The sequence below is a fragment of the Polypterus senegalus genome, chromosome 2 (assembly GCF_016835505.1).
Source record: "Polypterus senegalus isolate Bchr_013 chromosome 2, ASM1683550v1, whole genome shotgun sequence".
Taxonomy (NCBI): domain Eukaryota; kingdom Metazoa; phylum Chordata; class Cladistia; order Polypteriformes; family Polypteridae; genus Polypterus; species Polypterus senegalus.
In genome coordinates, this window is record NC_053155.1 from 9,564,010 (window position 1) to 9,631,931 (window position 67,922).

The 67,922-nt window shown below is 40.3% G+C and overlaps 1 long non-coding RNA gene across 1 annotated transcript; it reads right to left on the reverse strand.

Moving 5' to 3' along the window:
* Window positions 1-16,562: 16,562 nt before the first annotated feature.
* Window positions 16,563-60,122, reverse strand: LOC120522405. Its single transcript, XR_005632363.1, has 6 exons — window positions 60,032-60,122; window positions 32,916-33,112; window positions 27,150-27,286; window positions 26,849-26,943; window positions 17,507-17,571; window positions 16,563-17,105 (listed from the first exon to the last, which is right to left on the reverse strand). It is a non-coding gene; the product is annotated as an uncharacterized LOC120522405 (long non-coding RNA).
* Window positions 60,123-67,922: the final 7,800 nt, after the last annotated feature.

Consider the following 67,922-nt stretch of genomic DNA (forward strand, 5'->3'; position numbering starts at 1 on the left):
GCCAAGTGGCAGTTGTTGTCCACATTCATTGTGAGCTTTCTCTTATAAAGGTACCTACAAATAGTAAAGCTCAGTTTTACCAATATGGGTAATCAAATAAGACAATGAGGCCGACTCTGCCCCGTAGTCCATGTGGTGACACAGATCTTTACGGCATCTTTAAAGTTGTTTCCTCAGACCCAGCATCCCCGCTGAGAAGTGACTTAGACGGCCTCGTTCAGTGTGCTGTGCCTTTCCAGAACTGAAATGTAAAATATACGCAACATTGTATTGTTAATGAACGACATAAACATCATCCAAAAAATCAAAATGTGAACCTCCTTTATCATGTCCTTCATGCTCAGCATTCTCCCTCTTTGTTTCAGCTCCATCATTTCCACAAAAAAATAGCGTTAGGCTTTCAGCTAAGTGACTGTGAGAGTTTACCTGATTATATGAAATATTAATTATGGCTTGCATGATTATCATGGGTGAAGCATGAAAGTAAAAATGCAAATGCATTTAAAAAAAAAACAAACACATTTTTATTTTTACAAGAAATTTGTCCTTGCTACACTGCTGTACTGTTTAATGGTTAATTTTAATGTAAAATAGCCTCTTTTCAGAAAGGTTACCTGTTACATTTCTAGGGAATCCAATTCTTTGTGCAGGTTGCTTCCTTGCTGCCTGCTACGCTGGCATGTGCAGAGCTCAACTTTCTGTTCAAGTGGTTCTCTTCTGTGTTCCACCTTGATAAACAACTTTTACCAACCTCAAATCTCTCAGTTAAATACACTGCGATTGAATGTTTTGTCTTCTATATGTTGCACCCTTATTTCTAACAAAGTCTCTTATGTTTTGCACAGTTCCAGTATTCAAAATCGTCTCTTCATGCAAGCGACACTATTGACTTTCCACCATTGTTTTTCTTTTAAAATATACTGTATATGGCCTTTAAAGAGTTTCATGACTGCAGATACTTCACTCTTTGACCATGGCCTTCACAAACCTCTCTTCAGGCAAAGTTTCTTCACAGGCACAATTTTATGTTCTTCTACATGAAAAAATGTCATGTAGAACAACAGTTGTCAAGTAGGATGAGAATTTTGGAATCTTTAGCTATAAGCATAACGCAGGATCTCCTGTCTTTATCTTCTCTTACCAAGTGTGGCTGCTTTCTTTTTCCTAAGGAGACAAGTATTGACAATTATTACTATATTTAAAGTGCATGGATTAAGTATATATACTGTATATATATATATATATATATATATATATATAATCAATAAATAATTTATAAATTAAATCAATTAGTAGTATTAAGTATATATATAAAGCATTAAAGGGCCAAGGTCCGACTTACTTGTCTGAACTTATCATGACTTACAAACCTGAGCGCACATTAAGATCTCAAGATGCTGGTCTGCTTAGGATTCCAAGGATTAATAAAATAACAGTGGGAGGTTGAGATTTTAGTTACAGGGCCCCTAAACTGTGGAGTGGTCTGCCTGCTACTATAAGAGATGCCCCTTCAGTCTCAGCTTTTAAATCCCTGCTGAAGACTCACTACTTCAGTTTAGCACACCCTGACTAGAGCTGCTGATTAACTGTACAGACTGCATCTCTGTTGTTAGTCATTAGCACTAAAACATAAGTAACATGATAGTTATAATTGAATACTAACCCTCACCTATGCTGTTTCTTTTCTTGGTACCCAAATGTGGCAATTGGTGCCACGGCCCACCTGCCAAGTTGTTTGCCTGCCTATGGTAAAGTCATCCCTGATGAAGGATCGCAGGAATCATGGGAAAGAGGGGTCCTTTCATCGGATTGGCTGGCCCAGCACTGTTTTAGCCGTGGAATGGCCAAATGAGGGAGGCAGCTTGATGGATGAGGTCTCCAGGGCTCTAAAAATATCCAAATCTTATTATGTCATATCATCTACTGTTAAATTCTGCCCCGTACTTCTAAAATTTAGATTTTTATGCTGTATTAAGTATTTGCTCTGTTCTGTGTATTGTATTGTATCGACCCCCTACTTTTGACACCTACTGCACGCCCAACCTACCTGGACAGGGGTCTCTCTTTGAACTGCCTTTCCCGAGGTTTCTTCCATTTTTCCCTACAATGTTTTTATTGGGAGTTTTTCCTTGTCTTCTCAGAGAGTCAAGGCTGGGGGGCTGTCAAGAGGCAGGGCCTGTTAAAGCCCATTGCGGCACTTCCTGTGTGATTTTGGGCTATACAAAAATAAACTGTATTGTATTGCATTGTAATTGTAAGTACCATTTATTTTCCAAACACTAAATTAAAGCAAATGTGGTTTAAAAATATAAAAACTAAAGCTATAGGAAGTTTTCAATTACTTGTCCCTAAACAAAAGTCTAATCATATACACTGGAGGTTGTCTTTTCTGTTACCATTCTTAAAAATATCTTTGTAAAATAAATAAGTAAGTAGATAAATAAATCAATAAATAAAATGAATGGATACAAGTATTGGCCAGTTGTTCTTATTTTTAAATTTTGCACTAGATTTTACTCTCTTAAACTCCACCCTTACATGTAGTCAAAGCAAAGTATTTTGTTCTCTCACTACAGTACACATCGAAGACGGTGTGCTTAAATATGTGACTGTTACAATGTTATTTTTCCTTATAGTTTCATATTTGTAAAGTATGTAAGCACTCAAAGCCTGTCCAAATAAGTGCTATAGAATAATATACTGTAAGCTTTCTTTAAATTAAAACTGTAGTCAAATGGAAAAAATAAAGTCAATACACGGGCATTTCTAAAGGAAATTCAAAAAATAAACAAATACTGTGTGCACCACAAGTTAAAGTCTTCAATTTACACATCCTATAACAACATTCCCATTACCACTATCATTAGAAACACATCCAGCCATCTTCTCAACGTCATCATGCTCCTCTTCATCATCATTTTGGTGCTATTCATCACCATTCAGGTCTATTTCTTCTGTTGCAATCAAATAGCACATTTCAGACACTGTATATATTGTCAAACACCTGCGCATGGGAGGCAGCTAAAGTGTCTAAATGAGAGTAATTCCACACCAGACCAGGGGGTGGCGGAGTGCACTGACCTTTTTTCTCACTTTCTTGTTCACCGGAAATTCCACCTGGCCCTGATGACGTTCCTTCTGGTTCTGGACCCTTAGATGACGTCACTTCCAGTGAAGTACCCATGACCGAAGATACTTCTAGTTCAGTCCCTTTTGATGATGTCACATCCGGGTCTGAGCCTTCCGCTTCCTCCCTCAATGACTTCACTTCCTTTTCTGGCCTTTAAGTCACCATATTTGACTAACCTGAACAGTTCTGTTTTTGGTCTCCGCTCTGACAACATCAGTGCTAGGAATTTACCCATTTGCAGCCAGGGAATATCACATGGGTGGCTGCCTCAAACCCTTTCATGACTCTGGTGTCTGTTTATTGCGACAATATATAAGCACTCATTCCTATCAAAAGTGATCTTTTCTGAGAACAAAGCAAAAAAGTGAAGTCCAAAGAATGGAACTCCACATATTACAAATGTTTTACTTTTCTCAGACAACATTCACAGACTTAATTTTCAATATACTGTATACACTTGTGTTAGATCTGTTAAAGTAATTTAATTCTTTTCGTCTGGCCCATTGGATTGTATCTTTAGTATTAGTTGAATTTCTCAAAAAAAGTTATTCTTGTGTGTGTGTTATATACAGAGCAATGACAAAGCACTGCTACAATACACGGTATAATTCAAAATTATAATGGTATTGAAATATTCAGCAGTGCCACTGCCATACACATTACCTTCTCTTCAATTTCAGTCTCTTCTGGAGAGTCACCCTGCAGATTTGATACTCAGCCCCTTTCTATGCAGTTTTGCTGTTCTTGTAAGCCGAATTGTTGCTTCTGGAATACGATAAAAATCTCTGTGCACTCTGATATTGTGGCCCAAGAAATCTGCTAACTGATCCAATTTGTTATTTTTGAGATTCAGGGCTTGAGCTAATGTGGCAATGTGCTTGCACAATTTTGTTAATCAGAGGTTACCTGGAAACCTGACACCATGATAAAAACAAAGACAAAATACTCAACATCCTTCCTGTTACAAAAACAGAACAAAAACTAAATAAAATTGTGCCTATAATGACAGAAACAAAGACAAATGCTTTTAAAGTCATTACTGACAAAAATAAAACCAAAATGTTACAAACAGACATTAAGTGATGTGAAGTTCTTTGCTTATCTCTATTACACTTGACACGGTCCGCCAACAAATAACAAGCATGAATGCAGTGGGGCAAGTTTAAAAATTTGCATGCATGCTTGTAATTGGATTGTAACACAATTATCAATCATCATGTCATCCGGAATCCTGCTTCACTCCACTCCGCTATATCTTGACAGCATGATCTATGGGTGAAAAAAGTGGTCAGACATATGGAGCAACTTTAATTACAACACTGACAAAATAAAGCCCAGTGCAAGCATTGTGGAATGAAACTCACAGGAAAGAAAACCACAAACCTGAAGAGGCATCTAGAGGCGCACATTCCTGAGATTCATGCCAAGGTATGTAACTTACCTAAGTGGTGAGATGCCCAATGCTAATGCAGTTGCCTCTGGCTCTCGTTCACCCTGCTAATACTAATGCATCAAGTGGCGTCACAAGAACCTATACTTCAATTGTAATGTTGGCACAGTACTCTTGCATGATCACAAATATATAAATAACTTCAGATGGCACAATGATATGTGAGAAAAATGTGAGTAACAACTAAATATGAAAAAGGCATACAGTAGTGATGATACAGCACCGCGTCAACAAATGTTAAAAAAAAAAAACCAGCAGAAGTCATATCTGGTAATATTGCATATTGAACAACTGCAATGTGTGGTTGGGGAAAATGTGCTTATTAATGAAAGAAAAAAAAGTCAACACACAGACACACACAGGATTGTGTTATTGCCAGTTTTATCTCTTAGTTACTTAAGAAACTAATTTGTGCAGCTTAGAGAGAGCAGTCAGACGTTGTTGTATCTACCGCCTACCATAAGCTGCTTTCTTTTTTCTTCGGTTATATTCTTGAATAAAAGTGCACTTGTTCTGTTATACTTGTACTTTTTGTTAAAGTGTTTATTTAATATTTGGACTTCAGGATTCATACCAGTCATTCACAGTCTCGTTTGTGCACAAGATCTGACACGGTTTTACAGTGGTGTGAAAAACTATTTGCCCCCTTCCTGATTTCTTATTCTTTTGCATGTTTGTCACACAAAATGTTTCTGATCATCAAACACATTTAACCATTAGTCAAATATAACACAAGTAAACACAAAATGCAGTTTTTAAATGATGGTTTTTTTTATTTAGGGAGAAAAAAAAATCCAAACCTACATGGCCCTGTGTGAAAAAGTAATTGCCCCCTGAACCTAATAACTGGTTGGGCCACCCTTAGCAGCAATAACTGCAATCAAGCGTTTGCGATAACTTGCAATGAGTCTTTTACAGCGCTCTGGAGGAATTTTGGCCCACTCATCTTTGCAGAATTGTTGTAATTCAGCTTTATTTGAGGGTTTTCTAGCATGAAGCGCCTTTTTAAGGTCATGCCATAGCATCTCAATTGGATTCAGGTCAGGACTTTGACTAGGCCACTCCAAAGTCTTCATTTTGTTTTTCTTCAGCCATTCAGAGGTGGATTTGCTGGTGTGTTTTGGGTCATTGTCCTGTTGCAGCACCCAAGATCGCTTCAGCTTGAGTTGACGAACAGATGGCCGGACGTTCTCCTTCAGGATTTTTGGTAGACAGTAGAATTCATGGTTCCATCTATCACAGCAAGCCTTCCAGGTCCTGAAACAGCAAAACAACCCCAGACCATCACACTACCACCACCATATTTTACTGTTGGTATGATGTTCTTTTCTGAAATGCTGTGTTCCTTTTACACCAGATGTAACGGGATATTTGCCTTCCAAAAAGTTCAACTTTTGTCTCATCAGTCCACAAGGTATTTTCCCAAAAGTCTTGGCAATCATTGAGATGTTTCTTAGCAAAACTTAGACGAGCCCTAATGTTCTTTTTGCTTAACAGTGGTTTGCGTCTTGGAAATCTGCCATGCGGGCCGTTTTTGCCCATTCTCTTTCTTATGGTGGAGTCGTGAACACTGACCTTAATTGAGGCAAGTGAGGCCTGCAGTTCTTTAGACGTTGTCCTGGGGTCTTTTGTGACCTCTCGGATGAGTCGTCTCTGTGCTCTTGGGGTAATTTTGGTCGGCCGGCCACTCCTGGGAAGGTTCACCACTGTTCCATGTTTTTGCCATTTGTGGATAATGGCTCTCACTGTGGTTCGCTGGAGTCCCAAAGCTTTAGAAATGGCTTTATAACCTTTACAAGACTGATAGATCTCAATTACTTCTGTTCTCATTTGTTCCTGAATTTCTTTGGATCTTGGCATGATGTCTAGCTTTTGAGGTGCTTTTGGTCTACTTCTCTGTGTCAGGCAGCTCCTGTTTAAGGGATTTCTTGATTGAAACAGGTGTGGCAGTAATCAAGCCTGGGGGTGGCTACGGAAATTGAACTCAGGTGTGATACACCACAGTTAGGTTATTTTTTAACAAGGGGCAATTACTTTTCACACAGGGCCATGTAGGTTTGGATTTTTTTTTCTCCCTAAATAATAAAAACCATCATTTAAAAACTGCATTTTGTGTTTACTTGTGTTATATTTGACTAATGGTTAAATGTGTTTGATGATCAGAAACATTTTGTGTGACAAACATGCAAAAGAATAAGAAATCAGGAAGGGGGCAAATAGTTTTTCACACCACTGCATATACAATCATCAGATTCAAATGTTAACAGTTCCCACACATACCCAAGGACCGTCTTTATGACATGTTTATAAGGTGGTGGTGCAATGCTAAGAACTGCTGACTCCCAGTCAAGAGCTTCTGGGTTCGATGCTGGCAGCTTCTCAAGTTTAACGTTTTGAGTAGAGAGCTGCTATTATTGTTAATATTATACAATAAAAACATACATTTGATTTACGTGTGCAACAACTGCTGTAAATTTATAGTGCTTGTCAAAGTTAGCGTTCATGCTCGCCCCGATCTGACACTGCTGTTTTCAAATAAAGACACGCTATAACAGAGGTGAACTCAAATCAGAGAAAACAGAAGCCCTTCCTGCAAGAAACATCCACTCACATATAAGAACAACGCAGCTGCACCAGGCATAAACGCAAAAGTCCGGCGTCATCCTGCCAATCACCTGTCCTTCAAATAAACAGCATGGCTTACAGAGCTCGCCAACGCTACACCGTCCAGATCTAAACACTAGCGCGGTGTACGTAAGTCTAACTGCATTCTCGTACCATTGCTCGTGTACTAAAGTGTCAGCAGGTATTTTTCATGGCACTACACATGTAATTTGTGAGCATGCCCTTGACGATCAAACAGAGGACACTCTGCAGTATACTTGTGACTTTATGCTGTAGGAAGATAAGTAAATAAAGTAAAACTAGTAAAACTAAAAAGAAAAGGCCCTAACTTTGACAAGTACTATACATTTGCAGCGGCTGTTACAGATGCAAATCAAATGTATTCTTTTATTGTATAATATTATCAACAAGAATAGCTCACTACTCAAAAATTTTTATTTTGGAAGACGTTAAGACTCGAACCCACAACCTTCTGAATTGGAGTCAATAGCTCTAACCACTATACGACCCGAGAAGCCAGGACAACAAGCAACACTAACCTGATTTCTTTGTCTTCGGTTATAGTCTTCAAAAGTAGTGCATTTGTTCTGTTATACAAGTATCTTTTGTGAAAGTGTTTCTTTGATATTTGGAATTCAGGCATCACACATTATACACTTCATGTCTACATTTTGTCAATTATTACTAAAACATGAAAAACATTTCTGTTTTAATGATGTGTTTAAATAGATTGTTGTAGACACGGAACACACATGAAATGCATGTACTCCAAATAACGATATATTATTTACCCTCTACAACTCCTGGCAACTCTCATGCAGGTAAACAGACTTGAGCTGAGAAAATTTTCTGCCCTTTTCTGCGTTGGTGGGGGGATGGGATAGCAGGCTGCTTGCTGCTTCTGCTGATCGACACATTTACAAAACAAAAGATGCTGAATGGAGAGGTGCAAATTTAAGGTGGGCCGGGGTTATGAGTTTTTTGTAGGCTTCAGTGATTCTAGTGTTAAGCGCTGGAAACAGTAGACAATTCAACTGCCCATTCACTCCAAGAACTTACTTCTGAAAGAGAGTCCATGATGACTGCTATATTCCAGATGCTTCTCACATCTTGCCTGGCCATGTGACCATACAATACTGTATTTTTGTTTTTCTAGATAATGTTTAATATTTTCACTTTAGTGTTTCTCGTTTTATTTTTTCTTGTAAAACACTTTGAACGACAGAAATTATATGAAAATATACTGTAAAAAAAATGGTGTTTTGGGCTGAATGTTCCATTCTCATCTTGCTCTAATGTTCAAATTTCCTGGGCCTATGTCTAGGGGACATTTTCACATTTATCTAATTGGCCTTTATAAAATAAAGTTAAAATCACTTTCTGATGCCAAGTTTCCTTTGGCTCACAGTGGGTGATGAAGCATGTGCAAAGCACAGGGCTTGTTTAGAAATATCCAAAAGCTACAATGAAAGGTAAAATGGACCACCATCTATACTAATAAAAGGCAAAGCCCTCACTCACTCACTCACTCACTCACTGACTCATCACTAATTCTCCAACTTCCCGTGTAGGTAGAAGGCTGAAATTTGGCAGGTTTATTACTTACAGCTTACTTACAAAAGTTGGGCAGGTTTCATTTCGAAATACTACGCCTAATGGTCATAACTGGAAGGTATTTTTCACCATTAACTGTAATAGAGTTGAGCTGGAAAGACGTGGGGGGGCAGAGTTTCGTGTGACATCATCACGCCTCCCACGTAATCACGTGAACTGACTGTCAACGCAGTGCATAGAAAACCAGGAAGACCTCCAAAAAGCGCTTAAGAAAACATGCATTATATAATTGAGAAGGCAGCGAAACAATAAGAAGCGAGCGAGTGACATATACTACCATATTCATGAGTGTTGCCAGCTCGGAAAGAAAGCACGGTGTAAACCTAAACTTTAAATTAAGTTCATAGACAGGCTGCCGCTGGCGTTTCACATGCCCATAGATAATGCGGGATACAAGTTTAATGAGAGGACGCAGGATATAAACGAGAGTTTTGATCACTTTGTAACTAAGTTAAAATTGTAGGTGAAGGGGTGTGCTTATGCAAATTCCGAGAGACTGTGTTTGTGGGGATTGACAGTTAAGGCGGGTGGGGGAGTCACGTCATCATCTCCCCTCCCATTCATCTTATTTCGCTCTGAGCTGAGCTCCGCGGCTAACGCCGTCATCCGAAGCAACTTCGTCAGACTGCCACCAAATACTCACAGAAAAATCCACAAGTTAATACACACGCTGTCTCTAGAGTTTCTCCACACTGAATCCTCCAGGCACTACTTACAAAAGGTCACATTGACAATCGTGTTACGCTATTTTTAAAATCTTTCCTTTTCTTAGCACAAGCACAGCTGAGAAGCTTCGATGCATGTGCTCTATAACGCATTTAATCACACTTTGCATTACAAGCAAAGGGGAGCTTTTGTCAATGCATGATTTCCTGGTACACCGATTACATTGATCAGCGCATCCCGATTCATTTTACCCTTGCACCACCTTAGTTTGAGAAGAAGCATGAAAAAATATGAGGTTAACACAGAAAAACAGATCACCAATTCAAGCTTTATGAATAGTCGATTCGCCAACAATAATTGTTTTGGTAAAGTCATCCTCCTTCCATTTTATAATTTTTCAGCCACTAGCCATGATTAAATGAACGGTAAATAAAGTAAGAGCAAAGCGAGGGTGACTTATTTAGGCAGGCATATATATGACAGCAACACTCATGACAATGTCAATCATGTTACGTTATTATTAAAATGTTTCTTTTTCTTTTTCATTACTTCTTTAACACACTACTTCTCCGCTGCGAGGCGCGGGTATTTTGCTATATATATATATGAATGACCTCCAAAGAGCGCTGAGACTTTTGATATCATGAACGTGTCTGCAAAAACTGGGGTCTCCTGCCCAGCAAAGTCGAGCAGCCAGCGCTGCATAGCTAGCTGTGCCGCCTCTGAGACGCTGACTGCGCTTCTGCCTTAAGTCAAAGTGAGCACTTTTAATTTTTTTCATCCTCCCACTGCGCTATAGCCTAGACAAGTGCAAACACGGGACCCCTTTTCTACACCACGGCAAAATAATATTAAGGCGATTCACACTTTCTTTTGCACGTATACGATTATGAGGTCATCACCTCAGATTATTTAGACACGCACACGAGTGGAGGACTGACAGTGCCATCACAGCCGATTAATGGTGGGGACGTCTCACCAGTCTACACAAGACCCACCGCGACTGTCCCCAAAAGGCGATCATAACGTCAGCGAACACATCTCTCTATACTATATAAAAGAAAAAGGCAACTTTCCTTTCTTTACACCTTTTTTCCTTTTATCCCAAACCAAAGCCTTTCTCTCTTAACACTGCAGAGGACACAAAACTAATTGTCTTTAAATGCCGGTATGGCACATTACCAGAGGCACAAATTTGAGCGTTCACATAGAAAATGTAATTTCAATGTACCTGTACTTCTTAAAACGTTAATGTTTACTTATAGACTATAATTTATTATTTTTCCCTTGCACTCAGTGACCAAACCTATATACACACACACACACACACACACACATACATACATACATACATACATACATACACACATATATATAATTTGTGTGTGTTTATGTATGTATGTGTGTGTATATATGGTATATATGAGGTAGATAGGTATGTATGTATGTATGTATGTATGTATGTATGTATGTATATTGTCACAAGAACGAGACATTGACAGATAAAGAGTTGGGGCAGCCATCCGTATATTGTGGTATCCTGGCTGCAAAAGTCGTTTTCTTTTAACAAAATACAGAGCACTGAAGTGCACACAACCGAGTCCAAAACAAGACTGAAGAAACAAAGGAAAAGGGGCAGGTTTTAAAGGGGGAGACAGGAAGTGAGGTCGTATGGATCCGGCACGTGGTCTTCCACCATTGGCTCAGAGCGGAGGTGACATCAGAGGGACTGGAGCTGGTGTGGCCGACTTCCATTGGCTCAGTCCCGGAAGTGATGTCAGGTGATCCAGGTGAAATCCCCCGGGGATGGTCTACAGGCAAGGGAGAAAAAGAGTCAGTGCACTCTGCCACACCCCGCATGCCTCAACTGCCTTCACTCAAGCCCTTTAGCTGCCTCCCATGCGCGTGTGTGACAAGGCCCCCCCCTTAGCCCAGACCCGACGGGTCGGGCGACCCTAACCGAGAGGTCGTGAACCCGAGAAAGCGCATCAGCGTTGGCGTGGAGAGCGCCCCGACGATGAACGAGCGAAAACTTGTACGGCTGCAGGTCAAGAAACCACCGGGTGACCCGCGGATTCGACTCCTTGTGGAGGGCCATCCACTGTAGGGGTGCATGGTCCGTGACAAGGGTGAATTCCGGCCCAACAGGTAGTACCTCAGCTGAGTAATCGCCATTTAATCGCCAGAGCCTCCCTCTCCACCGCAGCATACCTGGTCTCCCGGTCCAACAGTTTCCGCTCAGGAACATGATGGGGTGCTCCACACCATCGACGCTTTGGCTCAGCACGCGCCCAGGCCTGTGTCCGGCGTCCGCCTGGAGGATGAAAGGCAAAGAAAAGTTAGGTGCCATCAAAACAGGTGTGGACGTAAGGGCCTGCTTTAAGTCACCAAATGCAGCCTGTTTTTCAGTCCATACCACAATGTTCGGGCCCTCTTCTTTGTTAAATCAGTCAAGGCGCCGCTCTCTCCAAAACCGGGTACAAACCGGCGGTAGTACCCGCTAACCGAAAGGCTTGGACTTGCCGCTTGGTTCATGGACGGGCCATTTCAGAATGGCATCAATTTTGGAGCACTGTGGCCTTACGGTACCCGACCCACCAGGTAGCCTAAATATTTGGCTCGCTTAATCCAAGAAGCATTTCTTGGGATTAATCCGAGCCCGCCTCACCAAGTGTCCGTAATACCGCTTGGACATGCTGTAGGTGTTCCTTCCATGTGCTGGAATAGATGACCACGCCATCCAGGTAGGCAGCACTGTATGAGTTATGAGGCCGAAGCACTTTGTCCACCAGACGCTGAAAGGTTGCTGGAGCCCCGTGTAACCCAAATGGAAGGACACGATACTGCCAGTGTCCGCTAGGGGTACTAAACGCGTTTTTCCTTCGGAGTCCGTTAAAGGAACCTGCCAGTACCCTTTCGTCATGTCAAGTGTGGTCAGATATTGAGCCTGTCCAAGCCTCTCGAGGAGGTCGCCCACGCGTGGCATTGGATAAGCATCAAATTGGGAGACTTGATTAAGCCGACGGAAGTCATTGCAGAACCTCCAACTTCCGTCAGGCTTACCGACGAGCACAATGGGGCTGGACCAGGGACTATAACTTTCCTCAATCACACCTAGCTCCAGCATGCGCTTGATCTCAAGCTCCACTTCAGCCTTTTTTGCCTCGGGAAGACGATACGGGCGTTCTCGGACAACAACCCCGGGCTCTGTCACGATGTTGTGCTCAATCAGAGAGGTCCTTCCGGGGTTCTCACTGACTACCTCCCGAACGGTCCGGATAACTGTTTCCAGCTCCTGCCGCTGTCTGGGACTTAAGTCCGTGCCGGGTTAAGGTCGTGTGTGAGCGAAGAGTGAGCGGGCTGGCCGGAGGAGGGATCGGGGTCCCTGTCCTTCCACGGTTTCAGCAGGTTCACATGATAAACCGCTCCTTTGGCCGACGATTGGGTTGACTCACCAAATAGTCGACCAGTCCCTTCCTCTCCTTAACTTCGTAGGGGCCCTGCCAGTGGGCAAGCAATTTAGAGTGGGAGGTAGGCACTAGGACCATGACCCGATCTCCCGGCGGAACTCCCAAGAGGCGTGCGCGGTTGTAGTACCGGCCTGTGCTGCTTGAGCCTCCTCCATGTGACTTTTAAGGACAGGCGAATTTTTCCAAATCTATCGCAGAACTGCCGATATATTCCAGTATGTTTGTGGAGGGAAGAGCCTCTTCTTCCCAGCCTTCTTTCAAAATATCTAATATGCCCCGAGGTTGTCGCCCGTATAGTAGTTCAAAAGGGGAGAACCCCGTGGAGGCTTGTGGGACTTCCGATAGGCAAAAGGACGAGGGGGAGGAGCTGATCCCAGTTCCTTCCATCCTCGCTGACCACCTTACGCAGCATTTGCTTGAGAGTTTGATTAAACCTCTCTACTAATCCGTCGGTTTGAGGATGATACACCGAGGTCTTTAAATGCTTTATTTTCAGTAATCTGGCAGTCTCCTTGAACGTTTCCGAGGTGAAGGGGGTCCCCCGGTCTGTCAAGACTTCTTTGGGGATCCCCACGAATACCCCTAGTAATTCCCGCGATGGCTTTAGAGGTAGCTGAGCGCAACGGAACAGCTTCGGGGTATCGTGTAGCGTAATCCACGAGGACTAAAATGTACTTGTGTCCTCGGGCTGAGGGCTCCAGGGGTCCCACCAGGTCGACCCGATTCTGTGGAAGGGAACGCCAATCAGTGGAATAGGAATGAGAGGAGCACGGTCCCTCCTAGGAATTTGTCGCAGTTGACACTCCGGGCAGGAAGCGCAAAAGCGCAAACCTCCTCATTAATTCCTGGCCAGTAGAAACGGAGCTTGATCCGCTCCAGAGTTTTTTCGGTGCCCAGGTGGCCACCTAGGAGGTGGGCGTGTGCTAGCTCACAGACATGCCGGAAGGTACGCGGCACTAGCAGCAGCCTCGTCTCCTGCCCGTCATGCATTGCTACACGGTAAAGGAGGTCATTATCTAGCACAAAGTAGGGGCCCTGTGGCATCGACTGATTAGTGCGCTGGCCATTGACAAGGACCACTGCATTTTTTACAAACTTCAGGGAGTCATCATTCCATTGCTCCCTTCTAAAAGAAGCCGGCGTTTCTTTAAATTGGAACCGCAACACGGAGAGAGGGTCAGCGCGACCTCAATGGGCGTGGTTTCCTCCCGCTCCGCCGCGTCGTTGGTGGATGACGTGTTAGCCCGCGACGGCCCGGGAGTTGCCACGCCAGTCAGGGCGACTGCTTCTCTCTCTGCCGGCTGATTACACGGCGTGGAGGCAGCTTGAGACGGGTTATCTCCGTCCATAACGAGGCCCAAATTAACCCCGGAGTGGTATGTGTCTCACCGCTTTTGATTTTAGACCAGTCCCGCCCTAGTATCACCGGGTGTGGAGGATCAGGTAGGACGGCTACGGTGAGCTTACGAACTGACCCTCCGTAACTGATGACACAACGGCGGACCTGTACCAGCGGATGTCTCCGTGGACACAGGTTATACCGGTCTTAAATTTAGCCACTGTTGCGGTTGCACAAAGCGGCGGGCAACAATTGAAATGTTGCTGCCGGAGTCGAACAAACCTGTGGTCTTGTGTCCGTTGACGATCACCACGCCAGTATGTGGGACCGCCAACGGATTAGCCAGAGCACACCAACCCTCCTCACCCTCCACCTGCATTCCTCCTTGCCTCCAAGCGGTTTGCGCCAGCGCCGCGGACGCAATACGGGCTCCGGATTGTACAGGGTGGGGCTAGGTCTTGGAACGTACCCCGGCTGAGTTTGACATGAGGACGGTTCTGCTCCCCAGAGTGTGAGGCCGCCCTCTGCGTCTCCATAAGCTCTATGAGCTCAGCCATGTTCTTGAACCTCGCCCCAAACCGGCTGGGTGAAGCCACGGGGAAGCGCTTCCAGGAGCAGATAGCAAGCTACCTGCTCTATTATTTGGTAGGGCGTGTTTTCAAATGGCCGTAGCCAATGCCCTACCATTGCCCATAAGGACCAGGCTTGTTTGTTGGTTGGCCGTTCAGGGTCCAACCTCCATGTTTTTATTTTATTCACCTGCCAGTCTGGGGCACCCCTAGGTGGTAAATGGGGCTTTGGTTTCGCAGGGAGGCAGGCACTCTCCCCCAAGAGAGCATACTGAGTCCCTTTGCCTCCCTCCAGGGCAGCCCAATTCTGTGAGCCCCACCCGCACACCCCTGGCCACTCCAGATGGGCTAGTTATGAGTGCGGGAGCGGAGCCCGCACCGGTCACGCCAACCACGGGCACCCTCCCGCCTGAATACTCGCCCCGCACTCCCACCTGGGTATATTGCAGGTCCTGTCCCCTTCTCCTCCGGGACTTCTCCATCCTGCCGACTACGCCACTGTCACAAGAACGAGACATTGACAGATAAAGAGTTGGGGCAGCCACCCGTATATTGTGGTATCCTGGCTGCAAAAGTCGTTTTCTTTTAACAAAATACAGAGCACTGAAGTGCACACAACCGAGTCCAAAACAAGACTGAAGAAACAAAGGAAAAGGGGCAGGTTTTAAAGGGGGAGACAGGAAGTGAGGTCGTATGGATCCGGCACGTGGTCTTCCACCATTGGCTCAGAGCGGAGGTGACATCAGAGGGACTGGAGCTGGTGTGGCCGACTTCCATTGGCTCAGTCCCGGAAGTGATGTCAGGTGATCCAGGGGAAATCCCCGGGGATGGTCTACAGGCAAGGGAGAAAAGAGTCAGTGCACTCTGCCACACCCCGCATGCCTCGAACTGCCTTCACTCAAGCCCTTTAGCTGCCTCCCATGCGCACGTGTGTGACAATATATATATATATATATATGTGTGTGTGTGTGTATATGTAGATGTATATAGATATGTAGATATGAAGATATGTATGTATGTATGTATGTATGTATGTATATATGTGTGTGTGTGTGTGTGTATATATATGACAGCAGCAATCCAAGCTGTGAGAAAACAGTAAAAAGGAGGTGTGTCAGACGTCGTGGTACATTTTCTGATGCAGCTAGACGAAAATAACATAAAAATACACAAAACAATTACTTTGACAATCATGTTACATTATTTTTAAAATGTTTCCTTTTCTTTTTCATAACTTCTTTAACACATGACATCGCTGAAGCTGGTATTTTGCTATATATATATATATATATATATCACAGCGACACTCATAACAGTGACAAAACAATTACATTGACAATCATGTTACATTAGTTTCAAAATGTTTCCTTTTCTTTCTCTTTCCTTCTTTAACACACTACTTCTCCACTGCCAAGCGCGGGTATATATATATATATATATAGATAGATAGAGATATATCTATATATAGATAGATATGAGAACAACATATATATATGTATATATATATATATAAATATATATATATATAAGATAGATAGATAGATAGATAGATAGATAGATAGATAGATAGATAGATAGATAGATAGATAGATAGATAGATAGATAGATATGAGAACAACACTCATATCAATGACAAAACAATTACATTAACAACCATGTTACATTATTTTTAAAATTTTTCCTTTTCTTTTTCGTACCTTCTTTAACACACTACTTCTCCGCTGCGAAGCGCGGGTATTCTGCTAGTCTTATATAAGTGGGGTGAGATGACATAATACCACCTAGTAAATAACCAGTAACAGGTATACAAATTAATAAACAATGTCATTTCAACAATAATAAAAATATATCTGCTAGAAAAACAAATCAAAAATGCTCAGAAATCAGAAAAGGAATATAGTGTGAAGAAATGCATCCTTCAGCACTCACATATCAATAAATGTGCTTCAAAGGAACATAAATAAGAATTTGAGATGAAGCATTGACGACATGTGAATCCTACCAACTACACCAATCCCCTTCTTTGATAGGTCAGCCTAGAAGTCATTCTTGAGATCAGTCTGTGCAATGTTATAGTTTCTGAGTAATGAACATAAGAAAATATATCAAATAAAACATATACTTGAAAGACAAAACTTAAACATGTGAACAAACAGCCAACCGGTTCAATGCATTTCAATTTATTTTATTTTAAGCAATGGCATTTTTTGTTTATTTTCTTTCCTGGATTGGTCCCTTTGGGCTGAAAAACAAAGAAGAAGCTGATCAAATCAGTAGAAAGAGACCCCAGGTCTAGAACATTTATATGTCACTTTGTAATATCTGTTGTGAATTTAGCCTTCATAGACACATCTCGCCATGAGAGCTGGGAAGGCTTTGAAATATTCATGGCTTTATTTAGGACGCTGATCCTGATTAGGTGAAGTCACCTTTAACTAAACTAAAGTTAAACACAACTTTGATGATGTTCTAAAGTGGCAGGAAGCAAACAAGTAAAACTAATGAAGAGTGAAACACCCTGTCCCCATCACACCAATGGATCTGTTAATATTTTTATGCCTCCTAGACAAGTGAATTATTCATTCATCCAGAATGTTTTTACTCATAATTTGTTTTTTGTATCTGTAGCCCACATTTTCTTACCAAATTATGTTAGTCTTGCAGGTCATCCACCAACTCTTCTTGGATCTTTTACTTTAAGCTTTCGACTGTAAATGCAGAAAACACATCATGAGTGCATTTCCATCAGTTTCTTTGCTTATTGTTTCTTGCTGGAGGATAATAAATCTAAACACACACACGCACACACACACAGCATTGGCAGCAATCAGCTTATATCTTGTTTCTTTGGCTTCAAAAGTCATCAGTCTCAACCTATTGGGGTTATGGTTTTAGTTTTCAGTACAGCACATAATAATAATTCTTTGCATTTATATAGCGCTTTTCTCACAGCACTCACAGGTTAAGGGCCTTGCTCAAGGGCCCAACAGAGCAGAGTCTTTTTTTGGCATTAACAGGATTCGAACCAGCAACCTTACAATTGCAAGTGCAGATCCCTAGCATCAGAGCCACCACTCCGCCAACATAGTGCAGGCCAAGACCTTATCTCAAAAAAAATAAAAACTTGAAACCAACACAGAGTGATGCCACCTAATGCTAAGTGCATATCAGTGTGTAACAATGTCATTTAAACAGGAGAATGCTGTGCTACCCCATTAAAGACAAGACAGAACTGTAGAATAGGAAAATGGATGGACCTGTGGCCTCATGCATAACACCGTGCATAGAATTCACACTAAAACATGGTAACACAGACAGAACTGAAAATGTTCGTACGCACAAAAAAAACAGATGTATAATTCTGTGCATATGCCAACTTCCACTTCTTCCGCTACATAAATCCTGGTCAACGTGAAAAGTAACGCACGCGCCTGCTGCCACTCCCCAACTCCTCCCAGAATTACACCACTTTGAATATGCAAATCAATTTAAACAGCCCTTAAGCTCAGCGTTCTGTGAAAAGGCAATGGCAAAAGTGCGGGGGGGAAACAGAAGAATTTCAGTGAATACCAAGTGGAGGCAAAGAAAAACGTGCTATTTGTTGGTTTGAACAGTGGTATAAACAACAAAAGGAAGTTGATCGAGTGACATAGCGTGTCCAAAATAAAAAAGAAGTTGTCACTGTCTGAGTGTCATATGAAAGCTAATTAGAGTACAGAGAAAAACAAAAAAATAGGGACACAGTGGGGAAAAAAGCTCAAAATGTCAACTTTAATCTTGAGATTTCTACTTTAATCACATAGTTTATTTTGTTATTAAAGAAAAACATCATAAACTTCATCTTAAAATAATTTAATTTACTAGTTTCTCAAATCCCATCGTAACTAAAGTAGCACGTTAAATGCTTTGTTTTATATTTGTTCTTCTATGTGTGTGAATCACCATATGCTTCTTAAACAGGCTTTCTCTTACGCCAACAGGACACAGAATCCATTACATTCGTGATATTACAGCTCTCTGATTAATTAAAATACTGAGATGTTTACTTGATATCATTTTCATGATGATAGGAGTTAAAGTAGGGGTACTCAAACGGCGGACTGTGGTCCACAATCTGGACCGCCAAGACGTTTTTGGTGGACCGCGACTGTCTTCTGCGTAAGTCAAAAGTCCGAATGCAAACGCAGAGCTCCGTTCACATAAGATCGACGCCCTTAAGTCGTCGTTGGTAGCAAGTTCATCGCTGATGATGAAAGCGACCACCACACAATCAAATGTTACAGAAGCTTCGCTACGCATTTTTTGGATTCATGGAAGACATAAGAAAGCATTTACTGATGCAGAGGTTATTAAAGAATGCATGATGTCTGCTTCTTCGGTTCTGTTTAGCGACAATAAGTGTGTTGAACTGATTCAGCAGATACCATTATCAGACAGTACTGCTAGTCGTCGTGCAGATGACCTTTCTGACAAGGTCAGTTAATATAAGATCTTAAACAGGCTGAATTGTTTGCTCTTGCGTGCGATGAATCTACTGATAAAACTGACATGTCTCAACTCTGTGTGTTCACAAGATTTCTTGATGGCCATAATTTTGTTGAAGAGTTTCTGACATTACTACCGTTAGCAAAACAGACCCGCGGTGAGGACGTGTTTTCAGCATTATCGCAGTTTATGCACGCAGCTGGATTGGATGTAACAAAAATGGTTTCCCTTACAACAGACGGGGCACCAGCAATGACTGGTAAAGATAGAGGACTTGTCACTCGTATGAAGGCACTTCAGCCCAACCTTGTTGCTTATCACTTCATCATTCATCAGTCGGCCCTCTGTTCAAAACTTTGAGACAAACTGGCGGAAGTGATGTCTACTCTTGTGAAATTAGTGAATTTTTTATGATGTAATTCGTCTCTGCAGCATCGTCTGTTTCGTTCTTTTCTTGAAGAGATGTCTGCAGAATTTGGAGATTTGCTGCTTCACAATGACGTCAGATGGTTAAGCAAGGGCCGTGTGTTGGAAAGGTTCTGGAATCTCCGTGAAGATGTAGCTGACATCCTGCAGTCCTTGAATACAAAGAAAGCTGCAGAATTTTTAACATTTATTCAAGACGGTGACAAGGTCGCACCGCTGGCATTTCTTGTTGATATTATGGGACATATAAATACACTGAATTTGTCACTTCAGGGTGCAGACAAAACCGTTGTCGAATTGCAAGAAAAATGTTATGCCTTTGAAACAAAACTGAGCATTTTCATCAATTACTTGGAAGGTGGCAAGATGCTGCATTTCCCAAACTTGAAGCGCTGCATGACAGCTGATCAACAGGCATGTTTTCAGTTGATTTCCACATTTCTACATCATTTGAAGGTCGAGTTTGATGAACGTTTTAAGGATTTCAGAAAACTGAAGCCTGTGTTTTTGTTTTTTGCTGATCCTTTCATTGTCCAGCCTGACGGTGAATGGACATCTGTGGCTGCCTCAATTTTTCCGAACTCAAACCCGTCACCATTGCAAATGGAAGCAGCTGATTTGCAAGCTTCTCATGTTTTGAAAGCAAAATTGAACGAAGTCGGCATAACAATTTTTTGGTCAAAGTTTGTTCCAGATTCTCAGTATCCTGCTGAAAAGAAACTGGCGATTTCCGTGCTCACTACGTTTGGTTCAACATATTCTTGTGAGTGTGTGTTCTGCACTATGAACACTATCAAGACGAAACATCGAAGTGTAATTACCGACCAGAACCTCAGGAATGTAATGAGAATTGCACTGACTGGTTACTCATCGAACTATGCTGCCATTATGAAATCGAAACAACAGTTACACACTTTATACTGAGTGACAATCATTTACGTACCAACTGTTGTAATTGGTGTGTTAATTGCAAGTAGTCATATGACTTTTTTGAATTGTTTTCCATGTTTTGTGCATGTCTTGGTCTTCTGTAAAAATTTAATCATTTGCGTTGAATCCATTACTAGCCTCCTACAGACCTACACCTACAGTCCTACAGACCTACACGGTAAACCTGGCTATAGCGGTCCCCGATGGTTGGTGGCGAACTGAATGAGGACCGGCATTCAAAAACTTTGAGTACCCCTGAGTTAAAGCATGTTATTAAACATGGGAACGCGGTGGCACAGTGATAGTGACAAGCTAGCACCCCGGCCAGAGATTGTTCATGCCTCATGCAAGATGCTGGCTGTTCCGTTCGTGACCTTCGATGAAATATTTTAATGCAGCAGTACTGTTTCTTTCAAAAGTACTAACCCCCAATTCCTGTCCTTCCTTTTCTTTTTCCAATTACCCATTCGCCACACAATCAGCTCAGTAATAGATGTTAAGCCATCTGTAAGCTGAGAACACCGATTCTTCAAAACTTTTGAGGAACATTGAAATATCTTCGTAGTACGTGATTAATTATTCTATCCATCTATCCTTCCAGTGTCACGCCAGCACCAGCAAGAATACAGCGCGAGGCAGGAACAATCCGTGAACGGAGTGCCAGCAAATTGCTAGTGCTGTGACACCGTGTCCTCACATGTATAATTATTAGCAATATAGATTATTTAAATGATGTTAACATTTATCTGTATAATATTATAAATATATTTTGCTGCATTTCACCTTAAAAATGATATTGTCATCATATGTAAATACGTGCTTTATAAAGTGGCTCAGGTTGTGCAATATTATAACTTTAGTGCAAGTTTACAGTGAGGTACTTATAAGTACAGACAGTTCTACAAGGAGCAGTTGATGGACTGATTGAGTGCGTTTAGAGTTCTTGGGATGAAACTGTTTCTGAACCGCGAGGTCCATACAGGAAAGGCTCTAAAGCGTTTGCTATAAGAGAGCAGTTCAATAGTTAGCATGGCTGAGGCAGTGTGTGCTTGATGCTGTATATTGATAATTCTCTTTCCAATCAGCTGCTGTAGAGCTGTGATTCACACTCAGATCCAGTGATTTAAATACATCGATTGGTGCAGTGAGAGTAATATGGAAAAAGATGATCCGCTGTGGCAACCTCTAACAGGAACAGCTGAAAGAAGAAGAAGAAGGTGCAGTGAGAGTAACAACGCTAAAGCAGCTATGGTATTTAGAATACTTTGCCCATTCCGTGAAACATTATATTGTTACAGGTTAATTGCAATCAGATGCCTTAAACTAATAAACAATATGGGGTTAATTTTAGTGTATTTATAAAGCTGCGTCAGGGATGTGGATCTAAAAAAGAAAGGGAAACCACACTGGGCCAAAGCACTGCTTTGATGGTGGATGCCACCAGTTAGCATAACCGAGCGCAGAACTTTTGTACACCACAGTTTGAGTTATCGTGAAAATGTATATGGGCTTTACACCAAGTTTAGGGTTTATACATCGCAATTTGAACATGGAAACAGGAGTACACAACATTTTTGTGCGTACGCACCATTTATACATGAGGCCCCAGGAGATTAAAACAAAATTAAATTGATTAACATGTTTGGCTCAAGCCAAAACATTTGAAAAGGAGTTAACTAAAAAGGCACTGAATATCCTTAAAGGGAAACTCTAAAGAATTCATTTGTCAAACTCTTTCTTTATGACATCCAGAAACTTGGATGATACTGACAGCTGCTAGTTGAGCATGTAGTGGAGAGAGGATGAGTGGCAAGAGGTCACATGGCAGGGATGAAGAATGGCCAGAGTGGGTGTGGAAAGAGGAAAAGGAGGTTCAAGAAGAATTCTATTGGAGAACAAGTGGACCGGTCACCCCATGGGCATAGAGAGGAGCTCTGCAGTGTATAGACAGGCCTCAAGAGGTTCTAGCCATTGTTATAGGTTTAGGTTTAAGGATCATTACTGTCACATGCGTGGACTATTTAAATCAATAGGCAATGCTCCCCAGCACCATGTTTAGTGCGTAGAACTTCCTTACCTTGAAACGTCTCCCTCTCTTACCTTAAAAATCTCCAAACATATTTATCATTAACAGACAAACATGAAAACAGAACAGTATATGTGTATTGAAAAGACAAAAGAGAAAAAAAAATGTTATTCCAATTAATGAAAATCAATGCTTTCATTTGTTAAAGTTGTGGAACATACTTTGAGGAATCAATGGCCAGCTACTACCAAAGACTCAAGGGACAGTGCTGACAAGCATAGGGAGAGAGGACATCTGGAGCACAATCCTCTCAGTATAAGGACAGCATTTGACTTATTCAGACTGGGGAGTAAAGCTTTGAATTGTATTTATAAAAAAAAGAAAAGAAAATCATCAAAAATCCTGCAATGCAAAACTGACCATAGAAAATTAAAACTGAGTTGGTAACAAACTTTCTCAACATCTAAGGTGAAAGACAAAGACCAGAATGGTTCCATGATAGAGAACAGCATGATCAACTTATTGGAGATGAAAAGAGATTCAATAAGACTAATTTGCTCCAAAGGTAATCATTTATGAATTATCTTTACTAGGTGTAAACGTGACATCCTGCCATGTTGTCACATCTCTATACATACAGTATGTGTGAGACAGGTCTGTAAATGTGACACGATGTGAGACCCTAACCAGGTCTTAGCAGTAAAGATTCAGTGTTGTTAGATCGAATGTCAATATTCAAATTTAATTCAAATGTGTTTACAAAAAGAAAAAAAAACTTGAACATAAAAGCTAACATTTAAATGTCAATGAATGGTTGTTTGTTTTTCCTTGAACTCAATTTCACATTGCATTACTCAAGACGAGCTATGAAACTTTCTGCAAATCATTTCTTGGATTGTAGTTAGTGTTTGGCATTATTAGTCAAATAGAGAGCTGTCTTCTTCTTCTTCTTCTTCTTCTTCTTCTTCTTCTTCTTCTTCTTCTCAACACCTGACAATGCCGTTGTGAACAGATCTTTCTACCCCTCAGCTCAGCTCTTGGGTCTATCATTGTAGTAATTACAATTTTTTTAATAATTTTCCAGTATCATGAAAGTCATTTTTTCACCAGAGATCCCCCCATTTAGTGCTCTGTTTTGTTAGAACTGTTAAGCATCACAGTAAGCAAAAGGTGGCATCATTTTGTTCATTCAGAAGCTGCCATATTTCAGATTTTCATTTTATTATTTTAACAGATCTCTTTAAAAATCCTTTTCAATATCAGCAGTGCTCAGTTCAGTGACCTCCGCAAACTCAGAGTTCAGCTGCTGACTCGTCTCACACACAATGCCTGAACGTAAAAGAAAGAAACAAACGCGAGTCACATGCATGATGTTCTTGTGATGATGAAATAAAGAGAAACGCCATTTAAGTTTAGCCTCGTCTGTTATTGCTTGAGCATCTGCTCCTGTCCACAGCACTGAACTGGCATCTCACGCTGCAAAGTATCGAGTTGAATCTCACACACGCGATCGAATGGCCATCGGCTGCGGTTTTCATTTTTTTGTTTACTCATCATCATCTTGAACTAACTATAGCTTATGTGTCTGTCTTGTGCTTGCTAACCTACTACTTTCCTGTTATGCACACAAAATACTTTACAAGTGTTTCTAAGCTGTATTGAATAAGGGCCCTGCTCAATTGAGATTAATGGGGAAATTGTTAAAAATCCTTATAATTAAATATTTGTTACATTCAGGCTCATTTGTAAATCAAGTAAACACTCACAGCACTTTAATTTAAAATAAAGAGAGATGTGTGAAGAAGATGATGACTTGGACATCTAGGAGGAAAGACCAGCATAGCCAAAGAAAAGATCGTTTAACGTTTAAATATTTCAAATGTGGATTACAGGCAGACAAAGTCTTTTGGCTCAGCTCTCCTTTCTGATTATGTCCATTTCCATTAACAGTGCAAAATATGAATAAAGTGTAAAATATTAATAATATACAGTACACATAAACACATAGCTCCCAGAATATATAACAGATATTTAAATATATTTTTGCAAATACGACATGAAATGATTCTAGCCAGCAAAATGATGCTGATAGCTAGCACAGGATGACTGAAGATTCTGAAATACACGGCTAGATATCTGCTCTCAACATATTAATGGAAGTTTGGGCAGAATGCCACCAGGTTCAGAAGACTTTCCCTTATTCAAGGCAGCGAGTGGGTAATAAAAGTGTAATAGTGGAGTTATGACGTTATTATAAAAATGTATTTGATTTCTGATCTGTCATATGCCTAAATTGGATAAGAAATAAATTATTTTACTGAAAATAGAAAAGAAACTGCACTGAATTTGTTATGACACTTTTGAAGTTTTCTCTTTCCTGTCTAATAGTTCACACTTGTGAAAACACAGCACAAGGTGGCAACCATGACATGCACATAAGAAATTCTAGTGTGCAGTACATTGGAACCATGGGTCACGAACATCTCGGAACACATACAAATCGGGTTACGACCAAAAAGTTTGCCAAACTTTTGCATCTGGACCACACACTCGGGTGATGAACAAGCTAGTTTCCCTTCCGGTTCATACGTGCCAATGATTCCCGCAACGTGTTCAGTCTCCCCCTGTGCATTCACTGTGAACTCTGTGTTCTATTTTGTTTCCCTTCTGGTTCATACATGCCGGTGATTTACACACATATTCAGTCTCTCCCTGCAGTACATTGTTCTCGGTCAGACGTGCATCGCGCAGAGGGACTTTACTTCAAAACTGTAATCTCCTCTCCACCCAGCTCCTGCTCACTTCCTTCATGCCAGAACTCAACTCATGCAAGTTTAGTTTTCTTGGTTGTTTAAGGTTAGTTTTTGTATAAATGAAGGATTTTTCAAATGTTAATTTTTTCCCTGTGCTTAAAACTCATTAAAAAAAGTATTTACAGCGAGCGGTTCGTAAGGTTGTGGTGTGAACTCTTGCAATGTTAGTTTTCGCTGTTCAAGGTTTTTTCAGTGTTATTCAATGTTTTTACATTTAGTTTACTATTACACTGTACCTTCTGTGGTATAATTAACTATTTTTGTGCTTAAAAATCTTAAAAAAAAAATATTTACACACAGTTCGCACAGTCCGGAATGGATTAATTGTATTGACATACAATCCTATGGGGGAAATTACTTCGGGTCACGACCAAATCGGGTTGCGACAATAGTTCTGGAACAAAGTACGGTCGTGACCCGAGGTTCCACTGTATAGGTAAACTAAATGAAAGCTGTTTTAATAGTAAAGAGATTATTTAAGTTTTAATTTCCAAAATAATGGAATTTTTTTTTCTTCATAGACTAAAAGGGCATATTTGTTGAAAACTACAACTGCTACTTCAACTTCAATTGAGCACATAATTTCTAGTTTGGTTTTATTTGCTTGAGAGCTAAAGATGAATCACAATTAAGTGGGATGATTCTCCTGATAGTGTGGAAGAAATTGTGGTTATCAGTTTGGGTATTTATATTTATTATAAATTTTGTTTTATCACCTTCTAATTCTATATGACCGTTGTTCCACATTTCTTTGTTTTTTTGTATGCTTGTAAAGCTGATTTCTGCCAGGAAGTTATGGGTTCCTTTTAGAATGTGGTGCCTTCCAGGGGAATGTCAACCACAGGATAAATGTATGTTCTTGTATCTGTAGGAGGCAGGCAAGCAGGCAATGTCATCTTTGTAAGTCTAGTCCAGGATGTGATGTTGTGGAAGACAGATAAGATCTAATTGTTCATTTCTTTAATGAAGAAATCCACCAATAATTTTGGCGTCATTAGACAGTGACATCAGTTTCCTACTTTTATTCATTATTTCATTGTGCTGACTTGTCAGCAAATAGCCCTCCAATCATGTATGATGTTATGGAGGATGGACATGCATGTGTGTGAGCTTTAGAACTTTTAAAAATGTTAATCAGAGGATACTCAGAATCTTTGATTTGAGTTTTGATAGTAATAAAAACATCCTATTTGGTAATTCATTAATGTGACTTACTTAAATTCCACACTTGCCTCCCATACAACAGAGATCACAGATGGAATTGACATTAATTGTTTAGCGGTGGGTCCTCTGATTTATACTCACATTCCGCCTATCAGTAATGATTTACTTAGAACGTATATTGTGCCTTTTGCTGATGCAGGTGATCCCACCCCTGGTTTGTCTGGAATACCAGATGGCTGGGAAAAAAGAAATAAAGTAAAAAGAGGCTTTAGTTATCATAAAACAGATTAAAGATGATGGCTATCATTAAGTTGTTTGAAAAGACAAAGATGGATTCTAAGGAGAGATTTACTAACAGGAAATTTGCAAAATACGTTTTTCTTGAACACTTTCCTAAAGTATAAAGACATCAAACGTACAACTGCCATATGTCTGAACTCACCAAAGCCATCGCAGTAGAGCACAGGCACAGCAGAACCAGCAATGCGGCGAGTCTCATGGTGGTACTGACACTCCTGTCCTGGTGAGCCACACCAACTCCTTATATCACAGATCTTTATAGGGCAGGTGGGAGGTCTACTGGGGTAGAAAGTTGAACAAATCCTTAGACTGAGCAAATGAAAAAATTGACAATGCAGAGTGCGATAATCAGCTGTAAACATTGACAAAACATTACAGGTAGACCCTCTTTGCTAGGAGGACTTTTAGACTTGACTTGGCATTGAATCCCTGCGTGTGTGTGAGTAGCATAGAGTAAAAGACGTCTAGGATTGTATTGACACTGGCGAGAGTGCAAAGTGAATTCGCAAAGCAAAATACTCTGCATGTTATTTATTTATTTATTCTTTTTTGCATATTATTGCTAAATCAGACTCTGAGTTTTCAAACTCCGATTTTGATGCAAGCGATCTGGAAATTGAAAATAAAAGACAGGTAGCTGATTTTTTCCAGAAAGTGCCTGTCGGCTTATGAATGATAAGACAAACAGGTATGTATTATGCATGTAATAAGTATGTGAAGTTACTTACGGTAGAGGCTCATGGAACATATAACACAGTGACATCTCTCTATTATAAAAAGTAATCCTGTCCTGGAAAGCAAAAGCAAGGCTACGATACGTGATCTTCTAGGAAGACATTTAAAAGACCCGCGAGACAAAAGAGACTTGCCACGGTGCGTCTCACGGGAACATTGAATGAGATTCTTGTGAGATACGCCCTACTTACAAGCAATATCAACAAATAAGACGACGGTACGAAAAAAAAAAATCAGTAATGTAAAGGCAGTCACGCAGCACACATAGCTCCACGGCTCTCAGTGTATATAAAGTGTATAAGGTCAATACGGTAGAAATGAAACGTCGGCGAGTAAATGAAGAAGAAAGAAAAGCGCTGTGAAAAGAGACCCGAAAGCGATGGAGAGAAAAAAATGCTAAAAAGAACAAGTTTAATTTCAAAGAAAACACAGTTTGGTCAGGTGTATATTTATGATGACGGAGAAGCGATCAGAACGCGAGCAGCAGACACACAAAGTAGGAAAAAAGACAGCGGCTGTAAAGGCTTTTAAAAGATCGAAGGGCAGCACGACAGCAGCAACCCCCCAACCGCGCGCGAGCAGCGTTATACGTCCTGCAAGAAAGAATTTAACCACACCCAGGGCCAAAAATAAAGGACAACTATTGTTTTTAGAACTTCACGCGAGACAAGGCAGTGAGCCATCATTTAAAACAACTCCACAGACATCTAACCCTAGCAGTTGTTGGATTGCATCTGTCAGACAAGCATCATGTGCTCCCAGCTCTTAAAACAACGACAAGAGACAAGCAAAACATGCAGCTTGCCAGCAACAGAAAGACAGCAGATGATGCGACGACATATCCTTAGTGTGCGTTCACCCGTGCCTCCCCTTCACAATGCGAGCAGCGTTATACGTCTGGCGAGGAAGAGATGTAACCACGCCCGGGAGGCCGAAAATAAAGGACAAGTATTGTTTTTACAAAGGTTTTTAAAGTAAAAGTGAAAATAATGCATATGTAACAATTCCCAAGAAAATAACAATCTCTTTAAATTGTATATTGCCTGCCTAAGGTAAAGTCATCCCTGATGGAGAAATCGTGGGTAAGAGTGGTCCTATCATCGGATTAGCTTTATTTCAGATGTGGAATGGCAAAATCGGGGAGGCAGCTTGATGAACGAGGTCTCCAGGACTTCAGGACTCTAAAAAAATCCAAATCATATTAAGTGATATCATCTAATGTGAAATTCTACTCTGTGCTTCTCAAATTTTTATTTTTATACTGTATTGAGGATTTGTTCTGTTCTGTGTATTGTATTGTATTGACCCCCTTCTTCTGACACCCACTGCACACCCAGCCTACCTGGAAAGGGGTCTCTCTTTGAACTGCCTTTCCCGAGGTTTCTTCCATTTTGCCCCTACAAGGGTTTTTTTTGGGAGTTTTTCCTTGTCTTCTTAGATGGTCAAGGCTGAGGGCTGTCAAGAGGCAGGGTCTGTTAAAGCCTATTGGGGCACTTCTTGTGTGATTTTGGGCTACACAAAAATAAATTGTATTGTATTGTATATCTGGTAAACCAAACACAGGGGGTGAGCGAGCGAAGCGAGCAGGGGGCGAAGCCCCCTAGTTTGTTATAAAGAAATATTTTATTTTGATTTATGTGTGAAACCATTGCTTTGTGTGCACTGTTAGAAAATTGAGTTTTTTTGAAAAAATATTTAGCCCTGGGAGAAAAGAAAGAAAAAAATAATTATGCCTAAATGAGTTAATGTTTGTTGTCTCTTGTATTGTCCTGAAAACCTTTCATCCCCTTCAATTCACTCCACTGTCACTCTATTTAATTGTCTCAGTGCTGCTCTTGGTTCTGAGTCTGTTCAAGAATATCCATAATAGTCTGAAGATATACATCTGGAATATGTGTCTTAATTACAAGTCACAATTCTGATAAAGATTTTGGCCAACAAGGTGTCAAGTGTCCAGCATCCTGTGGCTCTTAAGCTAACAGACTTTGCATTTTTAAGACTGTCTACTCATTTTCTCTTTCTAAATGGGAGGTGCTGCGCTAAACATACACCATTCTGCTGTCCTCATTTGTACGAGGAGTGTCTTTTTAATTAAAGAAGAAAATGAAAAGCTTTGACCTCCTCAAAGCAGCTCCCCTTTTCATTTAGAGGAAGTCACATGTCACTGTCCTAATTCTATGCCTGTTTAGTTTCAGGCCTCTCTTTTCTTTCACTCTCAGCTCAGATGAACTGCACACACGCACGCCTTTCTTTTCTATGCACAGAGTGAATCCTGAAGTTCCCGTTTCTGAACTTCCACAATACTTAGCGTAGATGAGAACTACCTCTTCATTAGGAGACAATTAGATTGAGGACTGGCTGATTTCATTTGAGCATCATGTCTCTGAAATTAGTGCCTCTTGTTTGTCTCATTATTAAACATGGACATCTTCATTATGTCTAAACTGGGAGCACAGGGAACATCTGGTGAAACAGATGAAGGCCTATTAATTCTTCTACCTTCCCGAGTGAGATCCAGAAGTTAGCATCAGCCAGTCAAGGACCCCTAGATGAGACGCCAATTGGAGGCCAATCCACTTGTGGCCAATGACTGAGAGAATCTGATAAAAATGGAGACCAGGACCACCACAGCCAGTTCACTTCAGGCAGGCTACCCAGAAGGGGCTATGCCATGTGAGGACTTCCTATCTTATATTAAAAGAAGGCACCGACACAGAGGGGACACATTTTCTACGCTCTTCAAAATTATCATTCTTTAATGGCCCTTATGGTTTTTTAGTGGGTTGTGTGGTTCCTCATAGACCCATTGCTTGACAAAATGTTATTTCATTCTTCGATGGTTTCTGTACATATGACGTTGGTCCTTTGTGCTTTGAAAAACTTCCTAATATACTGAAAAAAAAATGTAATGTATTGTAGGCTGCCTAACAGGACACTAACAGATCACAAAGACCTGAACTTAGCTGGTGTTATTGTATGCAGAGAGAGCTCTTTTAAAATAACAACCCACTGGTATTTCACAAATCTGTTACCATCTAGTGATGGTTATAAAATGTATGGAGCAGATAACAGGATTACAGATCTAAATAAATAAAAGTTTTTCCTGGAACCTTCATGTGAATGGGTCATTTGGGAAACAAACAATGATTCCCCTCTGAAGGACCACTTTGGCTGTGTAGCGAGAGCCTTGCATGTGGGCTTAACTTATCAAAGAACTGTGATAAAGAATCAAGAAGAGACTCCATAGACTGAGTGACTATAAAATAAAGGGTTTTCTGTTTTGTGCCAAACAAGTCTAAGGTGTCGATCATCTGGACCTACTGAGTCCCATGGACTCTTCTAAGCATCACTTGCAATAACATCATAGAATAGCAAGAGACACCTGTGCTGATAAAGTAAGAAGAAGGAAGTGGAGACTGACCAGCTCTCTTTGAGTCATCTCCTCCAGTACACCCCACCCAGTAATGAGCTGATGATCCTTACTTGTATTTTCAGAAGGCGTCTTTATCAGTTTATGTCTACACTTGATTTTGATGCACTGCTTTGTTTCCTCCCATTCATAACAAACTAAACCTAAGCTGTTTCACTCACTCCAGGCTGGTCATAGTGACCTCCTTAAAGGTAGTCTTCCCCATGCTCCTCATAAATGTCCTTACTGGGGAGATGATGGAGTCACCCACTGTCTGTTGAACACCATAATAATAGAAGAGCAACAGCTTTCATAAGTCACCTGTACAAATCTAGATTGACTCAGGAACAGGAGGTGTGCTTTTGAAACAGTTTGACTGAGACTGATGGCACCTTCTGACTAGAGTTTGGTGTGATGAGAGGAGACAACTGGAGGGAACAATACATGAAATCATTGACACCCTCAGTCCAAAGACCAGGAAATATAAAATAACATTCTTAAATCTGTTTAATATAATTGAAGATCACAAGAGACCGGAGTTCATCCTGGCAGTATCAGCTGAATTGTAAGAAGCAACCCTGGACGGGGTGCCAACACGCCACAGTGCCCACTACTGCAGACACCCACACGAGACCAGTTTAGAATCAGAAACAGATCATGAGCCATTTAACTGGCCTATCTTTCGAAACGAAGGAGGACTGTGGGTCCAAGAGGTGGCAGAGTTAACCACAAGGCCCTGTGCTGCCACAAGAACAGAGAAAATATAAAAAGCCTGAAAACAAATCATAATATCCAAAAATAATGATTGAAAAAATTGAGAAGAAATCCATCTCATCAGTCGCCATCTGTATAGCTGAATAAGTGAGGCTGTGTTGTGTTCAGTGGCCAGTTGTCCATCATGTGAACATTTCAGCCACTAACTGTCCATGATTGTCACATCATAGGAGTAAAGAATACAAAACAGACAGAGTGGTGCACTTTAGACTTTGATTAAGACAATTAAGACAATTGAAAATAATCTGATTGAGCAAATGTGAGCAGGCATTAAAGAAACAGCAAGTGTGAGAATGAACTAATAAACCAAGAAGAGAAGGGAACTTCTTAAAAACTGTGACAGTAAATATGTGTCCTCATTGGAGACCACAGAAAGCTTTGTTCGCTTTGTAACCATTGAAGGAAAAAAAGGAATCCAGAACACCTCAGTAAATGTATTATGTGAATGGCCACCGTGTGGCGCTCAAGCACTGCAGACTGAAGCTTTCATCTCGCTGAAGTCCGTATGTCTGCCCATTGGATACGTGTCTCTTTCTGATTTATGGCATTATCAGTATAGTCAGTGACACTTCACACATGAGCCCTTCTGGGCTGCTGTCTGAGCCACAAATAAAGCGCAAACCTGCAGTTCTTACTGTCCTGTTAATCTGGTGTCATTTTTAAACAGTCAGAATTATAATGACACGACCTATGTCCTACTGTCCCTAGGTGTGTACTTGTGTGCTCCTGCCACAAGAAATCAAGTCACTGCGGACCCCTCAGCACATAGCCAGCACCCCACTGTGGATATGCAGTAACACCTCTCTGAGGATGTAAACTAAGTGCGAGTATCTGATCTGTGCATCTGCTTTTGTTTAAACCCGTATCCTAACTATTGTCTTGTTTTTGGACTGTTATGTCTTTCTCTGGCGTGTTTTCTCTGTTTTTTTTATCAGCTGCACTAATCTTAGTTAAGTTCAGATGACAAACTCAAAGTCACTTTTCACTTACCTGCTTTCACTTCTTTTCTCTCTTCTTTGTCACAGATTCTGTTTTCAGTGATCGATCAAAGAGCAGTGATCTGGAATTCATAAAGCACATCCAGTCGTAGTAAAGTCAGACCTTCACAGCTCAGGTCCTGACATCAGACTGCTCAGCTGTCAGCTTCACATTCACTTTATCATGGCAGCCATCCAGGAGGAACACACCTGAGTTTTAAAGAGACAGAAGACACAGAAAATAAATGAAAAGAAACAACTCAAATAAACTAAACATGAAACTTCTAATGGTCTACTCCACACCTTTTTTCTGCTGACAGATTGGCACAAATCCCCTCACAGATAGAAGATAGCATGAGACAGAAGGACATGTCATAGACAGGAGCTCCAGATGAGGAGTCGCAGTGGATGAAGATGGCTGATCAGCTGACGTGTTCATATAAATTAGAATTTGGTTTATTACCATGTTTAATTAGGAAGGTCTAAGCAGGTCCAACCATTCATTTAATTAAAACAGCAATCTCTGATGTACTGTATATAAAAAGGAGAGTTTGAGAAAATCAAATAAGACTGACAGACACTGAGCTGAGCTCCAGAGCAGGTGGCATGAAGGCCGAGTCACAGACGTCGTAACGCTTCATGGGGTATTCAGTTTAAAAGTTCAACCTGAACGTCACAACATAAAGCCGCCATCCAGCTTGGAACATCAACCCCAGGAAGCACTGATTAATATGAAAATAACTGAAAAGCAAAAAGTAAAAGGAAAACAACAATTATTGTAAGAGCCAATCTTAGAAAGTTAGTGCTTTAAGGTAAACTCATTTCTGTGTCTGCTTAATATGAATCGATTTTCATTATCTTGCATACAGTAGCTATTAGATTATGGTATAGCCTTCACCCCCTGTAAGTTAATATAAGATAGGATTTTCTTAGCTAAACCAGTAATACGGAGTGTGAATTAAGTCAGAGTGTGTTTGGAATAAGGCTCATGGACTGTTAGACCAATTTATAGTTTGTAAGTGGGACAGGCAGACAGTTTTCTGACCCTTTAGAAATGATTCAACTGTATGAACAAACTTAAACAACAGAAGAAGATATATAAACTTTAAACAGAACTTTCTTAAACTTGAACTTTTCTTTACTTTGCAATATTTATTTTTTCTCTATTTTTGTGTGAAATGTTTTACTTTAAATTTAACTAAAGCTTTTAAAAAAGAAGATATTTTGTCTTTGGAATCATTTCAAAACATCACTCTTTGCCAGAATGCCACCAAGTGTACTAAAACTGCAGAGTTTTAGTAATTTTGGGTAAACGCCGCTACAATTGTATTCAGAAAATGTGTAAAGTAGCTCTGAGGCTAAGGATCTGCGCCGGTATCTGGAAGGTTGCCATTTGAATCCTCATTACTGCCAAAAAGAGATTGTACTCTGCTGGGCCCTTGAGTAAGGCTCTTAACCTGCACTTGCTCCAGGGACACTGTACCATGGCTGATCCCACTCCAAGACCCCAAGGGGTACGTGAAAACTAACACATTCATAATACAAAACATTGCACAAGGCAAAATAAAGAACATAAAAAGGTAGAAAAAAATAATGAGCTCCTGTGCTGTGTGAGGACTTCTCCTACTTGAACAACAAATGTTGAAAATGAACAAAAATGAACACTCTGGTCAGATGTCCAGCATCCACTATTCTCCTTCATTGACCTCACTGATCTGTGATGGCCACCTTGGTATGCGACGTTGTCTTATGGTGGCATTGATGGCACTTTCTGCCATCAAGTGACAAATAGAAAAAAGAAAAGAAAAAGCAAGAATTACATTTTAAGGCAACAGATCTAAATCATACTACATCTAAATTAGAACATTTATAACATTATTACATTAAAATGCACTGTTAGTTGCTCTTTATCACTAGAATTACAAGAGTCTATGAAAAAACTTGTAGATCCGGCCCACCTTAAATCCGTTCGCACCTCTCCACCAGCGTCTTTTGTCCTGTAAATGTTCTGATAAAGACAAGCAGCAAGCAGCTGGCTATTCCATCCCCCACCAACTTAGAACGTGCACAAACTTCTCCCAGCTCATGCCTTGATTGATTATCTGGGAGTGAAGTGGAGTTTTAGAGTGGAAATAATAGATCATTACCGTAGATCCCGTTATATAAGCCGAGAATTTCATCCTAGATTTTTGGCTTGGAGTTTGGGGGTCGGTTTATACAACGAGTATCGTTTCAAATTCAAGTTTTCCAGCGCAATGCCGGTTTTGCCAATGAATACGGAAGTAAATAATAATGAAACCACAGAGCCATCTTCAGATGAAGAAGTAACTTTGCATGCCGGTACTTTAAATTAAATAAAGAATTTATTCAAAAAAGTGTTTTAGTTGTTGATTTTATTAATAAAATTTATAATAAATTATCGGGAAGTTCAAAATAAATTTTTTTTATTTTGATTTACGATCAACATCTTGCGTTACGAAACGGATGCGGTCACGTGTATCCGCTTGCACGATTGTAAACAAACAACCGGGAGCGTTAGTAGTGTCAGTCAGAGCCCAGATACATGTGCTTGTGGATGTAATTTCCTCCTGCTCCCTTACTGCAGCCCAAAGATGTCAAATTAAATGGTGAGTACAGTATGAAATTGTTTCTAGAATAGAATGCCTTTTATTGTCACTATACACATCTACAATGAGATTAAAAGCAGCTCCTTCAGTGCAGAAAAAAGTTCTGTATAGGGCTTGTATGGTTGTTTTTTAGCCTTAGCATAACGGCGTATCTGCTGCCCCGCTTCTGCTTTCTTTCCCTCCTCCGTCTGTGTCGTCTCCTAGACCCGACAACAATCCCCGGAGAGCCCGCTGGTCTCGCTATGTTGTCTGGGATGTTTTGCGTGTGATGAAAAACACTCGAAACAGATGTCTGGCTCTGGACACCGATGTCTATAAGGTTCTGAATGGTGTAGCGGATGTTCGCCGAACCGATCGTGCACAACAAGGACAAAAAAAAAAAGTACAAAAATAACAAAAAAGTGCACTGAAAAGGAGAGCCCTGAGCCGCTGCGACCATGCGCGCCGCCATGCTCCTAGCTTAATCGAAGAAGGCTAGGCACTTTTTATAACTTTTTGGTTAGTACATTAGAAAAATTATTGGTGTTTTGGTAAATTATGCACATTATACAACCCTTTTTTATTATGAAAAGGTTAAGTAAGTGTTGCAGTGGGAAGTTCGGAACGCATTATGGGTTAGCCTTTGCAAACGAATTTAGTTCGTAAGTCAAGGGTCCACTGTATTCCGTATTTAGGTTGATCAAATTTATAACAAGTCTCCGGAAATCCACTCGCCGATGTACCGTATTTGCGTATATAGTTTCAACACAAAGGTTTCAATTCACTGGGAATAACTAGAGATGTGAGTGGTGTTTTGAGATAATGGAACTGGACATTCTCTGATCTGGAGGGATTAAAGCTGACACACAAACGCTGGTGAATCTGCCTTCTTTGTATCTCACTGTCACTTGTTTTTTTTTTTTATTCACTTTTATTAAGTGTTCCTGCTCATGCTGAATAAGTATGCACCTTATGGTCTATGATGTCAAAAAAAAAAAAATAGAGACATAGGTATATATGATATTTGGAATTATTTGTTTTATGACCTGTAGAGTACATTTCGGAAAACTTTTTTGCACAGAGAGAAGTGTGTACATTATAACAGGTACACACGTTGTAAATGTAGGAAGGATGATCCTTGCGTGTGTGTTGACTGTTAACATTTGAATCTAATGATTATATATAGCGCTGAAGTTACTGATCTGTACTATTCCTTCCTCTGTATGTCCTGGAGTACAAAAGAAACAGCATCATATAGCAACATGTGGGGACTGGCAAGATCGGGGAAAAAAAAAACCACATGGTCACTGATTACAAACCGCAAGATGTTATGCAAATGAATATGAATACAGTAATCCCTCCTCGATCGCGGGGGTTGCGTTCCAGAACCCCCCGTGATAGATGAAAATCCGCAAAGTAGAAACCATATGTTTGTATGGTTATTTTTATATATTTTAAGCCCTTAGAAACTCTCCCACACTGTTAACATTATTAGAGCCCTCTAGACATGAAATAACACATTTTAGTCAAAAGTTTAAACTGTGCTCCATGACAAGACAGAGGTGGCAGTTCTTTCTCGCAATTAAAAGAATGCAAATATATCTTCTTCTCTTCAGGAGCAGAGAATTTCAGAGAGAGAGAGATCGCTCGCAAAGAAAAGCAAACAATCAAAAAATCAATAAGTGTGTTTTTGGAAGCACCGCGATAAAGCGGCCGGCATTTCTTAGAGGTGCGTTCGTATACACTAGGCAAACAGCTTCTGTGCAAACAGCACCTCTGCTCACACCCCCTCCGTCAGGCGCAGAGAATGTCAGAGAGGGTGAGAGAGAGGCAGAGACAAGCAAACAATCGAGCACCGCACGGGAAGCACATCGTATATCACTGAGGATTTTTAGTTAATATGTAATACATGATCTGATTAGGTAGCTTCTAAGCCATCCGCCAATAGCGTCCCTTGTATGAAATCAACTGGGCAACAAACCGAGGAAGCAAGTACCATAAATTAAAATACCCATTGTCCGCAGAAATCTGCGAACCACCGAAAAATCCACGATAGAGTGAAGCCGCAAAAGTAGAAGCGCGATATAGCGAGGGATTACTGTAATATGAATAATGTTGTATCTGTGCCACAAAGTTTTCCGAAATGTACTATACAGGTCATAAAACGAATAATTCCAAATATCATATATACCTATGTCTTTTTTTTTTTTTTTGTTTGTTTTTTTTACATCATGGACCATAAGGTGCATACTAATTCAGCATGAGCAGGAGCACTCAATAAAACTGAATAAAAAAAAATCAAGTGAAGGTGAGATATGAAGAAGGCAGATTCACCAGCGTTTGTGTGTCAGCTTTTATCCCACCAGATCAGAGAATGTCCAGTTCCATTATCTCAAAACACCACTCACATCTCCAGTTATTCCCAGTTTCAAATAAAAACTGGTTGGGGGGTGTTTAGTATGTATTGTAATTGTGATTTAAAGAGAATAAAAGTGAAAAAAAAATGGTAAATTTTACAAGTCCTATAAATGTACACGGTGTGTTACAGATGCAAACCAAGTGTATGTGTGCACTGTATAATATTAACAATAAGAGCAGCTCACTACTGAAAACGGGCAAATATAGGAGTGAGTCGGGCTCGAACCGGGGCCCCTTGAATGCAAGTCAGCAAATCTTACCGCTACGGCACAAAAGCTGTCGTCTTTTCCTAGAACCTTTTGTGAAAATATTTATTTCATCTTTGGACTTCAAGCTTCATAAATTATATAGTTTATGCCTACATTTCGTCATTTACTACTAAAATATGAAAAATATTTCTGTTTTAAAAATGTGTTTACACAGATTATTGTAGAAACAGAACACACATTAAATGCGTGGGTTCCAAATAACAATCTTTTATTTCCACTCTACAATGCCACTTCACTCCCAGTTAATCAATCAAGGCATGAGCTGGGAGAAGTTTGTGCACGTTCTAAGTCGATGAGGGGATGGAATAGCCGGCTGCTTGCTGTTTGTCTTTATCGGCACATTTACAGGGCAAAAGACGCTGGCGGAGAGGTGAGAATGGATTTAAGGTGGGCCGGATCTACAATTTTTTTCATAGGCTCTGGTAATTCTAGTGTTAAGTCGTAAAATATTTCACAGTTTTACCATGAACACTACCGGCCTTCAAACTAACATCTCAGTACTTGTCAAGCTCGCCTTTTCAATGTGCTGATATCCCATCATTGACCTGAGTGAGGAGAACTTTACTGTGTTATACACGACAACAAACTTGATTCACTATTTTTGTGGGTTCTTTTCTATTTCACTGATTTACATCAACTGAACTGCTCCCTGTTGTGTTGTCAGTCTGTCTTTATAGGAAGAACCACCTGACAGTGGTGGGTGAATCACATGTGGCTTCAAGTAACTTAAATGACTTCAGTGTAGTTGGTCTTCTTTATTTATCAGGCATCTTTCTTAAAGACAAGTTGTGCCACATCAAGATACTGAAAAGAGAATCAGAATAGAGGAGACCTGGTAACAGTTTATAAATACTGTATTACTTAAACTTTAGTACTCTAAATTTACCCAAAGACTTAGTAAAGTTTATCTAATCTAATCTGATGACTGACACCAGAGATGCAGTCTGAACATCTAATCAGCAGCTCTAGTCAGGGTGTGCTAAAACTGAAGTGGTGAGTCTTTAGCCTGAGATTAAAGGGGCACCTCTTATAGTAGCCAACAAAACAATCCATAGCTTTGTTGTTCTGTAACTAAAAGCTCGACCTCCCAAAGGTTATTTTATGAATCCTTAGATTGATAAGCAACCCAGAATCGTATGTTCTTAATGTGCACTCTGATTTGTATGTAATGATAAGCTCAAAGGGCGGCATGGTGGTGCAGTGGTAGCGCTGCTGCCTCGCAGTAAGGAGCACTGGGTTCGCTTCCCGGTTCTCCCTGCGTGGAGTTGGAGTTTGCAGGTTCTCCCCGTGTCTGTGTGGGTTTCCTCCGGGTGCTCCTGTTTCCTCCCAAAGACATGCAGGTTAAGTGCATTGGCAATCCTAAATTGTGCTGTTCCCTGCGGTGGGCTGGCACCCTGCCTGGGTTTGTTCCTACCTTGCGACTTGTGCTGGCCAGGAGTGGCTCCAGCCGTAACCCTGTAGTTAGAATATAGTGGGATGGATAAGCAAGCTGGACCATTTAACACTAGAATTACCAGAGCCTACGAAAAAACTCGTAATTCCGTCCCACCTTAAATCGCTTCTTAAATCCCTTCACACCTCTCCGCCAGCGCCCTTTGTCTTCTAAATGTGCTGATAAAGAGAAGCTAGGAGCAGCCGGTTATTCCATCCCCCCACCAATTTAGAACGTGCACGAACTTCTCTCAGCTCATGCCTTGATTGAGTATCTGGGAGTGAAGTGGAGTTTTAGAGTGAAAATAATAGATTGTTGTTTGGAACACACGCATTTCATGTCTGTTCCGTTTCTACAGTAATCTGTGTCAACACATTGTTAAAACAGAAATGTTTTTTATATTCTAGTAGTAGATGACAAAATGTAGGCATAAACTATATAGTGTATGAAGCCTGAAGTCCAAATAGCAAAGAAACATTTTCACAAGAATAACACAATTGCACTTTTATTCAAAAATATAACTGCAGAAACAAAAAGCCGCCTTAACATGCAACATTGACACCAGTTTATTGTTACTGCCTCTGTGGTTCAATAGACTCAGCCCCCGCTTGGGAATGAAGAGGTCACGAGTTCGATCCTGCGCCCCTCCGTTTTGAGAAGTAAACTGCTCTTAGTCTTACTGTTTTAGAATAAAAGCATACATTTGATTTCAGTCTGTAACAGCCGGTGCAATTTATGATCCTTGTATAGGTTAGCTTTTTTTTTTTTTAATTCACTTTTCATTCTCTCAGTCGCGTTTAGAATCAATCCATACAACCCCATCTGACACGGCTGTTTTCACTAAAGACGCGCTATAGCTCTGCAGTGTACCACGATGCATACTAACGAGATTCGATCGTGCACCACATGAACTTACGGTTGGTTACCTGACCATAAAATGTTTGTATCATGTTTTCCTGGCACACGAGTTGAAGATGTAGAAAAAGTAGCCCCAACAGTCCTTGAGAAACACAAGGGCAGGACTATCATTGTCATCCACGCTGATGTCAGTGACATTTAACATTGACAGTCAGAACATCCTCATTCAGGCAATGAAGGAGAGGACCCTAGCTGTGAGAATCACTGTATCAGTTCCACTTCCCACACTAGTCAGATCAGATGAAACCTACAGTTGACTCCTGACCCTAAACACATGGATGAGAACCTTCTGTGAAAGGCAAAACATTGACTTCTTTGACAACAGGAACCTCTTCTGGGTGAGACCGCTTTTCTACAGACATGATGGCCTTCATCCAAATAGATTGGGCTCCTGGATCCTCTCTGACAAGTAATCTGTCTCTCTTGACTACGTAATTTTAGTCCTAATGTTTACTATAATGCTGTGTTAGGATATGATCATTCTGTAGTGAGTTCACCTATAGATGTGTATTAGACTGTATTAGCACAATAATAATGAAACCTGGACAAAGAGGTATAAATACAAATAGCTTAATTACCATTTCGCCTTTAGAAATGCACTGTATTAGAACTATAACAACAAACTATTTATTAAAAAAATCTGCACAAAATGGCATAAGCATGTATAATTTAAATACTATTTGAGCTGCTTTAACACTCCCAGTCAGTTTTGATGTTTCAAGATCTTAAACGTGGCTTTACTAACTATTACAGCATTAATCAGCAAGACTTTTTATATTAACAACCTTATCAGTGATAGGAAAGTTGACTTTCTCTCACGATGCGAAACGTGGCTCAGTTCAGATGGTGCAGCAGTGTTAATTGAAGCAGCACCTCCAAATTACAGTTTTCTTCATTCGGTTCACCAAGGAAAAAACTGCAGCGGCTTAGTGAGTATTTACTAGAGCTGATTAAACTGTAACAATATCAGCTTTGGTACTTTCACATCTTTCAAGTATCATGCTGTTGTTATTCAACAGTTATTCAAGGAGTGTTGACCTCTCTTGTATTGACCATCTATAGACCTCCAAAATCTAATGTCTCTTACTGAGGAATTCTCAGACTTAGCTTCTTTAATAATAACTAACTATGACAGGTTCCAAATTGTAGGCAGTTTCAATTTTCACATGGCTAGCCAGTGTGACCCGAAAGCAAGAGAATTCCTGAACTTGCTGCACTCTTTTGATCTCAGTCATCACTTCAGCCCACCCACACATAAGGCAGGACACATGCTGGATTTCATGATTTCAAAAGGATTAAAAGTTGATGTGAGTAGGTCATAGAGATTGGTATATCAGTCCATTTTTGCATATTATCTAATGTAGAAATTCTGATAGCTAAAATTAATGAGAAGCATATTCTTAAAACACATTATTTTGATAAATCTGCTGCTCTAATGTTTGGTAATTTCCAAATCAATCAGTCCGATTGTTGTGCTTACCTTAATAAAGCTAACAGGGCTAACAGTGAAGTGGAAAATTGTAATGCTAAGGTGAGAGCTGCAGCTGACATAGCAGCCCCTGAAATGACAGTTAAGAAATCCTCCATCATACTGTGTCTGATTTAAAGAGGATATGCAGGAGAATTGAGCATAAATGGAGAATAACTGAACTGATAGTCCACTATGAAATATTGAAGGCACAAATAACTGAATATAACAATGCAGTCAACCTTGAGAAGGCAGTCCTATTTCTCTAAAATTAAATGATAATGCTTGTAATCCATGACTTTTATTCTCAACTCTTGATCATCTTCTAAACCAGCTAACTCAATGAAATGCCTCATAAAAACTACTAGTGAAACCTGAGAGGCTACTGTCATATTTTATAAACACAGAATAAATATTAGAAATAATAAAGTACATACCCCCAAAGTTAATACTGTTAATCCCCAGCATGCCCTTTTAAGAAAATTAAATAACTTCAGTCAAATAGATCTACCTGAATTACGCAGAATAATTTATCAATTGAAACCCTCCACCTGTGTCCTTGGCCAGTCCAAAAGTCTCCTAATGTCCTTAATGATGGTGTACTTGACAAAGTGAACTCATCATTAGATATTGGGGTCTTCCCTGACTGTCTAAAGGCTGCAGTTATTAAACAACAACATCAATTTATTTCTTGTAAAACCCAAAATGTTTTGACAGCCCCCTAGCCTTGACTTCCCAAGAAGACAGAAGAAACATTCCCAAAAAAAAGACACTTGTATGGGAAAAGATGGCAAAAATCATGGGAAATGCAATTCAGAGAGACCCTCTTCCAGGTATGTTGATGGTGTAATGGCTGACTGACTGACCGGCTGACTGACATCTAAGTGAGGAGAAGTTCTTGCCTGTATGTCAGCGTTTTTGATTCAATTCCCATGAATTACACTTAATTACGTTGTGTGAAGGACTTTGCATGAGTTTGGGGGCTTTGTTTCGTCATCACTTCTGTCCTAATTGACACTTTAGTGAAGTGTTGCTGTCTGTACGAGTGTTTCTAGCTCTCTGTGCCAGTGTGTATTTATTTTTGTTACACAGGTGGTCTGTTAATATGAAGTCCATGTGACGTCCCCTCGTCTCTCATGTCATGTCATCACTCACACTTTTATTTGATTAGCCCTCAAAAAGAAATGAAGGTCAGTAACAGACCCTGGGTGGGGCACGAGACCACTGATGGACACACACTCACATTCACAAGGGGTCTGTTTAAATTCACCAGTCAGAGTAACCAGCACTACTGATGAGCCGGTGGGCCTTTTTTTTCCCACACCCACCAACTTTCAGATTAATCAGAAATAAAATCATGAAAGTATTGACTCAAAGCTGCCACTTTAGTGATGAAGCCCAACGACATCTGAACATGAATTCAATGAACATTTGCTAAAATATCGGAGACAATCCAAATGAGACTAATTTATTGTAAAATTCACGCTGTAACGGGTCTGTCTTTACCACACAGTTAATGAAACAGAAAGCAACAGAAAAAAGGCCATCAGGCACTCGTTTTTAGTGCTTCTTTCCATGTGAATGTTTAACTTAAATGAATTAAACAAGACATTGTGTAGCCGTAAATAGTTTAAGGAGTTTGCCTTCACTTTCATTTGAACTCTGATCTTGCACAAGTGTGAGTTTTAGCAGCCCAAAGTCAAAGGGAGTCCCCATCCTGTCCTGTCCTGTCCTCTCAGTCAGCCGGGTGTTAATTCTGCAGCATGGTCTGCTCTGCTCAAATTCCACTCGCTGCTAGCACTTGTTGTAGTGACAGACCCCCAACACCGCATATTGGGACGCCACTCCACCACAGGGCACAAACACTCAAATAATAACATCAGTTATAATGCTGACCAGTAACTTTACATAACGAATTAGACACAGCATCTTGTGCGTCTCCATTTGTTTATTACGACTAGCCATGTTATTTATCTAAGACGGGTTGAAATCTAAGAAATCAATGCCAACCTTCAGTGTATTGAGATGAATTGTTTGCAGGGCACCATCTATTGGACTCTATTGGAAAATGCATTGTGTCATTCATTCCAACAGATGGCACATTACTAACATTAGCATTACTTTTACAACTCCCATATCAGATTTTTGCAGTCTGGTATCTCTGCAGCCTGGAGCTTTCACCCTGGAGCTCCAAGTGGGTGGAGTTAGTCGATTTAATTGACAGACGTCAATATTTTAGTCAGATAAGCCTTCCAAAACCATAACATTAACCTCACTGTAACTGTGTGAAGCTCCGGAGGTCTGTAGGTCGGGGGTCTCTACAAATAGTGCCCTTCTGCGTCTTTTTTATGTGAAGTCTTACTCTGATATAAAACCGAAGAGAAGGGGCTGGGTGGTCAGGTCCCTCTAGAAGTTTCATGATCATCTTACCAATGTATAAAACAGAAGAGTGTGTGTTGGGGGGGGCTGACCCTTGAAGGTTTGCAATTCTCTTAGCAAAATATAAGACAAAAGAGTTTAGTCACTTATTACATAATCAAGAAAAGGATCAGGTGCTTAACCTTCTAAAGCAAACTCCACATGTCACTCCTCCAGCTGGAGTCTATTCCCACCCAACAGAGTCAACTCCCCCACCTTGGAGCTCCAGGGTGGAAGCTTTAGGCTGCAGAGATAGATGCTTGAATTTTTATAATTCATGTAGTAATAAAATGGATTACATTTTTCATTCTAACAATTGGCGCAACATAAACATTATCACTGCTTTTATGAATCAGAAAATAAGGTTTTGTAATGCATTTAGTAAAAAAAAAAAAGGTGTTGCATTGTTCATTGTAACCAATGGCGTATCACAAACATTAGCACTGCTCTCATGAACCCGATACCAAATGGCATATAACAGAGATATAGCAACTGGGTGGACACACAGACCCACAAGCAGACACCTATCCCTTTGTTAAGGAGAATATTTATCATTTTAATTAACTGGTCTACTCTGATAAACTAAAAATGTCAAGTAATCCCACACCCGCCCTTTTTACTCGACTTGGCCCAGTGGTTCCTCAAGAAGGTCCTCACTGCAGCAAATGGAATGGGTGGTCTCTAAACATGGACAGGGTTAAACATTCAATTCCCACTCTAATTCATAGACATCACACGTTTGGGTTCTGCTGAGCTCTATACTAGACTGGAAAGACGAGACCTGATACACTCAAATGATGAAAAAAATATTATTTAGACATTTATGGCACTTGATTTACTCAGCAGTTGTTATAATCATCCCACAACCCCAATTTTACAGATCATGTAAGCTGGAATATCACATTTAGAGTTGCTGTAGCCTGACTGTCACTACCAGCATGCGGGACAGGGGGCGGGACACCTCTGTGCATATTAAACATTTAAATCGACCCCATGTTTAGCCACGCCCCTTTCTGCAGGTCACATCGAAGAGTACCAGCAATATTGAGGGCTGTGGCGGATTAAGATACAGTTGTGTGCTTTAAACCAATCCGTACTCGTTATGTAATTAGTCATTTGTAAAGTTTAGAATTGTATTACCAGAGTTACAACACTCTGAGCCTGCACTCAATGGAGGATGCTATACAAAAATAAAAATCTGAATGGACTGAACTGGTTCCACAAGCCAAACATCTGCACTTTTATTTGAGTGGCACTGAAAAGCTTTGTGAACTTTCTAACAAATAGGTGACCACCACAAGAGTTCTGCTGAGAAGTAAACTTGTTGGCTTTACTGCTGTGTCCTCTGAATGGGAGACGCTGATTTTAACAAAGATCTCTGATTGACCGGTGCCCAGGGCAAGGACTGTTCCTGCTCCATGACTCTTCCCTGGATAAGCGGGTTAGGAAGATGGATAAAGGGACTGGCCATATTATGACATATTATTGATAGTTTCTTCAAGCACGTGAGGATTTAATAGAGACATGAGCTCATAAAACCGAGTATTAAACATTGAAAAATACAAGTTACAACTGTAAAATGTGCAATACTTTCACAAACCCACACACTGAATAAACATCTGACTTCATTTAAACATTAAAATGACTGCCAGCTTACATAAAGCATGTAGGGTTTAGCAAGTCAATAAAGTGAAGCTGCAGGACGGTTGTCACTTTTTATTTTGAAAGCCAGTGGTGTCTGTTAATGGATTCCTGTTATTTAATGCTAGTGAGCTTCAAAAATAAAACCCTGACCCCTCTGTCTGTCTGTCTGTCTGTTGAATTTCTCACATTTGTGTTGTGTTGCTGACCCATTTCGCACACTAAGGATCTCATCTTGTCTGTTTGTTTGTTCGCTAATTACACCAAAATGACTGAATCAATTTTCATAAAAGGTTTCTGTTGGTCCAACTTAAAATGTAAGCTTCATGGCATTTCAACCCAAAAACGGTGCATTAATCTAAAATGGCGGAGTTGATCTTAATGGAATTTTTAACAAATAATAAAGATGAAGCAACTTAAAATCCAGAATGTGTGCTGTTTGAAAAATGTCGTTGAAAAGGGGGTTTGTAATACAGAATTGGGGGGTAATGGCAGTGGGTGGCATACATCACTCCACTAAAGCTCAGTCAGTGTTTATAGACTTCTGTACTTGTAAATTACTGTTGATACAACTTAATGGATGAGCTAATGAACAGTGTGCCCAAGGGACAGAGAGTGGTGATGGGAGCAGATCTCAATGGACATGTTGGTGAAGGAAACAGAGGAGACGAGGAGTTAATGTGTAGGTATGGTGTCAAGGAGAGGAATGAAGAAGGTCAGAGGATAGTGAATTTTACCAAAAGGATGGACATGGCTGTGGTGAATACATATTTTAATAAGAGGGAGGAACACAGGGTTACGTACAAGAGTGGTGGAAGATGCACACAGGTAGACTACATCCTATGCAGAAGAGTTGATCTGAAGGAGAATGAAGACTGCAAAGTGTTGGCAGGGGAGAGTGGAGTTAGACAGCATAGGATGTCGGTCTGTAGGATGATGTTGGAGATCAAGAAGAAGAAGAGAGTGAGGGCAGAGCCAAGGATCAAATGGTGAAAGTTGAAAAAGGAAGACTGCATGGTTGAGTTTAGGGAGAAGGTGAGATAGGCACCGGGTGGTAGTGAAGAGTTACCAGACAGTTGGGCAACTACAGCAGATGTAGTAAGGGTGACAGGAAAAAGGCCTTCCCATAGACCCCAGTGCCTAAGACATCCTCCAGGCTGGCATCAGGATTTTATTATGGACTGTGGAGGTGACGAGGACGACTGAACCCCTTGGGTACGGGCAATGTAGTGACAGATGGCACTGACCTCACAGGAGGCTCTGCGGTGCTGCAGCTAATGTTAAACAATTAATTATAATTTAATTCATGTTGGATTTTAAAACGCCTTCCCCTGTTTCCCTCCTGTACAGCACAGTTGAAAGGACAACACAAAAGCACAATTCTCTTCTTTCTTTTTCTCTTTCTCTCTGTCTGCCTCCTCTCCTCCTGACAAACTCCGTCCTCTTCCACCCGACTCCCTAAATGGAGTGAGGTGGCCCCTTTTATAGGGTACATGGAAGTGCTCCAAGTGATCCACAACCTTCAACCAAGGGCTCAGCAATCACCCAGGCAACCCCTGACGGTGACCACAGGCCCCAGCAGACTTCAGCTTCAATGCTCTAAACCCGTGGACCTGCTGAGAGTCAGAGGGGCTGCCCTCTAGCATTATGGGAGAGGTAATGCCCTGAATATGCTCTCTCCCCGTGTCCTTCCTTTATAGGTGCCTTCCAGCTGGGCAAGGTCTGACATTGTGGTCCGCAACACAGGAGCGCTGCAGGGGACTGTACTTTCTCTGGTCCTGTTCAGCCAACATACATCCTTCTTCACAGAGTGAATGAGTCCAACATGTCATCATCGGAAGAGATTCCAGAAGACACTGAAATAAAACCAGATGCCTACTGAAGACTTCAGCCATGGTGGACACAAACTGTTCTCATCGTTATGATCTGCCAAACATCACAAGAACAGTTTTAGTCTCAAAATTGTACAAGCGGCTGATGATTTGAATAATGAGGGCGACATTTTGAGACTTTTTTCCACAAAAACAGCATTAAAGCTCACAGCGCTCTGTTTGTGACATTTCACTACTTTATTGTTGTTTTCAGGTTTCATTTATTCCTCCTTCTTGTTTTTATTGTTACTTTCAGAGATGGATATAGTAATCCAAACTAGTACTCAAGTAAAAGTACAGTTACTTAAAAATGTTATTACTCCAGCAAAGTAAAGAACTCACTCAAAAATGTACTTTAGTAAAAGAGAAAAAGCGTCTGGACAAGATGAACTATGAGATTTGTCTTTAAGAGGTGGAAATCTTTATGTTCACCCCACTTTGTTCTGAGGCAAGAGGTAGAAATGGTCATTGAATAGAATTACTTAGGAAGTCAGCTAGATAAAAATCTCCATGGAAACACAAATATCAAAAGCATCTTCTCTAAATGCAGTCAGCACTTATTTCTCCTCTAAAATCTCAGACTATTTAAAGTAGTCAAGAACCTCATGCTGTCTTTTTATGGCCATCTGATCCAGTCAGTCATCACTATCAACTTCTTTGTTGTGTCTTAATGATCCAATAAACCACATTTTCAGAAAGCTCCAGCAGGGCATTAGACATTCAACTGAAGTGATTGGAGCTGAGCTGGAGGATTTGGTAAGTGTGTATGTGTCAGAGAATGGTGGTGAAGAATCTGGAAATCATCTCAGGTGACTTTACATCCTTTGAGGCATTCATTTTAAATATTAAAACCGATTCCAACACAATTATAGTGCTAGTGTACAGACCACACAGGGCCATATTCATTGTTCATGACTGAATTTAGCAACCTTTTATCTGATTTAGCTATAAATTATGATCACGTAGTACTGATGGGGGATTTTAATGTACACATTGATGTAGAAACTGGCACTTTTAGCAAACTTTTACTTATTTGGTAAATTCAGTAGCATTTTGTCAGAATGTCAAGGGTCCACCTCATAATCATAACCACACATTAGATTTAATTATAACTTACAAAGTTGAAATTCAAAATTTAAATATCACTCCATTAAATTATTTCCGATCTCTACTTAATTACATTTGATTTAGTCCTACCCTTGCCAACGTACTCACAGATTAAAACAAAGTCAGTGCGACATCTAGATTGTAATTCTGCTTCCAAATTTATCGATACTTTTAGTAAGTTGACTGTAATTGTGGAAAACCATTTAGATCAGTTAACATCAAATGTAAACGTGGAAAACAATTTAGATCAGCTAACATCACATTATAATGTGATCTAGAGAGATGCTCTGGATGCAGAGGCTTGCCTTAAAACTAAAGTGATCAAAGTACATAGAAACTCTCCCTGTTTAAATGAAAACACTCGAGCTCTTAAATTAGAGCATTGAAAACTGGAGCACAGATGGAAAACAACAAAGCTACATGTCTTTCAAATTGCATGGACAGAGAGTGTTAAAAAATATAGAAAAGCTCTCTTTAAAGCCTGCTCAGAATACTATTCTACAGTAATAGATAGCAATAATAAAAATCCTTGGGTATTGTTTAGAACAATTGCTAAATTAACAAACAGGAATTCTGATCTAAAAAACAAAATACCAACAGATATTAGCAGTACAAATTTTATGAACTTCTTCAATGAGAAAATTAAAATATAAGATCCCCAATCTCAGCATCACAGTACTAACTACGAACTAGCCTTGCAGAACCTGCCTCACTTTGCATTCAACACTTTAATAATGTTAATCCTGTAGCTGAGCAGGAAGTCATAACTTTAATTTCTAAAATGAAACCCAGTACTTGTTCCCGAGAACCAGTGCCAACAAAACTAGTAAAAAGTGCAATGGATGTGCAATGGATGTGCTTGTGGTGCCAGTTCTAAACATTATCAATAGTTCATTATTGCACGGCACAGTACCTGATGCACTAAAAGTGTCAGTCATTAAACCATTACTTAAAAAGACAGACCTAGACCCACACATACTAAATAATTATAGACCCATTTCAAATTTACCCTTTCTCTCTAAAATACTAGAAAAAGTATCGCCATTCAGCTTCACTCACACCTTACCAATTTATTTGAGAAATTCCAGTCTAGTTTCCGCCCTGGTCATAGTACAGAAATGGCTTTAACGAGGGTCGTAAATGAGATTCTGATATCCTCTGATAAAGGAAACTCGACTGTAGTAATTATGTTGTTAGACTTAAGCACAGTGTTTGATACAATTGACCATTTGATTTTACTGCACAGGCTAGAAAACGATGTTGGGCTTACAGGCCCCGTGCTCGCTTGGTTCAGTTCTTATTTATGAAATCGATTCCAATACGTACAGAAATGTGCTGACAGGACTCCATCATTGTACACAGAAGTTCAATATGGTGTCCCGCAAGGCTCAGTACTCGGCCCTTGACTGTTTTCACTTTACATGCTTCCACTGGAATCTCTCATTAGGAAACATCATGTTAATTTTCACTTGTATGCAGATGACACCCAGTTATACCTTTCATTTAAATCAAATGAAGTGTCTCTGATGTTGTCTTTAATTAGTTGTGTTAGTGAATTAAAGGAGTGGATGGGTGAGAACTACTTGTCTTTAAACACTGATAAAACAGAGATGTTAATTGTTGGAGGGAATGACGCTGATCACAACAATATCTTGTCAACAGTTAACTCAGTTGGAATCACCATTAATGTTACTGAATCAGCCCGCAATCTAGGAGTTATCTTTGACTCTAGCATGTCATTTAACCTTATCAAGTGGGGTCATTTTTGCTAAATCGCTTGTAATTCGACCTCTCCAAATTAGAATCATTGCTGTTATTGAACTATCTGGAGTATAAACACGTTTGGTCTCTTTGTAAAGGTAACATTCTCTAGTTTCACCCTTAGTAGTCAGAATCACTGTAGGTGTGACTGATCAAAAGTTATGCACATTAGAACTCACAAAAAAAATGAAATTTTTTGTTCTCGTCTAAGTTTTTTTATGAAAATAAAGGAAAATAAAGCTGCAGTAGGTAGGTGGGGACAGAAACACACTATGTACCAACAGAATAACTTGTTGACTACTCACATTTCAAATTTGAAAGGAATACCTGTAAAAATGACATTTTTTTACACCAGTTTTTATGTGGGCATGTCCAGGGGCTTTTTAGAGGGACCATTACCCACATTTTGGAACATATGGAAAAAGTGTAATAACGTTTGAATGCTTCAACCCACAGATATCAATGAGGGCTCTACTGAAAGCTTACACCTAAAGGAACCTATATCTACATACAGTGTCACTCTATTAGTTATAAAAATAATAAAAACAATAAAAAATACACATTTCTATGTTAAAATAGTCAATACAAGTCTTATGGGCCAAAAATATATTTATATTTTTTATTTTTTACTTTTTTTTTTTATAAAATGCACACAAACTATATACATTTCTTTTACAAACTGTTACAACACAGCTCAGCGTTTTCCATGTGCCACTTGATGGCAGCAATCACTAGCAAGCAGAAAGCACAAGGGTGTGGCACGTCGCTCTCTGCCATTACACGTCTCCTGGGCCGGTTGAATACTTTCACAACGCGTACATGCATCTATTATTTAATCGAGCGTTTATTTATGTTTATCGGTACGTTTATTCATATTTAAAATGCGAAAAAACTTGGCGAAATCACAATAAACAACCACGCACCAACTCTGCAGACTGGCACAAATGCCACCTTCGCAGCTCGATCGCTTTGTTTACAAGTTAGTATGGCAAGTTACATATCAAAATGCTCGGCTGCTCATTGGCTGTAAGTTTTGAGTGTCAGTCACAGTGTCCAATCAAACTGGTAGATTCTACCAGGGTTTGGAGTTTTACGTCATCCTTCAGCTGTCTGTGACACTCGTTGGCTATACGAGGTGCCAGTCAACCCCAGACCCGTCGTAATTGGCCAACTTAGGTGTCGATCAGAAGCTAACACTTCCGTGTTTCATGCGGTAGCATGGTTATCGCCGACAGAAACAAATTACGTCAGATATGATCAATATAAATGAAAAAAAATTACGTAGGTGGTCTCAAGTTATGAAACGTTTTCTAGAGTTTTTGTCCCTTTGAGGATATATCGTGTGTTTTGGACCTAAATCGTTTTACTGGATTATATTCGCTGGAGCCTTACGGACAGAATGAGACCAATACTGCTCGGAAATATTGATGTTTGACTTGCAGGGGGTCTTCAAAGGTAGGGAATGTCAACTCTTAAAAGTATGTACTTCTCTGTAAAAAAGGCTTTAGTGTCAGTGCTGTGGTTGTTGTGTGTCAAAATGGTTTATATAATCCGTAAGACGAGACTTTGAAGTTTTATTTGATGGGTAGGGTGTCAAGATGCATGGCAGATGGGCATGCACACATTACTGTAACGTTTTTAAAACGCTGTTATGTCCCGGGACCGGTACGTGTGCTCGTTAAATTAAAGCACACATTACAAAGTTGTCCAAAACATGTTTCTTCCATCTTAAAAATGTTTGGAAATCCAGGTGCTTTCTAAATAAACAGGATTCTAAGAAATTAATTCATGCATTTATTTCTAGTAGGATAGACTACTGCAATGTGGTGTTCACTGGATGTTCAAATTGTTCTTTATACAGCCTACAGTTAATCCAAAATGCTGCTGCAAAAATCATTACACGAACAAGAAAATACAAACACATAACTCCAGTTTTTAAATCCTTACACTGCTTCCCAGTTAAGTTTAGGGCAGATTTCAAAATCCTCCTTTTAACATATAAAGCATTAAATAGCCGAGGTCCCGCTTACTTGTTTGAAGTTAGCATGACTTACAAACCTGAGCACACATTAAGATCTCAAGATGCTGGTCTGCTTAGGATTCCAAGAATTAATAAAATAACAGTGGGAGGTCGAGCTTTTAGTTACAGGACCCCTAAACTGTGGAGTGGTCTGCCTGCTACTATAAGAGATGCCCCTTCAGTCTCAGCTTTCAAAACACGGCTGAAGACTCACAACTTCAGTTTAGCACACCCTTACTAGAGCTGCTGATTAATAATATAGACTGCATTGCTGTTGTTAGTCATTAGCACCAAAACTTAAGTAACATGATTGTTACAATTGGATATTAACCCTCTCCTATTCTGTTTCTCTTCTTGGTACTCAAATGTGGCACTTGGTACCACGGCCCACCTGCCAAGTTGTTTAGCCTGCCTAAGTTAAAGTCATCCCTGATGGAAGATCACAGGAATTGTGTGGTAGAGGGGTCCTTTCATCGGACTGGCTGGCCCAGTGCTGTCTCAACTGTAAAATGGCCAATTGGGGGAAACAGGTTGATGGGTAACGTCTCAAGGACTCAAAACAAATCAAAATCATATTATGTGATATCATCTACTGTTAAATTGTGCTCCATACTTGTAAATGTTTTATATTTTTACTGTTTTGAGGATTTGTTCTGTTCTGTGTATTGTATTGTATTGTATTGTATCGTATTGACCCCTTTCTTTTTGGCACCCACTGCATGCCCAATCTAACTGGAAAGGGGTCTCTCTTTGAACTGCCATTCCTGAGGTTTCTTCCATTTTTTTCCTACAAGAGATTTTTTGTGAGTTTTTCCATTGTCTTCTTAGAGAGTCCTGGCTGTAGGGGCTGTCAAGAGGCAAGGTCTGTTAAAGTCCATTGCAGCTCTTCATGTGTGATTTTGGGCTATACAAATATAAACTGTATTCTGTTGTATCTCCACTGATGACAGACAGCCATTTCTCACAGAGCCTACCGTCTGTAAGAATCTGTTTCTACATGATCTGCTACTTTTAGAGTTTCACCAGTCTTTTCTCTCAGTCTTTTTAAGCTCTTTATTTTTGTCTGTCATTGGATGCCACTTTGAAGCTAAATGTTTTTTTCTTGTGTAAAAGTTACATTGATCCTTGAAACGCCATCTTTAACATGGAGCACACTGCAGATACTTCTTCAGGTCAGGTCAGGTCAGATCAGGTTGGGGAGCATCCACTGGTACAGCACATTGCCGCACCCACCACATAATGAAACAGCTCAGGATCCTAGTTGGAACCCCCCAGGCAGACACACGGTCCAGTCCCACCCTCTGCAAATTACCATCTATCTACCTCAGCCAGGTGTTACATGAGCGTCCCCTTGGCCTGGTCAATCCGCTCAGATCCTACCAGCTTCTCCAGGCTTTTAGTAAGGCTGTGCTTCTTTGCTTGCAAGCAATCTGTGATTCCATTTGGGAGACGGGTCATCCCAACTGACTGGAGAATGGGACTTGTCCCTATCTGGAAATGGAAGAGTCATTGCATGGATCAGTGCCGCCGTGTGTTTGAAGCAGAATAGGAAAAACTTTGGTTCATGCAGAGGATCCATTTTCAAATCCCAGGGATGAGCAAGGACATGTGCACAAGCAGTAGCCTCATTTTTCTTCACTGGTAGTGGGATATTATGTGTATCTTGGGAATCTATTAGTGCAAGACCCAATTTCTGGTACCATATGACACACAAGCCACTGTCTTGCACCAGAGAGAAGAGGCTGAGTCTAAGGGTTTCAGGAAAACCAGCTTTATTATTCTATTCAAAACAGGAAGGGCAAGTGTATTTATTGAAATGGGAGCTACCACTCTGTTACACACAGACACAGCAAACAAGTAGTTACACCCTTAGTCATCCTGCCTTGGCTCTTCTTCAGTTCAGGCACAGATAGTTCACCTCATCAGGTCGGAGGTGTTATGCAAACTCACAGGTGCCTTGGTGATGCGGTGAACCTGGATGAACAGGTTCGGCTCACACGGCTTCCACATTCTCTCTCTTGATTTTTATCATAGGTGTGTCATTAACAGTTGTGTTTATATCAATTATGTAACTTATAATTGGAGAGCCATCAAAACAGGATTAAAATTACTTTTATGTGTGCATACTGGGCCAATAAATGTGATTCTGATGTTTGTGTTCTTAAGATTTAATTGAATTCTTTCTGCTTTAATGCCTTAGATTTCTGCTTTGACACAACAACACTGAGGACTTTCAGTCAACAAATTATTCAGCAGAAGTGTGAATTTCTGTAAAAAGCCTGGGAACAAATAAAGTGCTATCTATCTATCTATCTATCTATCATATAGTGCCTTTCACATCTATCTATCTATCTATCTATCATATAGTGCCTTTCATATCTATCTATCTATCTATCTATCTATCATAAAGTGCCTTTCACTCTATCTATCTTCACCGGTCCCTAATGCCAGCGTGGAGATCTCTTTATCAAAGCAGGCCTTGCTGTCAAATAGACTGAGGTCATTAATGTAACAGGACAGACTCGACAGTCGAGCACTGATGTCCTTCAACAAGTGGATTTCACACGATTCATAAACGAGTTTACAGTAAAGAACACCAGAATAGTTAAACACTGATGACAGTCAGCTTGTGTATTTGGCTGCTGTGCTGTTTGTGTTGTTCACATTCACCTGACGATGCTGTGGGCTTACTGGGCAGACAGCAGTAGGTCTCTGTGCACACCAGCAGAAGTGACTTTGTTGCTCACATTGTGCCCTTTGCCACTGATTCTAATGGTTTATTCCTTCAGCCACCGTTGCTGATTAAATATGGTTGGCATTAAAGCCAGATTGAAGTTTTGGGTGCCCATTTCTATTTGTGTAGTAATAGAAGTGTGTCACTGTAGTCTGCAGAGCTTTATTCCAAACGCATTATGTTATTAGGTCATAGAGCTGAAATCACACAAACCAGCTGACAGGGTGACACTAACAGGGTGACAGACAGAATCATGTGAACGACACGCAGGCAGGCTGATGTGCCCTAATCAATATGTACGGCCAGGGCCACAGTCTACAGAAGCCATGAATGAGTAGAGCAGATGTAAAAAGTGCTATGCTGGTCTGACAAGAGCACAGCTCAGGTGGCAGTTATCCAAACCTGACAAGATGTTATACTAATTGTACAAAATATGTTAGTATTTATATTAGAAAAGAATCACCGAGAAGTCTGAAGCCTTCCACGTGCCCTGCCACTCTCACTCTTGATTTGTCAGGACTCCCCACTGAAGAACCGGATGATGATTGTACTGTTCCTAAGGCTTCTCTTCGGCCTGGATATGTTTGTATAAATGATTATACGTTGTATTTTGGCAGTAGAAGCGACATTTTAAAGCACATAAACACATCTGTCTCTTTTTGTCCCATAGTCCTCTAGTCTGATGATTTCCGCCATGTGTGTCGCTCGAGTCCGCTCTCATTCAAACAAACACAATCCACGAAGAGTGCACCACCTGCTGGATACAATGTGTGTGTTAAATGAAATGTTGTGTGCTTCAAGTGTCACGCAGTGAAATGCATCTCATGCTTGTTAGGGGTCACTACCTGAAGGTAAGGTGCAGACAGGTGGGCCATTTATAATGACAAGAAGGTCATGGGGGGCCTGAGGCTGACGTCAGTAGCCAGTTGAATGGCGTCTTCACTTCAAAACTGATTCATTGTACAACTAATACCCGTCATTATCACAGTGCCATCTATTGACAGCTCCAAGTCTTTTGTCTTCTAAATGTACCGATTAAGATGAGCAGCAAGCAGCCGGCTATTCCATCCCCCACCGTCGCAGAACGTTCACTAAGTTTTCTCAGCTCAGGCCTTGTTTGATTATCTGGGAGTGACTCAACTGCTGGAGTTTTAGAGTGGAAATAATAAACACGCATTTCATGTGTGTTCCGTTTCTACAGTAATCTGTGTAAACACATTGTTAAAACTGAAACATTTTCATATTTTAATAATAAACGTTACAAAATGTAGCCATAAACTATAGAATATGTAAAGCCTGATTTCCAAAGATCAAATAAACACTATCACAAAAATTCAAGAATGCTATAATAGCTGCCTTGGCATAGCACTAAGATTTGTTTCTTAGACCCCGGCATGCTTACCATGTCTCAGAGATGGGAGTTCGATTCCCCGCCATGGAGGAAGTGTTAATTTTGTATTTTTTTTTTAACCTTTGCCGCTCTGCCTGCCTGCAAGCGTCTGCTTTCTGTGTGCTGGGGCGTTTTTTTTTCTTTTTTCTTAAGTAAATCGTTAAGTTTAAAATGTCAATTGCTGTTATTCCTGTTGATTAATTCATGCTTTCATTCATTATAGCTAATACTATTATCAAGTGATTTCTGTTTTTGCCTGTTGTAAACAATCTATCTAGCGTCTTTATCTCCACTCTCACTGCCTGCTTGCCTGCGTGCAGCGTGTGTCGATTGAAATATGGTTTAATGTATTTCTTTTTGACAAATCTCTGAGTTGTAAAATACATATACATTATATATAAAACGAAACTACTATATAGCTAATACTGTTATGTATCTGTCTACCTATTATATAGTGCCTTCCCTATCTATCCATTTATCTAGTGCCTTTCACATGTGAATGTACTCTCACTGCCTGCTTGCCTTTCTGCAGCACCTGTCACATAGTGCCTTTCACATCTATCTATCTATCTATAATATAGTGCCTTTCACATCTATCTATCTATCTATCTATCTATCTATCTATCTATCTATCTATCTATCTATCTATCTATCTATCTATCTATCTATAAAATAGTGCCTTTCACATCTATCTATCTATCTATCTATCTATCTATCTATCTATCTATCTATCTATCTATCTATCTATCTATCTATCATATAGTGCCTTTCACATCTATCTATCTATCTATCTATCTATCTATCTATCTATCTATCTATCTATCATATAGTGCCTTTCACATATCTATCTATCTATCTATCTATCTATCTATCTATCTATCTATCTATCTATCTATCTATCTATCTATCATATAGTGCCTTTCACATCTATCTATCTATCTATCTATCTATCTATCTATCTATCTATCTATCTATCTATCTATCTATCTATCATATAGTGCCTTTCACATCTATCTATCTATCTATCTATCTATCTATCTATCTATCTATCTATCTCTCATATAGTGCCTTTCACATCTATCTATCTATCTATCTATCTATCTATCTATCTATCTATCTATCTATCTATCTATCTATCTATCATATAGTGCCTTTCACATCTATCTATCTATCTATCTATCTATCTATCTATCTATCTATCTATCTATCTATCTATCTATCTATCATATAGTGCCTTTCACATCTATCTATCTATCTATCTATCTATCTATCTATCTATCTATCTATCTATCTATCTATCTATCTATCTATCATCTTCTGTCTGTGCATTATTCAGTGATCTGTCTTACAGAACTTAAAAATAAGAACAGTTATAAGGACACTTGTTCAAGTTAATTGCAGTCTTTATTATTAAAAAATATTTTAATAGGAGCATCCCACATGAAAATATAAAAATCTCATTAACTGACAGTTCATACTAGTTTATAAATTTTATGTCCGTTTGAGGTAAAAAAGAAAATACAAAAAATCATATATCAATCGACACATGCTGCATGCAGGCAAGCGGGCAGTGAGAGCGGAGATAAAGACATTATATAGATTGTATACAACAGGCAAAATTAGCGACCACTTGATAACAGTATTAGCTATAATGAATGAAAGCATGAATTAATCAACAGAAATAACCGCGATAAACATTTTAAACTTAACGATTTACTTAAGAAAAATAAATAAATAACCGCCCCAGCACACAGAAAGCAAAGGCAAAGGTTAAAAAAAAAAAAAAGTAACATTTCCTTACCCGTGGGGAATTGAGCTGGGGTCTCTGAGACATGGTAAGCATGCCACGATCTGAAAAGCAAATCTTAGCGATACACCACAGAAGCTGTTGTAGCAGTCTTGAACCTTTTGTGAAAGTGTTTTTTTGATCCTTAGAAATCAGGCATCACACATTCTATAGTTTATGCCTACATTTGTAACATTTATTACTAAAATATGAAAAAGTTTCTGTTTTAACAATGTGCTTACACAGATTACTGTAGAAACGGAACACACATGAAATGCGTGTTTATTATTTCCACTCTAAAACTCCAGCAGTTGAGTAACTCCCAGATAATCAAACAAGGCATGAGCTGAGAAAACTTAGTGAACGTTTTGCGACGGTTGGGGATGGAATAGCCGACTACTTGCTGCTCTTTTTAATTGGCACATTTAGAAGACAAAAGACGGTGGCGGAGAAGTGAGAATGGTTTTAAGATGGGCTGGATGTACGAATTTTTTTGTAGACTCTGGTAATTCTAGTGTTAACACTTCAACACACATGACATTAGGATTTCATTAGAGCCACCAAAAATAGTCAACTTGAGCAAACGTAAACAGACATTAAAGAAACAGCAAGTGTGAGAATGAACCAGTAAACCTGGAAGAGAAAGGAACATCTTAAAAACTGTGACAGAAAACATGGCTGTCATGACCTCATCTGCTGACTGCAGAGAAAAACAAAATCTTTGTTCACTTTGAAATCATTGATGGAAAAGAAGGAACCCACAAGACCTCAGCAAATGTGTGATGTGAACTGCCAGTGTGTGGTGCTAAAGCACTGCAGGTCATGCACTGTCTGTCTGTCTGTCTGTCCAGTGGGTACATGTGTCCTTCTGATTGGTGACATTATCGATATATTCAGTGACACTTCACACACATCTAACATGAGCCCCTCTGGGCCACAGTCTGAGCCACAATGAAGTGTCAAACCAGCAGTTCTTACTGTCCTGGTCATCTGGTGTGACACAGCAAGTGACTGTCACTAGCTGTGTAACTGTGTGGTCAGTTCAAGTGACCCCTGACATGTCACCAGCCCCTCTCTGTGAACACGAAGAAGCGGAGCAGTGCAGCAGAACCTCCCTGAGGGTGAGAGGCACACAAGCTGAGGGCGTCTTTGATCTGATTGTGGTGACCTCGTGCTGGCCGGAGCTCTAACATGGCGTCTGCTTTTCGTCTTCTTTGTCTTTTGCTCCTGTGTGTTTTCATTGTCAGCTCACTAACCTCAGTCTAGTTCAGATGTCACTTTTTCACTTACCTGCTGCCACTTTTGTCCTCACTTTTCTTCTGTTAGCCGTTGTAAAGTCAGATCTTCATAACTCAAACCTTTTTTCTTTGTTCTCTCTGACTTTAACATGGCAGCATTCCAGAGGAACACGCCTGAGTCTTAAAGAGACAGAATATGAAATAATGAAAAGCTAAGCAACAACTCGTATAAACGGAATGTACAACTTCTGATAATCAACTCCAAACCTTTGATCGACTCAGAAGCACAAATTCCATGACAGATACGACCCACCACAAGACAGCAGGACATGCCATACAACACAATAGAATACAATTTATTTATGTATAGCCCAAAATCACACAAGAAATGCCGCAATGGGCTTTAACAGGTCCTGCCTTTTGACAGCCCCCAAGCCTTGACTCTCTGAGAAGACAAGGAAAAACACCCAAAAAAACCCTTGTAGGAAAAAAAAATGGAAGAAACCTTGAGAAGGTCAGTTCAAAGAGAGACCCCTTTCCAGGTAGGCTAGGCGTGCAGTGGGTGTCAAAAAAAAGGAGGGTAAATAAAATACAATACACAGAACAAAACACAAGTAATCCTCAATACAATATCTCTCTACTATAAAAAAAATCCCATGGGAGGGAATGACTAGTAGACGAAAAGTGATCTTCACGTTAAGATCACAGAAGACAAATAAAAGACCCGCGAGACGCAAGATCACAGGAATATAGAGATTCTTGCAAGACACGCCCTACTTAAAGTAATAGCAGAGCATGGCCAGCAAAAAAAAATCAGTAGTGTAAAGGCACGCAGCACACACAGATACAGGTGTCTCAGTGCATATAAAGCGTATAAAGGACAATACGTTATAAATGAAATGATGACGATTAAAAGATCGCATTAGCGCAAACAAAAGGAAATGAATCATCAGGACCAGGTGTAATTGAAAAAATTGCAAGACAAAGCGAGGTCAGAAATAAAAGGCAAAGAGCAGAAAACAAAGTCTTTTTGCATCATTCAATGCACAAACCGTAGATTTACACAATAATGGAACATACGCTATGAGAATCTGTGGTCCTGCAACAGTTAAAGCAACGACAAGTTAAGTTTCAAAGAAAACACAATGTGTAGGTGTAGATTTATGATCACGGAGAAGTGAGCACGCGAGCAGCAGACACATGAAGTGGCAAAAAGGACAGCAGCTGTACAAACTGTACGCAAGCAGCGTTATACATCCCGCAAGAAAGAGATTTAACCACGGTCAGGGCGGAAATAAAGGACAATCATTGTTTTTACAATGTCACGCGAGACAAGGCAGTGAGCCATCATTTAAAACAAGCCCACAGACATCTAACCTAGCAGTTGTTGGATTGCATTTGCCAGACAAGAATCATGTGCTCCCAGCTTTTAAAACAACGACATGCGACAAGCAGAACAGGCAGCTCTTGAGCAGCAAAAAGACAGCAGATGATTCGACAGCATATCCTTTGTGTGCGTTCAGCTGCACCGACCCACAACGCGAGCAACATTATACGCCTGGCGAGAAAGAGATGTAACCACACACGAGGCCGGAAATAAAGGACAAGTATTGTTTTTACAAAAGTTTTTAAAGTTCAAGTGAAAATAATTCATATGTAGCAATTCCCATGAAAATAACAATCTCTTTAAATTGTATATCCGGTAAACCAAACACGGGGGTGGGCGAGTGAAGCGAGCAGGGGGCAGAGCCCCCTAGTAGTAAAATAAAAATATTGCAGGTATGTAGCAGAATTTAACAGTAGATGATATCACAGAATATGGTTTGGATTTGTTTAGAGTCCTGGAGACTTCAGCCATTAAGCTAACTCCACCAATAAGGCAATTCCACAGCTGAGTCAGAACTGGGCTATCAAGTGCCATATTTGAGTACCAAGAAGAGAAGCAGAAGAGGCGAGGGTTAGTAACAAATTATAACTGTCATGTTACTTATGTTTTAGTGCTAATGACTAATAACAGGGATGCAGTCTGTACAGTTAATCAGCAGCTCTAGTCAGGGTGTGCTAAACTGAAGCTGTGAGTCTTCAGCCAGGATTTGAAAGCTGAGACCAAAGAGGTATCTCTTATAGTAGCAGGCAGACAACTCCACAGTTTAGGGGCCCTGTAACTAAAAGCTCGACCTCCCACTGTTATTTTATTAATCCTTGAAATCATAAGCAGACCAGTATCTTGAGATCTTAATGTGCGCTCATGTTTGTAAGTCATGATAAGTTCAGACAAGTAAGCCAGACCTTGACCATTTAAGGCTTTATATGTTAAATGGAGGATTTTGAAATCTGCCCTAAACTTAACCGGGAGCCAGTGTAAGGCTTTAAGAACTGGAGTTATGTGTTTGTATTTTATTGGTCTTGTAATAATTCTTTCAGCAGAGTTAAATGCTGACAAAATATTGTTGTGATAAGCGTCATTCCCTCCAATAATTAGTAGTAGTTCTCCTCCATCCACTTTTTAATTCACTAACACAACTAATTAAAAAAACATCAGAGAAACTTCATTTGGTCTAAAAGAAAGATATAACTGGGTGTCATCTCTGTATGAGTGAAACTTAACATGATGTTTTCTAATGAGAGATCCCAGTGGAAGCATGGAATGTGAAAACAGTAAAGGTCCCAGTGCTGAGCCCTGCGGGACACCATATTGAACTGCTGTGTGTATTGGTGGAGTCCTGTCAGCACATTTCTGTATATATTAAAATCGATTTGATAAATAAGAACTAAACCAGGCTAGCACAGGGCCTGTAAGCCTAACATTATTTTCTAGCCTGTGCAGTAAAATAGAATGGTCAATGGTGTCAAATGCTGCGCTTAAGTCTATCAACATAATTACAATGGAGTTTCCTTCATCAGAGGATATCAGAATGTCGTTTACAACCCGTGTTAGTGCCATTTCTGTACTATGACCAGTGCGAAAATCAGACTGGAATTTCTCAAATGAATTGTAATGCATAAGGTGTGACTGAAGCTGATTGGCGACTACTTTTTCTAGTATTTTATAGAGAAAGGGTATGTTTGAAATGGGTTTATAATTATTAAGTTTGTGTGGGTCTAGGTCTGACTTTTTAGGTAAAGGTTTAATGACTGACACTTTTATTGCATCAGGTACTGTGCAACGCAATAACTATTCATAATTCTTAGAATATGCAATGCAAGAACATCCATTGCATTTTTTACTACTTTAAAAACCTCACACTATTTCCATTCCATCTGAACTAGTGTGATGCTGAGGTGTCACCCATCGCATGGCTGCACTCAGTTCCTAATCTGGGATTCTGAGTTGGTTTGTCATGTGGTGGGTGTGGCAATGCGCTGTTTCATCATGTGCTCCTAACCTCTCTCTCTCTCTCTTTGTTCGCACCGGATCTAGGATACAAGTAGTGGGTTTCATTTTACAAATTAAAGTTAAGACTTCCTGTTCAGTTACAGGATTAACATATTAAAAGTGTTAAATGTACTCCTGTCAATGAAATAGATAGGAGCTCCAGATGAGGAAGACCGCCAATGATCTTAACGTGTTCATATAAGACAGAATTCACTTTCTTAAATATGTTTATCAGAAGGTGCTAGCAGATCTCGCCCTGCGTTTAACTAAAATTTTAATCTTTGATGTACTTATATAAAAAGCAAATGGAGTCTGCACAAATAATTTTGAGGAATCCAATGAGGCTGAAAGAGACTGAGCTGAGCTGAAGAGCAGCTGGCATGAAGGCCCATTTCCACATGTGGTCCCACTTAATGGCATATTCAGTTTAAAGGTCTAACCTGAACTACACAACATAAGGCCACTGTCCTTCATGACAGAACAGTCTCCAGCTAGTGATGATAAATATGGAGATGACAGAAAAACAAAAATGAACAACAATAATTACAATCAAGTCTGAAGAAAAACAGCAACCTCCTGTGCTGTGTGGGTTTTCAACTGGCGTGAACGAACAAATGTTGAAAACGAGACCAAGTAAAGATTCTCAGTGTTCAATTTCTCAGATTCTTTCTTTGCTGACCTTATTGATTTACAGAGGTCAGTTTGGTAGGAGACGTCATATTGTGGTGGCATTGATTACACGGCCCACCCAGGCCTACGTCTCTTCTGCCTCCTCTCCGCCAGCACATCTAATGAACCGAATGCCCTTGTTGTAAGAACAAAGTCAGCAAGCCTGTCAGGTGACAAATTACAAATCAGAATAATAAGCCAATCTTGCAGTGTAGGTCAGAAGGTTCAAATCAAAATGTGACATAAAAATGCACTGATGACTGTCCTGAGATGTCACCACATATTTATAAATCAATCAGTTCCACTAATAATTTTACCGCAGACTCTCCCGGCTTTCAAGCTCCCATCAGGCTCCTCGTCAGGCTCGACTATTTCATGTGCTGATATCCCATCTGAGTGAGGAGACTCACAAGTCAGAACTTCATTGTGCTGCACACACACACACAATCAACTTCATCTTGAGTTCTACATTTGTTTTGTTTTGTTTTCTATTTCAATGATTCACATAAATTAAAGCTATAAAACTGCTCCGAAGCTAAAGCTAAAGTCGATATAAACAGTCAGCAAATGTGAGCGGTCAGCAGAAAAGTGTAAAGCAATGGAGTTGAGAAGGACACAGAAAGAGAGCAGAAGACACTCAGAGGACTCTCAGCACTGCAGTCACACCTGGACAACATGAACAAAGTACAGCTGGACAAGAGCTGATTGGTCAGTAGACTGGAAGCAGAGCAGAGGGGTGGACAGCCAGTCAGTCCCAAGATGCTTTGTGAAGAGGAGGGTCAGCCGTTGGACAGCAGGTCAGGTGGTCAGGGGGCTCTTCTGCCATAACAAAGCCTCATGAGCACAGATCCCAGGTGACGAGGACATTATTTGGTAACACTTTATAATAACTGCAAACTATGAGGCATTATTAAGCATGACTAAATACTTTGTTCATCATTTAGAAAGCATCGCTTCCATTGCTTCTGTCTAGATGCTCAGGATAATCTGTGTCTGTGTGTGTGTGTGTGTGTGCATGTGTTATATCACAGATTAGGTTATCTGTTCAGGTTTTTCTTTTAGTATTAAATTAGTGTTTTACTCTGCTTTATTTTCTATTATTCTATGTAATTCTATGTAATTCTATTCAATGCAATGCTTTGTATATCCCGTTTATTTATCTATTTTAGTGTTCTATGCGGTTATTATTTGTATCCAATGTTCACAGATTCTGTGAAGCACCTTGAGCATGGGAAACGTTTTTATTATTATTATTATTATTATTATTATTATTATTATTATTATTATTATTATTATGCTAATAATAATTGTGATTCCTAACTGGACAGACTGATATCCCTGAAGCTTTATTGACTTGGTGTTAGACTGGGATGTTTAAGTGTTCCCTTCATTTTTTTGAGCAGCATATAATAACTGTGAAGTTCTGTAGAAATCCGTGCGGTGGCTGATGCTCCTACAGACGGACGGCCAGAAATTCAATTGTTTATATCTTGATTAGCAAAGGTGTAGTTTTACAGAGCTGTGAGTGAAGCTTCTGTCCTCATCATAGAAGGCAAACTGAGCGACAGAAGAAGATGGAGGGTCACATGACATCTGACATCACTGGCCACCATGTTAAAGGATGGAGTCAGAAATGAAGATGGGCTGATGAGAAGAAACACAAACATAATGTGCTCCAATGACTGCTTAGATGTCATTAAACTTATAAAAAAATATATCTCTCTATTATAAAAAAAATCCTGGAGAGAAACACTAGGATGTCAAGACGTGATCTTCACATGAAGATCACAGAAGACACTTAAAAGACACGTGAGACGAAAGAGACTGACCACGGAGTGTCTCACGGGGACCTTAAACATGACACTTTGTGCCAAGAGATTGACCCAGGACCGTCTTGCGATGACATGGAACATGAGATTCTTGCAAGACACGACCTACTTAACAATCAATATCAAATAAGCCCAGAGGCAACAAAACACTCAGTTGTGTAAAGGAGGCTTTGAGAACACACAGATATAGGGCTCTCAGTGCATATAAAGCGTATAAGGACAATACATTATAGATGAAACATAGACAACTAAGTGTGGAATGGAAGTTAAAATCTATTGCTAGCTTCTGTATGAAAATCTGCATGTTCTCTGTATGCCTTGGTATTATTATAACAGATAAAAATAAATGTGCTTGTTAGGGTAGAGCTGCTGGTGTGGAATGCAGTTTTTGACTCTTCCCAGCTGTTTCAGCAGTGGCTATGACAAGTTTTCTGATAAGCTTCATTCCAAATATAAGACTAGAATTTATGTTTTCCGTTGTAATCAACAAATGTTTCTAAAGGATGCTCTGTGGCCTTGGAGTAAAACTGATTTATTTTTTTTCTAACCATTCTCTTTGAAGATTTTGTTATAAATGCAGCTGAAACCCGCTTGTCGGGGGCCTTCCTCTGCTCACCAAGAAGTCAGAAATAAAAGATTCTGCTTATTAGAATTGGTGTCTGCCTGCTATTTGATTGAACCTTCGTCCACAGTTTTCTGGCTGAACGTGGAGACGGACAGGTGACTTCTCGAGCGTGATCGTCCAGAGGACCGGTAAAAGGACCGACTCCGGCCGGGTCGGAAGGACCAGCTCCGGCAAAAGTTAGGACTGGCCTGCCTCGGGCGTATCCTGCGTGAGAAGTCCCTGGCCTCCTCTGACCGAAAACGAAGGTCGAACCAACTGGGATTTCCCTAGCAGGTCACGAATTTCTTGGTGAGTAGACCGAGGGAGTCCGATTGAGTGAATGAAGTAGCTCAGGGATTTGACTGGTTTACGGGAAGTTAAGGAAAATAAATTCTGTATCACTAACGTAGTGAATGGTAACTGGAAAATAGGGAATAATACTTGGGTCCCTCGGGGGACAGTGTAAGATACTACAAGTACGTTAGTAAGTTACTCCCTGGGAGCGGGATAGAAAGGGGTGAGTGGCACACTTCTATTAAATAGAGGAATGGGAGTAAGAAAAGCATAGTATATGAATTGAGTGTCTGGGAATAACACTGAGTGGGTGGACGAGTTTTCTGTTCCTAACGTCTGGTCATAATCCTGCTTCTACGGGTTGCTCTGTGGTGGAGACATGCATTAGCAGTTTGGCACATAGGAGGCGTCTGACGGAGGAATTGGTGTTAAGCACATCTTGTATTCCGGACTCCACGCTGAATATTGTTGTACGATTCTGCTAAACAACGGACACGAAACCATTTGAGTACTAATCCGGGAGTGGGACAGGACTGGGAGCAGAAAGCCGCGGGGGCTGAATTGTTCTACTGTGGTCCAGTGCCATTCATTATGGGAAAGCAAAATAGTAAACCGGTCAAAGAGACTCCTTTGGGAAATCAAAAGTCTCTGTTAGAAGGATTATTTTTGGAAAGTGTCTCGGATACGAGCTTTCACTCGGGTCCGAAAGGGGGTTCACCTAGGAAATTAATAGAAAAGAAAACCGGATTAGACTTTAAGAAAGCATGTAAAAAATGGAATAAACAGAGTGGTGGCAGATGGCCGATAGACAGGACTGGGGACATATCAGAAATACAAGAAATAAGGAAAATATTATGTAAAAGAAAGAAGAACGAAAAGAAAGACCCCCTATACCCCGTAATCTGTCCACCCCCTCCTTACCAAACTCCCCGATTCCACCTCCTGCACCCCCTCCTCCAAATGCACCCCTGTTAACAGACGAACCGTCTGGAGCAAGTTTTTACAATGAACAATATCATTATGACTGTTCCTCACATATTGACCCTGAGGAAGATGATTCAGATCATTCACAAGGTGCTACTGGGTTGCAATGGCAGAAACCAGAAGAGTCATCTGTCTCCCAGCGCACGAGAAGTCAGACCCTCTGCTCTAAACCTATGGGCGGTTTTAC